Below are 72,089 nucleotides of genomic sequence, written 5' to 3' on the forward strand. Positions count from 1 at the left end.
GACCCAGATAACAGTACTGATTTATCAATTTTTCCAGCCCATCTCACTAATGATTTGGTTATACCACCTAATTCATACATGAAGGTTACCATAAAGAGCAAATTACGGAATAGTACTGTTCTTGTCTTAGAAGAATTATGTAAAGTAAAGGGATTGTCAGTAGAAAACGCATTATGTCATACGAACGACGAAGGGCTAACTCAGATATTCATTATTAATCACATGAATGGGGAAGTTCAGTTGAAAAAGGGAACTTGCATAGTTAATATTGAAAGATGTTTCGCCCCTGTCAAGGAAATAAATATTGGTGGAGTAACAAGTGAGATAAAATCTACGGATAGAGAAAGAATAAAAGAGAATTTAATTCACTCAGGTGAATTTGACGAAGAAAATGATTTGTTAACCCTGCTGGAAACACACAGGGACACCGTAGCATTGCCCGGAGAACAATTAGGGTGTACTAACTTGATTAATCACATGATTAATGTGCACCCAGAAACACCACCAATTTTCATACCAGCTTATCGCATACCACACTCCCAACGTACACTTGCAAATCAGTATGTCGATGAAATGTTAAAGCTTGGAATTATTGAGCCTTCAGTTTCTCCGTGGAACGCCCCCCTTTTCTTTGTGCCCAAACGAAATGGAGAAATGCGTGCGGTAGTAGATTACCGTAAACTAAATAATCACACAATACCAGACAGATTTCCCATGTCATTGCTAAGTGATGTTCTACAGAATATTGGTCCTGAGAATAATATATTCTCGACCATCGATCTCCTAAACGGATACCTTCAGATTCCGGTATCTCAGGAGTCACGTAAATACACTGCCTTTTCAACAAACAGAGGCCATTATCAATATACAAGAATGCCAATGGGACTGAGGACAGCCCCCGGTACGTTCCAGCGTCTTATGAATTACGTATTGTCCGGAATTTTAGGACAAGGAATATTTGTTTATCTTGACGATATGATTATCGCAACGAAGAATATTAAGGATCATCTCAGGAAATTAGACTTACTCTTACAAAAGCTTAGTGATGCTGGATTAAAAATTAAACTTTCTAAATGCAAATTTTGCTTTAAGGAAATAAATTTCTTAGGCCCCAAATTAAGTTCTGATGGTATTCACACCACTGATGACAAAATACAGGCAGTGAGAGATTTTCCTGAACCCACTACGACTGACGAAGTTAGACAATTTTTAGGTCTGGCTGGGTACTATAGATCATTCGTACCACAGTTCTCTCATATAGCCTTCCCTCTATTCCAACTACTCAAAAAAGATGCTGTATTCCAATGGGAAGAAGAACAAAAAAGGGCATTTAACAATCTAAAAATTAAACTAACAAATGCACCTTGTTTAGCATATCCGAATTACACGAAATCATTTCTTATTTGTACAGACGCATCAGTTAAAGGATTAGGGGCTGTACTGATGCAGGAAGATAAAAGAGGAAAGAATCAACCAATTGCATTTGCCAGCAGACAAACAAGAGGTGCGGAGAAAAATTATTGCACTACAGACTTAGAGGCACTTGCAGTGATTTTTGCATTACAAAAGTTTCGAGATTTGGTATATGGTTACGAAATCCACTTATTCACCGACCATAAACCACTGGTGGGTATGTTTAAAGAAAAACTCCTTTCTGGGAGGAGAGCAAGATGGAAATGTACAGTTGAAAACTACAATGTACAAATTCATTATATACAAGACAAAATGAACATAGTAGCTGACTCATTATCTAGGAACCCGAACACAATTCAGGTCGCGGCGTTAGATCTCAAAGGAAATATCCCAAACCACGAGGATATCGCAAAGGCACAAAGACTTGACCCAGTATGGTCAAAAGTAATATACAAGTTAGAAAGTGGAGATGACATACAATTACCCAAACTTCATGTCCCACTTGAACAATTCACAATGGTCAATAATACATTATACAAAATTAACTCTAAACAACCAAAACGCCAAAGAAATACTAACCAGTTGGTAGTACCTAATGACATGATACCCCAAGTATTACGAATGATACACGACAGCCCACATGCAGGACATCCTGGAAAGGATAAGACATTCAACCAAGCCCAGCTATTATATTACTGGCCTTCATTACGAAGAGATATAAACAATCATATAGACAGATGCGAATCATGTGCGAAACACAAAGGATACCCAATCACACCTGCACCGATGGGTAATTACCCAGTACCACATCAACCATGGGACGTTGTCGCTGTTGATTTACTCAAGATGCCATTATCATACAATAATAACTTATACTTATTCGTAGCAACGGATCATTTTTCCCGTTATGTCATTTTAGCTCCAATTAAAGATAAGACAGCAGAGACCGTAGCAAAGGCAATAACAGATAATGTAATATGTCGCTTTACTACCCCAAAGGTATTAATAAGTGATAATGGAGGAGAATTTAATTCTGAGATCTTACAAGAAATATGTAAACAATACAACATCAAAAAGGTTAACGTTTTGGCCTATCACCCAGCATCGAATGGGTTGGTAGAGGGACAAAATAAAAAGGTATTAGATGTGCTGCGACACATTTTCAGTGAAAATTATGCAAGCTGGGATGATTGGATTCCCAGAGTAGAGGCCTCCATTAATGGGTCTATAAATAAATCCATAGGTGACACACCACATTTCATTATATATGGCACAGATAAAAAATTACCATATGAGCTCCTAGAAGGTGACAGCATGCCTATATACAATTACGATGATTACTCTAAACTCCGTTTACGTGAATTCCAGGACATTCACAAAAGAGTCAAAAAACAATTAACGATGTCCAAGGAAGAAATGACGGAGGCATTTAACAAGAAGGCAAAAGATTCACCTATCAGCTTAGGAGACATTGTTTATGGTATCATTCATACGAGAGACAATAAATTATTCCCAAAATTTGAGGGCCCATACAGAGTAATTAACATAAAAGCAAACAAAGTTTTGATTAAGTCACTTTCAAGTGGCGAGGAAAAACAAGTTCATATTGACCATTTAAAACGAGTTTCAAGGGAATTATCACATAATTATTCAGCCTCGGATACAACCGAACAGGTGAACGTACCTCAAGAAACCAAGCAAGAACACAACAATGATTACAAAAAGAAATTAAGGTCATATACCAAACAATCGAACATAGGTGCAACTATTCCAATGAAATCTACAGTACATCATTTACGAGAATTAAATATCGATTTAAACTCCTTCTATAAATGAAATAACAATCAACCGTAACGCACATCATCACTATCATCAACCACAGCTTTATAGGAAATTAATAGATTTTTTTTTTCGGTAGGTTACGATGAAGGGACTTATGCTATGGATTCTCCTATACATAGTAAGAGTATATGCGCACCTAGACCCCAAGCATATAGTACGACAAGGATGCCTCATAGCTCCAACGGCCACAACTACAATCGTTAAGGACGTCATGAGTACTGAAATAAGTCTAGATTACTTGTATGACTTACCTACTTATCTAGAAAGACTTGCGACGCCGATGCGAACTCTGGACTTCAAGATAGGGAATTATGTTTCACAAGCACATAACACCAAGGAAGTGGATGAAATGGTGAAGTTAGCGAAATGGAAACTAGAACAGGCGAAGTCAACTATGCTCATCATGATCCAAGATCTCCCATCTTATGGAACGGAGGTACTGAGCGACAGGAACAACATCACACGTACTCGCCAAAAGCGCGGTTTGTTCGATCTGGGCGGCGCAGTTCTTGGGAACATCTTTGGATTGGCTACAGAGGATGACCTTAAAGAAATAAACAACAAATTTAATAAGATAGCTCAGGTACTAACATACCAAGATAAATTCATCACAGGACAGAACTCAGCAATGAAGACAATTGTGAAAAATCTGAAACAAGCAGAAAACGTAGCTCTCGAGAGTGTAGATAAAATAAATGAATTAGAGGGCAACGTTACTCTTTTCCAGCACTTCTCCATCATCACAGAACATATTGACACGATTCTACTACAATTAGAGAACACTAGAGATCGTTTCAGAGCACTTATGCAAGGAATTTCGAATGCTGGTGATGGCAAGATCACAAATGACTTACTCCCAGTTCATAAGCTACGTCACATAGTTAGTCAAGGCATACATAAACATAAATTGAAGCCAATGTTCCGCAGTAGGGAATTTATGCAATATTACCCGTACTTAGAAGCAACACTAACACCAACATCAGTGATAGTTCATGTACCATTCATCACTGAAGACCTGTTCACAGTATACCAAATACACCCTTTTCCCTATAAAAATAACAACACTTTGGTCATCATCAACATCAACACAGACACCGAACTCATCATGGTCTCCAAGAGACGAGACACTGTCACTTTCGCAAGTGAGTCAACGATTGAGCGAAAGTGCCGCACATCCTTACATGCTGTTCATCTTTGTCCTGCGTACATTTTCACGTTTCAGCCTACTGATACGGTCCCTTGTGAAATGGCTATCATCAGCAATAACAATATTCATCATCATTGCAACTTCACTTTTGCTCCAGATAAACTTGTACACCATCAACCCATTGGACACTCACAGTTTTTTTATTTCCCTCATAACACATCAGTTTACATAGTCTGTCCAGATATACCACCATCTCATACATCAGCCTCAGGATTATACATAGCACCAGACTACTGTGCGGTATTTACACCATCCATGTCTACTTGTTCCACCATCAATCACTACGCCATTATCAACCATACACACAAACATTTCCACCCACTGCCTAATATGAACTTAAACATGAGCACAAGTATTAAGCTGACGTCACCTAAGTTTGAAACTATGCAGCTGATCAATGAAACAATGAAGCCCTGGGAAGATTTGAGTTTGAGTATGTTCAACCCATATTATGTGTATAGCCCAGCACCTACTGTCTTTATAATCGTCTGCATTGTAGTTGCAGTACTGCTGTTCGCAATGCACAGAATGCATGCAAGAATTGCTAATTTGGAGTCATTATTTAGTGGGGGGAGAGTTAACATCACAGTTAACCACCCTGAATGAAGTGTATATATTTTGCATATAGTATTAATTATATATATAAAAAAATAATAATAATAATAATAATAATAATACAAAGAAGAATGACCCATATATGACAGACCAGTACCATTATCTTTGAATGAAATATTAATAACTCTTACAATAATCTTAATTTTAAACTATTTTTATTCTTGCATGTATGCATTTCACTATAATATCCCAAGTACATACTGTATTACAGTTAAATAATTTACTTTAATGCATTTATTCAAATATGTATACAACTTATTTAAAATGTAATATTACTGAATAATCACTGTTTACTATGAATAATATATGTATACAATATTCATACAATTATGTTACTTTACAATATTATGTATTTCACCTAATTAGCTTATAAGTTCATTATAATGTGTATGTAGTATGTATTAATATATTATAACTATTAAATGTCGATGGTACGCCATTTTCGCGCGACCGAGCAGATGTAGGACTACATAATAGATAGATAGATAAATTGATAGATAGAAGCAGGGAGTCAGATGATGAGAAGGTGTTGTGTCTGCGAGAATCGAGCAGTGCTAAACATGCTTACACACTCTTAACACTGAGGAAAGCTGACGACAGCGGCCAGTAAGGAGATGATGCAGTTAGCTGTCAGCAGTCCTCTCGTGAACAAAGATCTGGTAGCCATACACACACATATACACACATACTCACACACAGGCTCCTTAAGCTTTCCATCCACGAGGAACACACGTGACACACCCCTGCTACACCAGATTTTAGGAAAGAGAGTTTAGAAGGAGACAAGCGACCCTAGAGACAGGTCACGGGAGAAGGGCTTAGCGATTTGAGAGAGAGAGACAGATAGCGAGACAGGGAGGTAGCTACCCGGGACTTATACTCGTTCCGTGTGAGAGACTTGTTAATATTTCCAAGACAAATAAAAATAGTCCCATACTATTCTTTACCTCTCCTGTTACTACATGACATTTGGTGGGGAAGCTACTACAAGATATAAAAGCCGCTCGACCACAAGTCTAAAATATACTTCTCTACAAGTAACTACAAAGTCTTTATGACAGCACAACTTTCTTCTACACTTTCTCCTCGAACTGCTTTCATCATTGCAGCTGTTCCAGCTGAATCAAAAGCTTTCTTATAATCAACAAATGCACTTATATGCTGATGTTTTCTTGATCACCTGATCAGTAACCTGAATATGGTCTGTTCTCGGGTAACCACTTCGAAAATCTGCCTGTTCTCTTGGCTGGTTTGCATCTACGGTAGGAGTAATTCTATTTGTTAGGACTTTTGTGAAAAGTTTGCACACAGCAGATTGACGACTAAATGGACGGTATTTTTTTTTTTGTCACCTTTTGTATGAAACAGAATAATAGACGCATATTTCCAAGATTTGGGTACAGCCCTGACTTCTAAGCATTCCATATACAACGTCGCTAGTTCATTCAATGTAAAGTCATTTCAATCAGCAGTGATACCATCACCTGCTGCTTTACCACTCTCCATTACTCTCAAGACGTTCCTTACTTCTCTAATGTATTGCTGGGGATGACTGTGTCTAATGTTTCTCCTGCCTGAACTGACTCTTAGACCGCGATACTGCTAACATAAAGTTTTGGATAAAATTCTGCTTTTTGGGCCACTTCATTTGTTGTTCGTTACTTCTCCATTACACTCTGAGAAAAAAACAGTTGCTTTTATTTTTTTTTCCTGTACCAAACCTGCTCTTCGTTGCTTTCAGGCTTCCTCCATTCCTTTAAGATTCTTTAATTTTGTTCATGTTGAACTTTCAAATATCTTCCTTTTGTTTTTGTTGGTAGTTTTCCTTAGTTTGGCTGCGTCAGTGTGATGTCCTCTTGCCCTTACAGTTATGTTCCTTCTTTAGAAGTTCCTGAGAGCTTGCTGTTGTTGTTTCGTGGTTTCTCGCCTCCCGTTTCTCGAACTGCTTTGCTTACTGTTCTAGTGAAGTCTTCATTCATTTGCATTGAGTCTATATTTACTTAATCCATGAACTACGAGCATTTGTTCTGAATTAACAGTCTAAATGCTGCTGCCTTGTCTCTTGCTGCTAGACGGTTTGACTGTTTCTTTCAGATCAGCCTCTCCCTTTTCCTTCTGAGATCAAGGACTGCTTGTCTTCTTACCATTCTGTTATCGCTTCCTGTATATGCTCTGTTCAGTGTAGTTACGTTTTTTGCAGTACCTGCATGTGATCTGACAGTGAGAATAAACTCTGTCCTATTTTATGTTTCACAATTTGGTCTTTTCCGAATGTATTTCCTATTTTTTTTTTTTTTAAGAACTCGTTTATCATCCTAGGACTGTTCCTTTCAGCAAAATTCTAGCATTTCCCCTCTTGCATTCCAAACACCCATTCCAAAATGCCATACTGTTGTCCAGCCTATTCCCTTCCCCTGCCTATTTTAGCATTAAAGTTCCTCATCACAAATGTGTTTTGTGCTATTTCATTGCTTCCTCTACATATTCATAGAATATGTTCTGCTTCCTTATCACCACAAGGTGCTTTTGGTGCATAAACTTAGATCAACTTCATCTTGTATCTCTTGTCCGGTTTTATTGTTTCACCTGTTAGTCTCTCATTCATATTAAAGAATTCTTCGTCGTTGCCTCTCAAGTATTTGTTGAACAGAAACCCTACATCAGTGATTCTCAACCAGGGGTAAATTTACCCACCGGAGATAAACAATTACATGGCAGGGGGTAAATATTTCATATACGAAAATGAATCAGCAGTGTTCCTGCTGATATTGTTTCTGGTATTTTTGTTTGATGGTGTTTGTTTCTTCCTTTATCAACGTTTATTTCATGCAAAACCTTAATATTAAAGGTGTTTCTGTATCTTTCTTTCTTTTCTTTTCTTTCCTTTTTTTTTTTTAATTTTTTTTTATTTTGCCTTTATGCCGGTTATCCATTTTTGTATGGGGTAAAAGGGTAAATGGCTAAATATATACATCATGCCAAGAAGGTAAATGATAGAGGAAAGGTTGAGAATCGCTGCTCTACACCATGATACTTATATTCTTGTTTTCCTCTGTAGCACACTATGTAGCCATCGGACAATTCTGTGAATGCTTCACCAGATCTTTTGACCTCGCTAATACCTGTGATATCTCAATTTAAGTCTCAGTTCCTGAAAAACAACAGGCATCATTTCTGTAATAATTATAATTTATGAAACTAACTGGCACAGGTTTTATACAGTTAGAGTTAAAAGTGTCGTGAATTAACAATGAAATCAAATTAATGGAATAATTCATTATTTCATTTATTTATTTATTTATTGCACACAAAGATGCCAGACATTACAGTTGGTTCAGCCTTGCATAATTAACTTCGATTAATTTCAGGGCGCAGGTTTACAAGTGTAATTTTTAGGTACTAATTATTACTTATATTCTCCTCCATTAACAAAATTATTCACAATATTTTGTGCTTACAGCCGTCCTCGTCCAAACTGACGACTACTTGCATTTGGTTATTTGTTTATCCATTATTCCTTACTTGTCCCATCAGGAACGCAGGGGCTCAGGGCGAGGGTACTCAGGCCAGTCATTTTAGTGCCTGGGTAACAAGTCATTCATAGAGGTAGAATGTGAGCAGCTGACTCAAACCATTCCTTTGACTTAAACCACTATGAGCCACTAGGCCACAGGCATCTTTATGCTCCATAATTAAGTAGTTACCACTCAACGTAGTAAGTAGCTTCGTATGCTACAAGAAGCTATTTATAATGTCACGGAACATGGAGACACCTTTAGTTATCACTACATTGAGTGAGTGGATGCAGCATTGCAGGGCTCCCTCACCTACCACCATCATGTATCTTTATCAGTCATAATCAGGTGACGACATCAACACGTGTTAACACCTGGTGGTAATGTGAGGACGGGGTGACCTAGCACTAGAGAAATGTTAAAAATCTGTCAGATCTAAAGAAGAATTACCGGTAAGAGGCAAATGCTTAAAGGTACGTACAAATATGATCCAGAATAATTCCACTAAAGACTCAGGCAATTCTGTCTAGTATCTGACTTCTTTGTTTATGGATACACACACACACACACACACACACACACACACACACACACACACACACACACTATAGATAGTTTCCATATAGTTCATTAGGCTTCTCTCTCTCTCTCTCTCTCTCTCTCTCTCTCTCCCACACCACCACTACCCTATTACCGGATCAGCGTCATTATATTCGCCGTTCCTGAAACTAACCTGGGATATTTTACTCCATAGTGCACGGATTTTAATACAGTTTTATATGAACAAATAAAATGGTTGAAATCACTAAACAAAATGAAAACATATCCATTCAGTGGAGAGAGAGAGAGAGAGAGAGAGAGAGAGAGAGAGAGAGAGAGAGAGAGAGAGAGAGAGAGAGAGAGAGAGAGAGAGAGAGAGAGAGAGAGAGAGAGAGACAGAGAGAGAGAGACAGAGAGAGAGAGAGAGAGAGAGAGAGAGAGATGATGGACCTATTGCTTCCTACAAAGTGCTCAGGCCTTAATGCATAGCCCCTTCACTACGACAAGTCTTTTCTAAGTTAAATATAGTTAAGTCACTGTAGAAAAACAAGATACAAACGACGTCATCATGGTGAAGCAAAATTTCTTCAATCCCCATCACTGAGCGAGGTCCGTCCAAGCTGAACACAAAATGCGTCACTATTACACCCCTCCCCCCACCCATTCCTAAAACCTCTTCGTCCCTCTCTAACCAATTCCTCGGTTTTCTCCTTAATTCTGTGGACAAGCGATGTACCATATCTCTCTCCCACTACACTGAGAAAGCATATAGCCCCATGACTGCCTCACACTGAGTTTCTCCTTTCTCTTTGTACTGCACAAGGGAACTGTTATAGGCTACATGACACTCCAGTCCTCCGGCACTCGACCCTCCTCTCAGGCCAGTGTGCACATATTCCAGATCCGCTCTCTCTCTCTCTCTCTCTCTCTCTCTCTCTCTCTCTCTCTCTCTCTCCACGCACACACACTTGCCATTAGTTCCTGGTGCTTTCCTCATCTGGACTTTCTTCATTGCCTCACACGCATCATACTAATCTCTTCCTCCCTTCTCGTCATGTTTGTATTCCATTCCCCCCATTCCCCAGCCACTTACAGTAGCAATATTTTCAAGCAAAACTGAGAGCTGAAAGAGTGATGCTAACCATTCTATATTTTTCTTGCTGTCACCAGACGATTTTAATCAGACAGTGGGAGACTTTTGACTTCAAGAGGGATTAATTACATTTGTATCTAATTCCACTATCAGACGTCTCTCCTAGTCTGAGCAAGCCAAGTCATTACTCCTGCACTGCAATAACCTGCTTTATATTGCTGGTTGTCTCCAGAATATCATAATCTGCGTAAACGAGAATCCAGACTGAGGATTTACATGTAGCCCTCAATAGCTCGTTGATTATAAGAGATATCCCTTAATCCTTCTTCCGAGTATGTCACTTACTGTATATTTTATTCCTGCGGTTAGAAACCGATTTTATTCAGCCCAGGAGAGCGCTCTCGTAATGAAAGGGTAAATGAAAGCTGTATCTGACACCATCAGTCGGAAAAACATCTCTTAAACTGAATGACATGGTCAGAAGATACAAGAACAAAAGAAAAACTAGCGATCTCCAGCTGAGCGGATGATGCTTAAAATCGTCTGATGGTGGCCAGAAAAATTAAAAGAACGTCATCGGACTGAGGATGTTGATACTGACAATTCTGAGAAAAAAAAATGAACAGGTCGTTGGAGTGCCTGACACCTCTGCTGATCTAAGTATTATTGTTTGTTGGTAGCAAGAAGTAAAGGCGTCATGATGGTGAACGAAGAGAAGGCGTCTATTTCACGCTTGTGAACTGCAAGACAGCTATTAAGACTTGAAGTTTGCTACGTCTTAATGTTCTCCAATTGCGAGCTAGTTGTGCCAACCAGCACACCACCGGCTCCTCTCACCCGCCCTGTAGTGAAGGTATTAACAGAGAATGTGGTATTAGTGGAGGCTTCAGCAGAGCAGGGAAGCTGTTAGGAATTTATGGCAATTTGCATGAATAAACAGGCTATTATGTACCCACCCCAACCCTCCACGGAGCCGGATGTAGCGGTGGTGGCTTTGTGTCTTTGTATGTACTTATTGTCTCGTCTTTCAAGCTGTCTCTCTGTTTATCTGCTGTCAGTCTGTTCTGTGCCTGCCTTTTTTGTGCATGCTTTACCTGTTAAGTCGTCTGCAGCTAGCGAAAATAAATCACGTAGGTTCTGCCATCGTGGTGGGTAACTGCCAGGAATGCATGTAACAATGAATCCCACAGACTGCGACAAACAACCGACTATTTACAAATCCTGATCCAAGTTGTAAATTTAGGTGTGATCAAACTGGAGTAAAAACCCTCGACGTGTTACATATTTGACCCTACTACTTTATGGACCTTCTCTTGTGCTAATATGTTAGATCCTGAAGTAGCAAAAATCAACCACCATAGCCAGTTTCAGTCATGATAGAACATTTTGTTCGTTAATTAATTCACTTTGATAATGTGTTAGTTTGTTCTTGCTACCTCCAGACGATTATATTTGGCTTAGGAAAAACCTGTTAGTACTGAAGGGGTAAATAAGGGCTGTATATATTCCTTTCAAACCGAACTCTCTCCTAAGCTGAATAAAATCGTCTGAAGGATGCAAGAATGATGTAAGAAATGCGTCATTATATTAAAGTAGTTAACTTAGCCTATTATCTAAGCTTACACTCCATAAACAAAGTGAACCCATCCGTTTGAAACTACACTGCATATCGCCATTGTGATTAACATTTTTGATGCCATGGGTTTCTCTTGAGCACATAAAATAATCTTCAGTTATCCGAAGTAAAATGCACAGTAAGTGATCTGCAACCAAAGGGCTAACCTGTCCACTACCATGACGTATTATACATTGTTCTTGGTACCAATGGTCAGTTTTACTCAGCTCAGGACAGACTTTTTGAACTGGTGGGGTAAGTTTAAGCCTCCAGTACCCACGCACAAAGAGACATTCGTAATCTGAATAAAATCGTATGGTGGAGACTGAATTCAAAAGAAAAGGGTGCCATCGTACTGAAAGTTTTAAAGAGTGTAAGTGATATATATATATATATATATATATATATATATATATATATATATATATATATATATATATATATATATATATATATATTTAAGAGCCTGTGTGGTACAGTGGTAGACTGTGCGTTTTACATGGGAGAACGAGGGTTCGCGTCCCGCCAAGGTAATAAACTTTGGGAGCGTTCACCCGGCCACACACTGCTTCGGGGGATATAACGGGTGCTGTGGTTGAACCAGTGTCGCATACTGTAAAGTATGCTTGCACCCAGTCGGCTTGCGTAGGCCGATTATATTTGGTTCACAGACTACACACACATCCAAAGCCACTCCAACATTACAATCACTCTTACAAGCACTTCTCATCTTATATACAGTACAATCTCTACCAGACAGCCTAAGCCACTTGGTAGAGATTCATAGGCTGAATCGGCCCCACTTCTGTCGTGATAGGCCGGTCCTGCAGTGGACCCTCATTGACTGATGATGATGATGATGATATATAAGAGTTGCGTTGTTTGTTTGTCCTTAAATCACGGCCAAACCAAGAGCCAGAGACCCCCAGACCCATATAATCAGGGTGACCCAAGGATGGTTTTAGGGGGTCAAAATTTAGATCTGATTCATTTGAGGTCACCGGTAGAGTGTTTGCCTTTTTGGCCCGGGCAACGCCGGGTGTCCCTGCAGCCCATTTTTTGGCATGGAGATTCACATGACCTACAGTTCGGACATAGGCTATGTGAGGTTTTCCTCCGAGGTCATTTGAGGTCACCAGTAATAGTAAACAAGTGCGCGCAAATACTGTGTGTTAGTCTGCGAAAGCTGGAATAGAGAGTTCCTGGACCTCTTATAATCCTTCTTCAAAAGCATAAGAGGTACATGGTCTTTCTGGAGTAGAAAGTAATATTGAACTGGAACAAATAGGATTAGAGTGTTCGCCTTTTTGGTCCGGGCAACGCCGGGTACCCCTGTTAGTGTGATAATGATGCTTTTAATACCTGTCAGAACCTACTTTTTTTTTCTTTTTTTTTTTCTCTCTCTGTGGAAATACATGGAGGATCTCGTTCGATGGTTTGGTTGTGATAAGACAAATTTAAAACTTATCCTTTACTAAGATAACGTCTTCTGCATTTCATTTTTGCTGATACTAGACGAAGTTTCTCGAACTGGAGAAATGAGATGAAGCCTTCATTAACTCCTTCATTACTTGGATGCTCTTGTTGGATGAAGACAAATATCTGGTAAAGTACGAATATAAGAAATAATGTATTATCAAATTTAATCGTGACCCACACTATTCTAGATTAAATTTATCAGTAATAACTTTAGTGTTCCTTTCCAGCTGCTGCTGTACACACCACTACACCCTCTGTCATTCTTATGCTTCTAATCACGTGGTTTAGCGTCCCAAAACGTAGCGATACTGTGTCTTAAAATCATAGTGTCGTGAGATAGTTAAATGGAATATTTATCTTCAGATATGGAAATGTCTCTCGAAAAGATACAGCAGTTTTGGCAGAATCGAACCAACACTATTGCAATTTGCCAATAAACAATAATTCCATACATGCATATAATTCTCCTACACTCCACATGGTGAGCTTTATCGTCCTTTCCAAAAACAATGTCAATTCAGGTCGGTATCACTGTCCTTCTATTTGTTCAACCCTGTAAAGCAAGAGTTAACCAGTGTTTCGGTCCATCATTTGCACATCTGGTCAAGTCTGGGACAGTCTTTCACTTTCAGTCTCTCCCCTACACGTCCCGAGACAACACACTGCATAAGGAACGAATCTTGATTTTTGCTGTCTTGTCTGACTTTCTTTTAAAAGGATGACTTTTGAACGACTAAAATACTTTGGTTCTTTTTTTAAAATAAATTCTGGGTGTGTATTTTCACTTCCTAATCTGTTAGCAGACGCCTGACCCAAGTATCACCCAGTGTGACCACGACAAAAACTCACCCAACCCTCACTCTCCCAGTTCACCATATTTTCCTCGGCCATTCCAGTTCACCTTCCCTCATGAACTCCACCATCTCATTATTTTTCCATTCCTGAAAGTTGTTGGCTGGCAACAATACGTACGAGTATAACAAGAACCTTGCGGCCCTATTGGGCCTCTCAACACTTGTCCAAATTAGAGCCATCTCTGAATCACACTTTGATTTGAAACAAGTGCTTTGCAGCCCAGTAGGGCCGCAAAGCACGTACCCAAATGAGAGTCGTTTCTGAACAGCTACCACCACCATCACCACCACTGCCACTGCCACCATAACCACCACCATCATCCCGGCAAGCACCACCACCACCACCAGAGCTACCACCACCGTCATATCATCACAGCTATGACCACCACCACCATGATCATCATCATCATCACAGCTACCATCCCCACCACAGCAACAACAGCTACCACCACCACTATCGCAAACTACCACAGCAACCACCACCACCACCATCACTGTCCTGCCACCACAGTTACCACCATATCCATCGCCATAACAGCTACCACCACATCCATCGCCATCGCAGCTACCACCACATCCATCGCCATCACAGCTACCACCACATCCATCGCCATCACAGCTACCACCACATCCATCGCCATCACAGCTACCACCACATCCATCGCCATCACCACCACCATCATCATTATAGCTATCACCGCCATCACCACATATACCACCCTTTTCTGCTGAATGAATCATCTGTTTGTAGCACCAGTGAAGTAATAGACATCGGAATGTACTGTAGTTGTACAGTCCCTCCTCCTTCTTTCTTCAAAGATGCATGAAACTCCACGGAAATCCCCCATTGCCTCTTCCATGCATGCATAACACCAGTGGGGATAATTGTTGGGGGCCAAAACACCCCTCCAGAAAATATCAGTTAACGTGAAATTTAAACTGGTCCATCTGCAACCCTTTTCTAGCCATCCTACCAAGTTTCATTAAAATCCTTTTTCCAGTATGGCTGCACTACACACACACACACACACACACACACACACACACACACACACACACCGCTCACTGGCTCAGTGGTAACGTTCTCGCTTGCCATTTGTAGACGAGAGTTCGCGCCTCGCTCAGGTTGCGAAAAGTTTCACTGACGAAGTAGGTGGTTACTGTCCCTCTTGAGCAAGGGGACGGGTGTGTGCGTGTGTGAAGGTCACAGCCTTGCCCCTAGATCGGACTGTATGTGCTCTCAGCTCCCCTCCGGGAGGGTAAAAGCTGACTATCACGACCATCAAGTGATCCTGACCGACCTGGTGAATTACACTGGATTGTATTATATTAAATGTATTTATTTACCCAAGGTGTAGCTCTGGTGGCTCGGTAGTTAACGTACTCATCTCATGATGCACATGCACCTAGTTTAGGGTTGGAACCAAAGCCGTAGCAGATATTTAAAAAAGACTGGTGGTTTCATAATTATATTGCCATTATTGGCACCCTACCTGTTCTATAGACCCTATGACTCACAGACATGGCCAATATGACACTTTGACTTTCACATGCACCAAACCTCCAGAGACACATTTTCTTCATTAATTCATTGTCAGTAACTCTGGCTAGCACTTTCTTTCCGGTCTTGCAGTGGATCCAATATGGACAGATACAGATATCGAGGCCACCAGCAGTGTGTGTGTGTGTGTGTGTGTGTGTGTGTGTGTGTGTGTGTGTGTGTGTGTGTGTGTGTGTGTGTGTGTGTGTGTGTGTGTGTGTGTGTGTGTGTGTGTGTGTGTGTGAATTCAGACCTGAATCTACGACCAAGTATCTCGCATAACCTATTTACTACAAACTAAATTAAAATAGCCTGGTTGGTAATAAGAACAAATTCTGAAATTGTAGTTGCGAAGGGATAAGTGTGATAAAGACCCGTATTCTAATTGGCGTTGGAGGCTTCGTAACATATCTTCGTTTCGCTTCGTTCGTTTCGTTTATAAGGGCACCAACATGCTTGCATGCATCGGTGTTAATCACCTGATGACAGCTCTCCACGCCGTGCGATTTTTGGCAGTCTCCTTATTCAGTCCTTTATCCTAGAGGTTTCACTCTATGACCTCGTCCCAGGTATTTTTCGGTCTGCCTCTCGCAACCCTACCATCAGCGTTCACACTTCTCACGTTCCCCATCCAGTTGTCATCTTCCATTCTCTCCTTATGCCCAAACAATCTCAATCTACCCTTCCTCTTCACAACACAAATACACTCAAGTCCCATCCTTCCTCTGAACTCTTCAATCGCAATCCTTAACCCTCACCCCCCCCCTCGATCTCTCTTTCAAGGACGCAATACACATCCATCTAATTTTCTTCATTTCCGCATGTTCGACCAAACTAATATACTCTTCCTTTACTGCTCAGGTCTCACTGCCGTACAGCATTACACTCCTAACATACGCTGCAGACAAAAGGACCATTTAGCACGGAGGGAGAACCCTCTCAGTGTCAGGGGAAGCAACAGTTCCCTGAACTTCCTCCAACCACTCCTTACTCTGACCACAGAGCTAGCTCCAACCCCACCTCCAGCACATAACATGTCCTCCAAATGAAAACACTCTTCCACACACTAAAGAGACTCTCCAACAAGATCAATCCTTTCACACTTGTCAAATCTCCATATGCTTCCCGACACACCGCTCACACGAAGTCAGCATTATTTCGCAGCCTACCTCTAATACCACTACATCTCATATGCACCCACTTGTCACAAACACTGCACGAGATGGAGTTACTTTCCACACCCTTGTGGGAAACTGCACATGGCCACACTCCCTCTACTTTAACGGTACCACCACATTTTATCTGCGTTTACTTACTCCATCTCTCTACATCCTAAATCTTTCCTCCACTTCCCTTTCATTCCCCACAATCAACACTAAGCCATCAGCATACAACATCTCCCATGGAAGTCCATTTCTGAGATCACGTGAGAGAGTTTCATTCACCATGATAAATATGAAGGGGCTCAGGACTGACCCCTGATGAACTCCAACATTCGAGGAAAACTCATCACTCAAACATCCATTCACTCTCTCCTGGGTGCGAGCACCCACCTACAGGGCCATAACCACTATAAACAGCCACTTCTTGATCCCGAACTGTCCCTTCACCACTTCCCTAGGAACTCTATCAAATCCATCTCCAAATCTCAAGAACACAGTACAGGTCCCTTTTCTTTCCTATACATTTTTTCTGCAGCTGTCTCTTTGCTTGGTTTAAACCCAACCTGCGTTCCATCAATATTCATTTTCTCAAATCATGCCTTCCAGGATTCTTTCCATAATCTTAATTTTCTGGTCCTCTTCATTAGTGATTTTTTTGTATATTTCGTTTTAAGATTCTCTTGTTTGCTATTTACAATACCTTGTTTTAATGTCGACATTGTTTGCATCCATAACATACAAGTGGATACTGAGGTGCAATGTACAAAATAAATCACCAAGAATATTGTGCAACAAAATCTCTAAAAACATTTACAATACTACCCTAAATACTCAGTTTCCATCCACCGGTGGGTTGCGTTAGCGTGGCTTATCTCCTTGCGTTTTGGAGATCCACAGGCTTAAAGCTAAGTCTGCGGATTTCCGAAATGAGAAGAGATGAGCCGCCCTCCAGACCAGACCTAACCTAACCGTGAAGCAGTGTAACTGTGACCTAACTTTACTGAAGTCGATATTTACTGTCATATCTGTTACTTCGTCACAGTAAGGAAAGTTCACGAGAGATGAAGCGATATTTTTCCATGAATATTTACAGCCATCCAGTTGCTTCTTAACGTTACGGATAATCCACAGAAAAAGTGGCGGGGATAATCATTCATAGATATCAGAAGGCACAAAAGTCCATCAGCGGAGAAGACATGCAGTGACAGAGTTATGAGACCAAAAAATGTGGGCAGAATAATAAAGTTAAAGCGTCTGCCTCACCTGACTAAAATAATCATGACATAGCGAAAATAAACTACCTTGGTCAATTTCTACCATGCTGGAACTTCCAGTTGGCCATTAACCCTTCAGCTGCATTGGTTATATACAGTAATTGGTAAGTGAAATCGTCCGTCGGAAGCTTCGTACAGGTGATTTTAAATTCATATTGGGAAACATCTCTGGCACTTAAATGGAATAACGTATAACTCAGCTGTCTCATGAGAATTCCAGCTCAGGGGAGAGATTCGTTGCCATACTTATGATCATTGCCCTATTTTAGCTCTGATATACTTTTCAAGGAAAAATAATCCATGGAAAGAGTCAGTTGATCCCTTCTCCTCGTCCTGCCTACGAAAACAAATCATACCTACGACAGGGATTTGGTTGTGATTTTGTTGGTCAGTCAACGTCCTGTCTGCTATGGTGCAGCTCTGAAACTTCCCATAGTCTTCTTTAAAAAATGGTAACGATAGGGAGTGGCTTCTAGGGTTGTGTGTGAATCTGCATCCTTGTCTCGCAGTCAGAATCAGTTTCTTGTCATAACTAATTCCGTCCGGGCAGGAAGGCCAAAGCAAGGAGAGCACACATTCTTCCCGTCTCTTGCTCCTCCTATATGCCGGTATAAAATACATATCAATCTACCTACCTTCGTTTCTGTATATCTATAAACATACATACATACACACATAAATTTCAGTTCCGAGACGAAAACAATCATAAAGTATTTTATTGAGCAGTGAGGACACACACAGAATGCACATTGCAGTGTCTGCCAGTGTAGATGACTATCCTGCAAAACAAACCTTTTGTACAACAGGAAAATTATCGCAAATTATTTCGGTCAGCAGGATGGACAAGGAAAATAGCACAGGTTCATTCCATATTTATTGTTCTTCCTACAATAATAAATTTCAGTCAAGAAATGAAAATTATCGTGCAGTGTTAGTGTCTATCAAGCGATGTGTCGCATGAATATGATCAGTAATTTCTTTACACTGCCTTGAAGTTGTGTCATAACGTAATGGGGGATTGCTGAACCAACGATGACGTCTTTTTTACTTTGTCTTGCAAACCCTAGATGGATTTAGTCATCTAGGAAAGGCTTCTAATAGGCAGAAGGTTATATTTTAACCCCATCAGTTTGAAATAACCTTCCTAACTTGAATAAAAGCGTTACTACATAGCCTGAGTAGAATATAAAAGACGGCAGTGATGTGAATGAATGAGGTAATATCTAAATGGGGTAGAAGGATTTAACTCTCATTGTATAACTTAGAGGCCCAAGACGTGTAAAAAAGTATTACTGACGGCAATAGTACACTCAGGGACCAAAGTTCACTTACAGTTCCACTGCGTCTACAGTATTTCACACTTAGGGCATATCCGTCACTTGCATTCCTGAAATATCAAATCAAAGAGCAAAGAAACACTCAAAGAACAAAGAAACATACAAAGCCTCGTTCAGCTTGGACTATAATCTTGCATACGGACGTAAAAAGTAGAAGAGGTGCAATATTAGGCGAACTTTTGATTTTGCCTGTACAGGTGGCAGGGAGCGAGGTGCAGTTACCAGTTACCTCAGTGAGTGCGATCGTTGGAGATTTCTTGGATCTGTGTGTCTGGTGGGTGGAGTGGCAGGGCTCTGGCCCGTATTTCAAGTTAGTTTCGGGCATTTCGTAATGTCTCTTCTTCAGTGATTTATTTTTTTTTTACAACACATCTTAATAATCGTCTTATATACTACCGAAGTAAACTCTGCCACCATTAAAAAATTATGATTAATATGCAAAATAAATTAAGGCGTAAGAGCACTATACTCGGTTTCACGGAGTCTGACGCACTGATTTTACCAGCTGAGGACAGGCGGATTTGGTAACACTGCGCGATGCACTCAGGCAGTGATTGGTGGATTTCCGCTGTGTTTGAACGTGCGCCAAATTGACTTTGTATTCCAACCAAGGCCCTCATTGATTTGTAAAATACAGGAATATATATATACAAATTAAAGCAATGATATCTATCATGATAAATATGTGCCTCTTAAATTACTAGAGATAAACCTGAACGACAATAACAAAAACTAAGTAAAGTTGCGACTGGACGCATACGGACAAGAGTCAGCGACTGATTTATTTGTTTAAATTCATTTCATTATGTTTGATTTCGTCCACACTGCACGCGGTTTTATTATAGCAACAGTGTTAAACTGTTATTTTCTTATGGGGTTTGCTATTATCTTGCTTTCCTTTCTTTCACCATTAACAAAAATTCGATTCATTCTACAATGATGTAATCCATTACTTTCCCAGCTCTGTCGAGGGGACAGAGGTACATGCTTGAGGAAAGGGTGCACGGTGGCCAGGGATAGGATGTCCGTCTGTCTGTCTGTATGTCTCCTAATACAAAAATGTTTGGAAAAATCAAACACAAAACTTATTCATGTAAGAAATAATTTTACTGAATCTGACTGGAAATACAAACAAATGCAAATTTTTAAAGCTACTGTTACCTATGAAGGTAATGAAAATGTGTATGTACACTATATATATTGAGAATAGCATGTATTGACCCCAGTGTGTGTGTGTGTGTGTGTGTGTGTGTGTGTGCTCACACAAATCATAATTATTAGAAGCTAAGCGTGTCTAGGGTAAGGTTGTATATTTGCAGATGAGGAAATGAAGGGCATGGTGTAGACGGTAGACTGTGACACTGTGTAGTAGTGGTAGGAAAAACATTCGAGCCTTCAAAGGACCTTGGAACCACCTTGCTATGAACGTCTGAATTCCTGCCACAGTCACTAACTGAGTTCGTATGCATCCAGTCTCGACTTTACTTAGTTTTGTTATCTTTGTCGTTCAGGTTTATCTCTAGTATTTAGAAGGCACATATTTATCATTAAAGCTATCATTGCTTTAACTTGTATCTATATATTCCTGTATTTTACAAATCAATGAGGGCCTTGGGTGGAATATAAAGTCAATTTGGTGCACGTTCAGACATAACGAAAATCCACCAGTCACAGCCCGAGTGCATCGCACAGTGTTACCAAATCCACCTATCCTTGGCTGGCAAAATCAGTGCGTCAGACTACGTGAAACCGAGTATAGTTTAAATTTATGTTTTGGGAATATGACGGTTATCTTGCTGGATATCTAAGAAGTCTGTTTTGTGTTGTTCCAAAAGCCTGCATATTACCGAATTGTCCCACAGGTCTAAGATAATACAGTTAAAGGAAAAAAAAAAAGATAATGATGATCTATCTATTTATCTATTGCCAGACGCCTCAATCCCGTTTGGGGTGGCCACAAACAAATCGCCTCCAAGTCGCCCTGTCCCCTGCCATTTCACTCCCCTGCTCCCAACTCACATCCCCCTCTCTCATATACCTCTCCACCCCATCTCTCCATCTCATCCTCGGCCTCCCCCTCCCTCTTTCCCCCTCCACCTCACTCACACACACTCTCTTCGTCAGTCTTTCACCCTCCATCCTCTCCACATGGCCAAACCACCTCAGTGTGTTCCTCATAACACTTCCTATCACATCCACATCAACACCACAATGCTCCTTTATATCCTCATTCGTCAGCCTGTCTCTCCATGTGACTCCACAGGCTCCTCTTAAATAACTCATTTCCACGGCTCTCACTCTTGACTTGTGTCCTTCCAACAACGTCCAAGCTTCACTTCCGTACGTTAGAGTTGGTATCACAATACTGTCATGTAGTAACTTTTTCACTTCCATGCTCATTTCCCTGTTTCTTATCACTGCTTTCAAAGAACCAGCAACCTTTCTACCCTGCTGTACCCTTTCAAGCACTTCACCCTCCAAACCTCCATCCTTACTCATCACACTACCCAAGTACTTAAACGTACTCACATTTTCCAATTCCTCACCATCCAACCTCGCTGAACATTCACTGACTTCACCTCTCTCAAAGACCATCACTTTACTCTTCCCTACATTCACCTTTAGATTCCGTTTCTTACACACTCTCTCAAACTCATCCACCAAGCCTTGCAGCTCCCCTTTGTCTTCACTCAACAACACAGTATCATCTGCAAACAACAGTACAGGGAGTTTCCAAACACTATCCTCTCTCACCAGGGCCACTCCAACATCCACTAACCTACCTCGTACCTCTTTTATAACCCCATCCATGTACAGATTGAACAATCATGGAGACATGACACATCCCTGTTTCAACCCAACTTTCAAAGAGAAAAATTCACTTAGTTCACCATCCACACGCACTGCAGCCTTCGCACCATCGTACATATTCTTCACAGCATTCAACAACTTCCCATCTACTCCATATATTCTTAACACTTTCCACAATCCTAGTCTATCCACCCTGTCATATGCTTTCTCCAAATCCATGAAAGCCGCATACAACTTCTTTCCCTTCTCTAGAAACTTTTCCACTAAAGATGTAAGAATGAATATCTCATCTACACAACCTCTTCCCTTCCTAAAGCCTCCCTGTTCTTCTCCAACTAATTTCTCTGTTCTTTCTGTAACTCTGTCAATAAGTATCCTACCATACACTTTTCCTATTATACTAAGAAGACAAATACCCCTATGATTACCACACACTTCTTTTTCCCCTTTTCCTTTGTACAAGGGAATAATTATACCTGACTTCCAATCCTCCGGGACTCTACCTTCCTCCCAGGCCAATCTGCACATCTTCCACATCCATTCTACTACTATCTCTCCCCCATGCTTCAGCATTTCACCACACACTCCATCAATTCCTGGGGCTTTCCCTGATTTAACTTTCTTCATTGCTTCCACAACTTCTATCCTACTGATTTCTTCCTGCCTTCTCACCTCCCTCCTTCTCCCAGCCATTCCCCAGCCACTTATACTCGCATTACTTCCATCCTCCACGTTCAACAATTCCTTAAAGTGTTTTTCTCCCTTCTCCACTAGTAATCTACCATTTTTATCTTTCACTCCCCTGCTAACTTCACTTCCACCCTGTCTTACTCTTTTCACCTCTTTCCAGAACATTTTCTTACAGTCCCTCCACTTTACGCTCAAATTCCTTCCAAATTTCTCATCCACTCTCTTCTTACTCTCTCTTACTAATCTTTTCACCTCTCTCTTTCTTTCTACATATAACTCTCTCTTCCGCCTCTCAACTTCTTCCACGTCCCTATTTCTCATCCATTCATTGTATGCTTTCTTCTTTTGTGCCACAGCCCGTTTCACCTCTTCAGTCCACCACGCTGTTCCTTGCACCCCCCTCCGTCTTCTCTTCCTTCCACACACCACATCACATGCTGCACATATTTCTTCTGTAAATATTCTACACACATCTTCCACGTCCCCCATCTGCTCCAACTCATATTTGCCCAATCGTTCCTCCACTTCTCTCTTATACTCTGCCTTTTTCTCATCCTCTTGTAACCCTTCCACTCTCCTTGCAACTACTCCTTCCTCTCGTCTTTCCCTTCTTCTATTCCTCCATCTTACTTGAACTTTAATTCTGGCCACCACCAAGTAGTGGTCAGAAAGTCCACTCCCCCAACCTCTATAAACTCTTGCATCCAATATACATCTTCGCATCCTTTCATCCACACACACATAATCAATCATTGCCTTCCTTTCACTCAGTTCACCACCCACCCTTCTCATCACTCGCCATGTATACCTGTGGATCATTTTATGCCTGAAGAGGGTATTGGCTATCACCAACCCCCTCCCAGCACAAATGTCCACTGACGCACTCCCATTCTCATCTATCTCAGCAGGCACACCCCACTCACCAACTATTCCATCCACCTTCACATTCCCAACTTTACCATTCATATCACCAATCAAAAACATTCTCTCATTCCTTCCAAACTTTTCCATGCACACTTCTACATTTGTCCAGAACTCTTCTCTCACTCTTCTAGCACGATCTTGCGTTGGCGCATACACACACACAATCTCCCACATTTGTATTCCAACTTTCAACTTTACCCACACAATCCTTGATCCAACTGATCCATACTGTCTTATGCTCCTCTTCCATCTTTTACTCACAACTATACATACTCCTTCCTTTGCCCTCTCATTCTCACCTACTCCTGCACATATACTCCATCCATACTCCCATTCTCTCACACTTTCTCCTCTCCATTTTGTTTCAGTTATTCCACATACATCCACTTTCGCATCCTCAAGCACCTGGACAATCTCTCTCTCTTTCACCTCATCATTTGCTCCCCTTACATTCCAAGTTCCAATTGCAATGTCCTTTGTCCGGTCCTTGGTCGTCAACGTTTGGTCAGTCCTTGTCCGAGGCTTATTGTTCGTTTTTTTTAGTTAGTTGTTTTCCGGGGAGGGGCACTAACCCTCCGCCAACCCTTTTAGTCGCCTTTTACGACAAGCAGGGATACTGGGGGAGTATTCTTGAAAAACCCCCCTACCTCCAGGGGGTATATATATATATATATACAGTATATATATATAAACTAACGCCACATTTTGTGGCGTTAGTTTATATATATATTTTTTTTATTTGAAAGGCACAAACAAACTACTGTGAGTACCTTAATAAACACAAATCTTGCAAACAAACTGCTATTGTATTTCAAATCCTGAGCAAAGCTATAGCCAAACCTAATCAAACAATCACAATGGTCAGAGTAAGAAACCAAAGGCCTTGTAAACAAGCACAGCAACTCTGTGCAGTACCACTCCACAGCAGGAGACCTGCGGCTGCCCCTCCATGAGGGGAGTCCTTCAGGGGTTATGTCATGCATAAATTCTTGTCTGGGTGTGGGTGTCCCACTGTGCAGAACTGCGTGTTCTTAGGTAAAAAATTATGGTCGTGCAAACCAACACTGCCTGAAACCTCTGAGTGCCCTCTCCCCCATGGGCAGAAGTCTTCGAGGGTCACACTCTTCCTAAAGCCCGGTCTGAATGGAGGTCTACCACTGTGCAAAGTTTCGTGTTCTTAGGTAAAAAACTGAAGTTGCCACCCCTAGGGCTGCTCCCCGAAGAGGGAAGCAGAGTCTCATCCTGCCTAAAACCTGCTCCTGGGCGAGGTTTATCATTACACAAAATATTGGTTTTCCTTGGCAAAATAACTTTAAGTGCATGCTGACACACTCCGGACCCCATGGTCGCCCCTTCCATCCCATGGAAGGGCAGTCCCTGGGGGGTCAAAAGTGCCTAAAACTTACTCATGATGGAAGTTTATCACCTTTCAAAAATTCGTTTTGCTACATAAAACTTTAACCATGCATACCGGCATTGTCAGGTACTTCTGGGGGACACCCTCTGTAGGGAACGATCCTTGGGGGTTCCATCCTTGCCTAAAACTTGTTCTTGATGGATGTATACCACTGTGCAAAATTTCGTTTTCTTTGGTAACTTAATGGTCACGCATGCCAACACTGACTGGTGCCATTTGGGTCGCCCATCCCATAGGGAGTGGCCCTCGGAGGTCCTACCCCAACTAAAACCTACTCCTGGTTGAGGTTTAACACTAATCAAAATTCCGTTTTCTTGGACGCTCCAGGACGCATCCTGTTGCCAGAAAACACTTTCTGCCAAAACCATATCCTTCTCTGGATCCTCCTCCTTATTTGAGAAAAACAATGTATTATCTCCTCCTTGCAGACGCTCTGGAGTAGGAATAATGGGGTAAACTACCTTTATCAACTGAGCATCATTGACTGCAATTGCCCTGTGCTTCACTAGAATACACGCTGGTCATAGGCCTGTCCCGAGCATAGGCATGTTTGGCTTTGTAGCAAAATCTGTGTCCCTTGGGTTAGAAGATGCTATCTCCATGCTGAAAAGCCAATGCAAAGTCTTCTAGCCGCACACTGATCTTTATGTCGCTGCTAGGCACGTCACGGTTGAAAGATGTAGCAGAATCAGTTCGACCGCAGTCTTCGAGGACACGGGAGTTAAAGCGACGATTCCTGGGGAGGTGGGGTGATAACAGACCGTGTTCGTTATCTTTGTCCAATTCTTCCTCCTCGAGCGTCAATGAAAATAAACGCAACTTGGCCTAGCTTTTTTTTCGGGGGAGGGGGTTACCTGAAGGGATGCCTTCATTATACACCTTCACAGATATCAATAAAACATTTCTGCACCATATGTTCAACAGCAATGTGTTAATATATGGCCATTCTTCGCTGAACATTATATAAACGTCATAACTTGTAATCAGAAGAGAATCAAATAGTGCTGTAAGTGTTGAAGAGCGTTGTTATGCAGAATGCTCCATCACCCACACCAACACCCCGTGAATGATGACGCTGTTCCACACCACATTCCCCGTCATCTGTAAACAAACACACTCAGCTACGTAGCGTAGCTCCAAGATTAAAATGGCAAGAATTAAACTCCCTATTGGTAACGCGCCATTCTCTGTCGCTGAAACGAAATTTAAATGTTTAATAAAGTCGAGAATGGCGCACCGCCCCTCACTGCGATCTACATAATCAGACCCATTACAAAAACGCGCACACATCCAGTACGGGGATACTAATTGATGCAGGTTTTGTGGGGGCTGGGGCAGCGGGGATGAGCACTGGATAAATGGTGGCTCAATAATATGGATGCGCAGGAAAACAGATCGACAAATAAATTTACAAGAAAAAGTTGGCTAAAACGATGAATTATTAAAAGTATACATACATACATATATATATATATATATATATATATATATTCGTCTCTATCAATCTGTCCTTCTATGTAACTACTATTGATCTATCTCCGTCTATCAATCTAACTATTTATAGTCAGAGAGAGAGAGAGAGAGAGAGAGAGAGAGAGAGAGATTGCTGGTGTAACAGAAAATATTAAAGAAAAAGACGGGGTGACGTGAGAGAGAATCAGAATTTAAAGTAAATGCGGCAAGTAGACCAACAAAACTCGTACGTGATGAAAGAAGCGAGAAAATAAAGAATCAGTGAAAGTGAGGGAGCGAGAGAGAGGAAATGAAACTGGGGAAATGAGATAAACTAATCGCACAAGACAGACAGGGACTAGTGGGTGGGAATGAAAGAGAATAGGAGACAATGAAGGTGAGAGAGAGAAGGAAGGAAGTTGAGGAAAGAATGAGAAACTAAGTGGGGAAAAAAAGAAATAGCGAGAGAGTCAGAATGAGAAAGAATTAGAGAAAGTGAGGGAGTGAGAGAGGAGCAGGAGCCATCATGTGTGTACGACCCTTAAGAGACAGGGACAGGTCGTAATGGGTCTTTAGGGACGTATCATTACCTCTTAGTGAGCGTCTCTTTGCTGGACTCTATCTCACTGACTGCCTTTGTCTACCTGGCCCACACCTGGTTGGCTAAGTCTCTCTCTCTCTCTCTCTCTCTCTCTCTCTCCCTCCCTCACCTGGTTGCCTAAGTCTCTCTCTCTCTCTCTCTCTCTCTCTCTCTCTCTCTCTCTCTCTCATTCTTCGTCCCAGCTTTCCCTCATCCCTTGTTATTATTATTATTATTTTTTTTTATGTGTCCGACTCTGGGCAAAGGCGTCAGGGCCTATATCTCGGGGGCAGTAGCCTAACCCTAGGCCCAGTAGTCCTCCTACACCTCCACATGTCACCACTTCGGCGCTAACACCCACCGCCCGTATTGAATACATGCTAGGGCTGTCTCATACAGGACTGGTGTATTGGTATTAGCTGGAGTACTTTTACAACATGTCGGCGGGTCATCGGGCAGATCAGGAAAGTCTGCTTTTATGAAATTTAAATCCTTAAACTGTTCCCTGCCCCAGCCGGGATTCGAACCTGGGTCCATTAGACTGCAGGCCGCCTCTCTACCGATTCAGCAATCAGTATATTCTTAGTTCTCCCGTAATACACACACACACACACACACACACACACACACACACACGCACATACGCGCGCGCGCGCGCGTAGATCGCCCACGTATACATACACAAAGCACATCAAGCATTTTGTTTCTGTGTTAGCCCTTATCTTCTTCTACTCCTTCTTTCCCTCGTGACACTTTTTGGTACGCTTCGTTCCATTTCAAGTGGCTGTACACTGGGTAACTAGCCTAATACCTTCCGGTAATCCAGCAAACCATTTACAGCTCTGGGTGGCAACCATGTAAGCAGGTAACGGGGTAAGTGGAGCCTACTATGGTGCTCCTATTAAATGGATGGAGACGCAAATGTAGCGTCCATCCAGGAATCAAACCTCCACACTTTTCCCCACACCCCGGGCCTTGCTATGTAGGGACACTGTCAAATGCAACGAAACATCGTTAATCTGCACAGCACGGCTCTGCAGAGGTAGTTGCTTGCTTGCGGTTGTTGAGTCAACTCGGCCAGACGAAATGAAGCTGATCAGCAACAACAATAATAACATATACTCACTGTTTCTCACTTACATTAGCTCTCTCTCTCTCTCTCTCTCTCTCTCTCTGTATGTCAACATTTCTGTTTGTATTTATGTGGGTCTCTCTCTCCCTCTCTGTCAGTCAGTCTGTCTGTCTGTCTGCCTGTCTATCTCTGTATGTATTTATGTATGTGTTTGTCTTTCTGTTTGTTGGTCTGTCTTTCTGTTTATCTGCCACCCTCTGTCTCGGTCTGTCTGTCTGTCTGTTCTCTGTTTGTATGTATGTATGTATGTCTTGGTCTTTCTGTTTGCCTGTCTCTCTCTATCTTTGTCAGTCAGTCTAACTGTCTGTTTGTCTGTCTGTCTGTCTGTCTGTCGTGCTTGTTTCTGTATGTATGTATGTATGAATCTATCTTTCTGCATGTTGCTTGCCGGAATCTAAAGATTCGGGAAGCATGTTGGTCAGTTCTGTATTTTTGTCTGTCTGTCTGTCTGTCTGCAGGTCACAGTTCTGCACCAATCGTTCTGAGAAAAATTTCTGCCGGTAGATATCCATAACCCCCGGAAGTGTATTGTTTTTTTCATTGATCAGGCCCTGGGTTGGGAGGGGGGTTGAAACCCCTAAATGGCCGTGGGTCCGAAAATCGTTGGGACCCAGTGGTCGGCCCAGGCACCACTGTTTAATATTTCGAAAATCGATTTTTTCGTATCAAATTGTAGAGGAACGTCTGGCGCACCTGGCAATGCAATTTTCAGTTTCCTAAAGCCATCCTGTGCTTCGTAATGAAGCACGAAATATTTCGCCAAATGACTGCCTACTCGCTGGTGAAAACTAAGCTAGCAATCGGATCCATCGGGCAAGCGCCCTACTGCCCACATGCCCGGGAAAACTGAGCAGACAAGAGGGGAGGGATGAGGGGGGAAAGGGGGGGGGAAGAAGGAGGGGGAAGAGAGAGGATCCATCTGGCAAGCACTCTGCCTATACCAGTTTCATCTCTCTGTCTGTCTGTGTGTCTGCACTCTGTAGGTCTTAATTTTGCACCAATCATTCTGGGAAAAAAAAACAAAAAAAAAACAAACAAGGTAGATATCCATAAACCCTGGAAGCCTACTGTTTTGAATGAAAATTGGTCAGATGCCCTGGACTGGGTGGGGGTTGAATCCCTATACTTATCTCGGGGCAAATTTTAAAAAATTCATATCTCCATCAATTGTCATCGGATCTTTATGAAATTTTATATACACAGAGGGTGGCAGTGTCTAACGTCAGACACAATCGGATCCGTCCGGCAATCGCTCTGTCTATGGCAGTTCCATTTGTTCGTTTGTCTGCCCTCATTAGGTCACAATTTTGCACCAGTAGTTCTGAAAAAGGAATCAGAAGGCAGATATCCATAAATCCTGGAAGCATTTTGTTTTTCTTCAAAATTGGTCAAATGCTCTGAGCTGAATGGGGGGTTCAAACCCCTCATTGGCCGTGGGTACGGAAATCATCGGGACCCAGTGACCGGCTTAAGCACCAGTTTTTAAAATTTCGAAAATCGATTTTTTTTAACCAAATTGAAGAGAAACGTCTGGCACACCTGGCAATACAATTTTTAGCTTCCTAAACTTATCATGTGCTTCGTCATGAAGCGCGATATATTTCGCCAAATGACCTACACGCCGGTGAAAAATAAGCAGAGGATTGAAAAAACATCCCACTAATAAATATGCATATTTTCACCCGAAAAGAATTTCAGTGGAGCTGAAGTGGTTTGAAATTACTAGACATGTGTATTATGAACAAAATCAGTACATAATATGGGAGGCTATCATCCTCAGCTCCATCCCAGGTCTATATCCAAATTCCAATCTAATCCATCCTGCAAGCGCTCTGCCTATGGCAATTTCATTTTTCTTTAATTCCGTTTGTTTGCCACTCTCTGTCTCTGTCAGTCAGTCTGTCTATCTATCTGTTTTTCTGTATGTATATATGTATGTATATATCTATCTTTGCTTGCCGGAATCGCAAAATTCGGCAAGCATGTTGGTCAGTTCCTAATGTTTGTCTGCCTGTCAGTCTGTCTGTCTGTCTGTTTGTTTGTCTGCTCTCTACAGGTCACAATTTTGAGCCAACCGTTCTGAAAAAAATTCAGAAGGTAGATATCCATAAACTAGGGAAGCCTATCGTTTTTCATCAAAATCGGTAAAAGGCCCTGGGATGTATGGATGGTTGAAACCCCTCAATGGTGTAAATTCTGCCGTAAGACCTGTAGAGTGATTTCCACATGTCAATAAGCAATAATCCTGAGAGAGAGAGAGAGAGAGAGAGAGAGAGAGAGAGAGAGAGAGAGAGAGAGACCAGGAAGCAAAACATGGGGCAAGAGGGGAGGGGGAAAGTAGGGGGAAGTAAGAAGGGGTGAAAGAAGGAGGGAAAGAAGTGGGGGGAAAGAAAGGAAGAAGGAAAGAATGGGGGGAAGAAGGGAGAGGGAAAGAGGGGAGGGAGGAAAGAGAGAGGAAAGGGAGGGAGAGGGAGGGGGAAGTGGGAGGGGGAGGGAAGGAGGGGAGGAAAGGAGGAGGGAGGGGAGAGGGCAAGAGGGGGGAGGGGGGCATGTGGGAGTGGGGAGGGGGGAAGGAGGGGGAAGGGCAGGGGGGAAAGAGGGGGAGTGGGAAAGAGGGAAAAGGGGGAGGGGTGGGGAGGGAGAAGGGAAGGGGGCAGGGTAGGGGGGAGGTGGGGGAGGGGAGAGGGAGAGAGGTGGGGGAAGGGGATGGAGGAGGGGGAAGAGCGGGAGGGGGAAGAAGGGAAGGGGGAAGAGAGGAAGGGGGAAGGGAGGAGGGGGAGGGGGGCATAGAAGGCTTTGTGCCACAACCTCCCTACCGATTTAGCTTTCATAGCACATGTCAACCCTGTCACTGCCATCAAGGCTTGTGTACATTGCTTACCCACAGGGGAAAAAAAATTTACACAAGAGGTTAGAAACAATATATGCTAACCCTTTCGGTGCAATGAACGTCTTATTAGTTAGTTCCGCTGCCTCCTGTCAGTTTTATGGTGATTGCGAAATTTTTCTCGTGCAGAATTGTTCCCTGTGGTCTTGTATTCTGACACAGATATACACTGTTTAGCGTACATAATTTATAGGGGAACATGAACTCCTTTTATCCAATGAAATGACTTACAGATGATTATATACAATTTAGGAGAAAAATTTCCATCTGGACGCTTTAAGTCAAGCTTCCATTACCTCTTTCATCGCAGGGCCTGCCCCCAAACTTAATATAATCGTCTAATGGTATCAAGAACAAAATGTTATTAATGTGTGTAACGTGCATTATGCAAGAAAAATAAGCCGTATTTCTACCTGGCCCATGAGCCTTTGTAACACTTCTTCCTTAGCAATTTTATTTTTTCTACGTTACCTTAGTATTCTCTTGCGTGGTATTGATACAAAGTAGGTCAGTATTGAAAAGATATGAATAACAAACAAGGGAATATTAAGAGTCAGTATGCTCTCATTCAGCCAGTCCCAAAGAAGGGTGACCACTCCCAACCCTCCAACTATCGTCCAATTGCTTTAACGTCCTGTATTTCAAAAGTTTTCGAGTCAATTCTTAATAGAAAAATTTTAAGGCATCTTTCCTATCACAACCTTCTTTCCGATCGTCAGTATGGGTTCCGTCAGGGACGCTCCACTGGCGATCTTCTCACCTACCTTTCAGACTCCTGGTCATCCTCCTTTCGGGACTTTGGCGAAAGCTTTGCCATTGCACTTGACATCTCAAAGGCTTTCGATCGAGTCTGGCATAAATCTTTAATTTCCAAACTGCCCTCCTACGGTTTCTATCCTTCTATCTGTGCCTTCATCGCTAGCTTCCTTTCTGGTCGTTCCATAGCCGCTGTTATAGACGGCCATCGTTCTTCTCCTAGATCTATCAACAGTGGTGTTCCTCAGGGCTCTGTCCTATCACCAACTCTCTTCCTTTTATTCATCAATGATCTTCTAAGCTGTACATCTAACCCTATCCACTCATATGCTGATGACTCCACTCTTCACCTTTCATTCGGTTCCCGCAACGCCCATCTCAACAGTTACTTCAACAAACAAGGGATGAAGCTATGGCACACCTAATGTCTGACTTGGCTCGTATCTCTGACTAGGGTAAAAATAATTTGGTTGTCTTTAATGCATCTAAGACTCAGTTCTTACACCTTTCAACCCGACAAAATCTTCCACAGGTATACCCACTAATGTTTAATAATATTCAGCTTAATCCTACATCATCCTTGAACATGCTTGGGGTTTCATTTACTCGGGACTTATCTTGGAAAGATCATATTACATCTCTTGTAAAATCTGCTTCCAAGAGATTGGGTGTGCTAAGCCGACTCCGCTCTTTCTTTACCCCTGCGCAATTGTTGACTCTATACAGGGGTTTTATCCGCCCCTGTGTGGAGTACAACTCTCATGTGTGGGGAGGCTCCCCTCATACAGCTCTTCTCAATAGGGTGGAGGCAAAGGCTTTTCGTCTCATTAACTCTCCTCCTCTTACTGACTCCCTTCAATCTCTGTCTCTTCGCCGCACTGTTGCATCTTTATCTCTTTTCTATCGCTACTTTAATGGTCACTGCTCCTCTGAACTGTCTGCTTGCATTCCTCCACCTCTACGACGGGCGCGTAGCACCCGTCTGGCAGCAGACTCTCATCCTTTTTCTGTCCAACTCTCTAATGCAAGAATTAACCGTTACTCCCAGTCTTTCATTTATGCAACAGGTCAACTCTGGAACTGTCTCCCTCTGTCTGTATTTCCTGCTGCCTATGATCTCCAGTCTTTCAAATGTAGTGTGTCCAGGCATCTCAAAATGATCGGATCTTGAATTTGGCTCTATATTGTATTTTGTTTTTCTCTTGGAGGGAACTGTTACTGCGGGCTCATGGCCTTTGGTTCCTTCTTCCTCGCATAAAAAAAAAAAAAAAAAAAAGTCACTAAGGCAAAAACGCTACAGAAGCTTCTCTGCCACTTACAAAACAAGAGAAAGTAACAAGGAAGAGGTGGTAGTGAGTATTCTCAGGTGGTGACAGTAGGGATCATGATACGTGTGCCACCCTTTTATTTAACACCTTCAGTCCCGTCACATATTTATTAGGATAAACTTTTCAAAGTGGACTGGGTAAATTTAGCCTCCATTAATCCCTTCACTACTAGAAATTTTTCCCACCGTGAAAAACATAAATTGGTAATAACAAGAACACATTAGAACTCTGTAACTGTCCTGTGGACGGTCACCGGTCTCCACCTATTCTTTCTTACAGTGACATTGACCCCACTGGGGAGATTTGGATTTTTTAAATAAAACAAAATAAACTCTTAGGAATCAGTGCGCCAGGTTTCATTTTCAAATTGCTGGCTCCGGTCCTGTGAAAATCTCCAGTAGACATGACCACCTTATCTCGTTCACTCATAATACTTATATGACTTTCTGCCACTGCACATGAAGGATTTGGATTTATTTTTCTATCAGCAATGGCCCATGCCAGGACTCATGACCTGGGCCCTTCAGATTCCTTCTACTGCCTCTGGCTCTCCTGGAATCGTCGCGAGACTGAGGCTGGAATAATAATAATACCAGCAAAAACAGTAGTTTTCACCTATGTAACAGGTGGAGACTAACAGGAAGGAGTGCTCAGAGAGTGCAGCAACCGCGTCCATCATTTGTTCAAAAGACCGAACATTTGACTTTGCCTTGTAATGTTGAACTTTGAACAATTGCGTTCAAAATCGAATTAGCTCCACTTTTGCTTGACCCTTCACTCCTTCACCAGCCATCACTTAAATCTGGATCAAAATTGTATAAATTAACCATCGCCTGTGGCCATGGTCTTTCAACTATTATTCGCAGAATGAAATATTTCATGTCAGTCGGACTATCAGTCTTTCCACCAAGTTGGGTCAAATCGAATAAAAGCAGTTTTAGTTATAGGACCAAATAATTGACCCTGCCCCAAGGCCTTGGTTTTTACAGATTGTTATTAAAATTAAATCCCCTCATCATTGCCTGACTCTGAACCCACCCATAAAGTTTGATATAAATCTGATCGAAATTCTGTGTGTGTGTGTGTGTGTGTGTGTGTGTGTGTGTGTGTGTGTGTGTGTGTGTGTGTGTGTGAACAGAATATCTCAAATAATGTATATCTGATTTTATGCAAATTTGGTAGGAGGGTTAAACATCTTTTTGTGAGGGCATGTATTGTTTTTAGAGCAATAGGTCAAAGGTCATGGTCACACTGTTACGTCAAATGATAATTTAGAGAGATCACCTTAAAAAGTTTAATTCCCGTGTTGTCTGGAATCTGGGGAAATGTTAAGGGCAACGCAACAATGATGTGATTGTTTCGAGAACAATCGGAAGAAGGTCAAGATTCAGAGGGGAAGTCAAAGTTCGACCCGTGTGCATGTGGATGTTAACAAAATAACTCAGTTTCGATCCGATTTCAAGTAACTTGGTGGGAATGTTAAGGGTCAAAAAAGGATGAAACTTTTTATTTATTTATTTTTTTTAGAACAATAGTTCAGTGGTCAAGGCCACAGAAGAAGGACGAAATCTGACCCGTCTGTGTGGATGTTGAAATACCTCAAACAGTTTTTATTCGATTTAGATCAAACCTGCTGCAGGGTTAAAGTTCAGGCAAGGAAAAAAAAAAAAAGATTTGATATGAGAATACTCGGTCAAAGTCTGAGCACACATACGTCAAAGTCTGACCTCTGTATTTGAACAAAATGACTAAATCAGTTTTGATCTAACTCTTATTAAAATTGGTGGATGAGTTGAGGTCGTCCAAGAGGCTGACTACTGTTTTTGTGCATAAATTGTTTGACATCTTATATCAAACGTCATGGGAAGGTCAACTTAAACAGTGTTTATCCTATGTAGACCAGACTTTGTGGAAGGGTCCAGATAACAACAAGGAAAATTTGTTTAAAATTTGAGAACAATCTGAAGTCAAGGTCACAGGGAGAGATCAAGGGACAAGGTCGGTGGGCAAAGTGAAACCTTACACTACTGATCTCATCTGAACCAAAGCTGATAGCAAGAATAAGGGTTAGGTAAATATGAAGTAATAGGAATTTGAGAGTATTTTGTCGAAGGCCAAGGTCACAGAACAAGGTCAGTTGGTGGACGCGAGTGTTGCATTCGTGAATGCTCTTTTCTACTGTAAAGTAATTTAAATTACAGGATTTACCAGGTTCCTGAATTTTTTTTTCTTTTTAAAAAATTAGCTTCTTTATCAAATCTAACTTTACCAAGTGAAATATACAACATTAACTCGTATCAGGAGACAAGTAACTGATCAGTGTAATCACTGATAATATCCACAGGAAGTTTTATTGCGGTATCCCGAATAAAAATAAAATTTGAACAATACGAACACTTGCATAAACAATAACAAATATGTAGTTTATGCCAGATCATGGTGATTGGTTACGAAAAGATTTTTCATTATCAAACGTGAAAGGCTCATTACGAATAATATCAGATGGAAACCCTGCTCACAGTCCACTGGCATTTGATGCGCACCAGACTCGGACTTGTCCGATTCGTGTGTAGCAGGAACAAAACGAAAAGTAGCGAGCACCGAGTAGCGTTTGGAAAACTTCAGAAATATAACGTCGCTACTGTTTCGCTACTCTAGATAAACAGCAGTTACTCGTTACTAGAAAAGTTACTCCATTAGCCAGCGTCACCACTTGTAGCATCGCTACTCCCAATACTAGTATGTACCTGTATCTGTATATGACTGTCTGTCTATACCCTTGTTGGCATATATATATATATATATATATATATATATATATATATATATATATATATATATATATATATATATATATATATATATATATATATATATAATCAGCCATAACTTGTCGATTGCTGAACAAAGGCCTCCCCCAGCCTTTTCAACGAATTCCTTGACTGAGCCAATATTTGCCACGTTTTCCCTGCAAATTTCTCGATCTCATCTCTCCATCTCCTGTCTGGCCTTTTTCTGCTACGCTTACAATCTCTTGGTGTCCAGTCTTTCAGCCTCTTGCTCCATCGGTTATCTTTTATTCTTGCTATATGGCCTGCCCACATCCATTTCTGTTCTTTTAGAAAAGAAAAGAAAAGAACATATATATATATATATATATATATATATATATATATATATATATATATATATATATATATATATATATATATATATGTCTATATCTATATCTATCTATCTATCTATCTATATATATATTCGTCTAGTTTCGTTCATAGAAGCTCCAACATGCTCGCATGCTTCGGCCTTGCTCCCTAATGGCATCTTTTTACGCGCTCGTTCCCTGGCAGCTTCCCTGTTCAGTCCTTTTATCACTGAGATATTCTATGACCTCGTCTCACGTCCATTTCGGTCTGCCTGTCGCAACCCTACACTTATACTCTTTTCACACTTCCAGCTATCATCTTCCAGCCTCTCCCCCTGATCAAAACATTTCAGACTACCGCTCTTCATCATAGCAATAATGCATTCAAGTCTCATCCTTCCTCTCAGCTCCTCATTTGCAGTCCTAGCCATGCCAAAGCTTGTCATTGAAGAACGCATTGTACATCCTTCTAATCATTATCATCTCTGTACGTTTGAGCTTACGAATATCTTCTTCCTTTACTGCCCAGGTCTCACTATCGCACAACATTACTCTTCAAACACATGTTACATACATGAACCCGTTTGGACGGAGGGAGAGCCCTTTCACTGCTCAGGAGTGGCAACAGCTCCCTGAACTTCTTTTAATTGCTCCTTACTCTAGCCACAGAGCTAGCGCCAGCCCTACCTCCAGCACATAACATGTCCTCCTAATAAGAAACCTCCTTCACACACTCTAGAGACCCTTCTGCAGGATAAATCCTTTCCCACCTCTCAAACTCTGCATTTTCTCCCTTACATATCGCCCGCACGAAATCAGCGGTATTTCGTTGCCAACCTTTAATATCACTGTTTCTCTTATTCGTAAAAGTCGGCTTCAAAACAGGGAATCACGTGCTGAAGGCCTCGTTTACCACACCAACCCCACCTCTGCACTGGGATGAAAAATCCTTGATGAATTTGACCGGCAGGGAAAATATTGACCCCTTGCCAAGTCATGTTTTTGGGGATAAAGACTGCATACTTCCTGCTGTCCCATAGCTGACAAATTCTAAACCTGTTAGAACATCAGAAGTTACCATCAAAACGTTGGATGACTGGGGAGTACAAACATTGCAATGGCACCCTCTGAACCGTCAGTTGATGTTACTGAGAAGCGGTGTATGCTTGAGAAAATGTTGAATGATTAAAACAACATGATCGTCGTAACTTGGTTCCCGAACCATCAAGAAATACACTAGCTGATTTTTTTTTCTACCAAAATATTTGATTTTTTGTTCAACATTTTTGAGCTCCCTTCACCATTCCTGGATGTGGACCCTACTGAATAGGAGCAGGATGAATCATTCATTGAGGCACGACAGCAGGTTTCATCTTTCAGTGTCGTCAGCAGCAGTGCAGAAAGTGAGATGTCACTCATTCAGTCCTTCACCACAAGAGCCAGGACAAAACATGAGCAGCAGATTCAGTGCCTCCTTCAAGCAGTTGAAGCACAGAGAAGAGCATTCCCAAGCGCTTGAAAAAGTTTTCTGCAGAAGTGATCCGTTTCTCTGCAGGCCACTGTACATTTGTTTATTTAATGTAAGCTTCCATTTATTAATTATTTTTTTCATACACTTTTTTGATAACCTTTATTTTTTAATAAGGGAAAAAAAATATAAGCTGGGCAAGTAAAGGGGAGATTTAACAGACTTCAGTAAATAATAAGATATTTTTATGTGCATTTTTGTTTTTGTACTGGGTTAGATGTTTATACCGGGTCGGATAGTGCGAGGGACCAGGAGGACTTTCACATTTTCCACTTTCCACATGTCGAAGAACGGCTCCGCACACATCAGGAAATGATGAAAAGAATTTGGGACAGGCAGTGTTGTATTTTTCAGTTATTGCATGCAGTGTGTAAAACTCTGGTGGCTTTGAACAGCCCTGAAATACATTTAATTTCGTTTATACTTTGCGTGTGTTACTTTAAAATGAACCTCATGAAACAAGGAGTTCTACGTCTTGATACAGTTTAGTCAAAATTTATCCCTTATAATATAAAAGTACCCTAATACACATACATATATGCACACATGCAAAACTATGCATATATACTGTACATATATACTTATATACACATTCATACGTATCATTATACGCTCGTACATACAAATGACAAATGCATTAAGCCAGACGGTGGCTCAGTCGGTAGAGAGGTTGCCTTCAGTCCCAATGGACCCAGGTTCAAATCCCGGCTGGGGCAGGGAACAGTTTAAGGATCTGAATTTCATTAAATCAGGCTTTACTGATCTACCAGAAGACCCGCCGACATGTCGTAAAAATACCCCCGCTAATACCAATAACACAGTCCTGTATGAGACAGCCCTAGCATGTATTCAATATGGACGGTGGGTGTTAGCGCCGAAGTGGTGACATGTAGAGGTGTATGGTATGGATGAGGACTACTGGGCCTTGATAGCAGGCTGTGAAGCCTATGTCCAGACTCGGTCACATAAAAAAAAAAAAAAAAAAACACGACATATGCTAGGTATCTCCAATAATGAAACTAAGCAACCGGAACGAAACACATATATACTTGCAGTATACAGATACAACAAAATTCAATCAAACGCGGACAAGTGTCATGTAATCAAGTTTGGTAAAAGTGGAAAAAGACCTGATTGGGATTATAAGTTAGGAAATGAAACCCTATACACATCAGAAAGAGAGAAAGACCTAGGTGTGATCATCAATAACAGACTATCTCCGGCTGACCACATCAGCGAGAAGGTACGGAACATGTATACACTGCTTGCAAATATGAGAATAGCATTCACATACATAAATGAAGACATGCTAAGAAGGATAATAACATCATTCATTAGACCAACCCTGGAATATGCATCAGTAGTCTGGAGTCCTCATCTCAAAAAGCACATAGACAAGATTGAAAAAGTTCAAAGGGCCGCAACAAGATGGATACCAAGCTTAAGGGACCTAAGCTACGAAGAAAGACTAAATAAACTGAATCTACCAACACTACAGGAGCGAAGGAAAAGAGGTGACATGATAATGCTATATAAGTGCATATCAGGGAAGGAGAAAATAGACATAAATGATTACTTAACACATGGAGAAGCATCAGCAAGAGGACACTGCAAAAAACTGCATAAGAAGAGAGGTGATAAAGACGTAAGGAAATTCAGTTTCCCAAACAGAGCAATTGACCAATGGAATGCACTACCGAATGAAATAGTGTGTGCCAAAACAATTCACAAATTTAAGGATATGTACGATAAATATGGTTTAAGACACGGGGCAGTACGAGCTTGACTCATTCCTGTAAAGATACAATTAGGTAAGAATTAGGTAAGGTAAGAACACACACACACATACACACACACACACACACACACACACACACACACACACATATATATATGTATATATATATATATATATATATATATATATATATATATATATATATATATATATATATATATATATATATTTATATGGAGCCTCTGTGGTACAGTGGTAAAGTGTGCGTTTTCATACACTGAAGAGTGAGGGTTCGGGCCCCGCCAGGGTAATAAACTTTGGAAGTGTTCTCCTGTCCATGTACTGCTTTGGCGGACACAAGGGGTGCTGTGGTTGAACCAGTGTCGCATACTGTAAAGTATGCTTGAACCCAGTCTGCTTGCGTGGGCCGATTACACTTGGTTCACAGACTACACACACATCCAAAGCCACTATAATCACACTTACAAGCACTTCTCACCCTACATACAACCTCTACCAGGCAGCCTAAGCCGCTTGGTAAAGATACATAGGCTGTATCATCCCTACTTCGGTCGGGATAGGCTTGTCCTGCAGTGGATACTCAAACGGCTCATGATATAAATATATATATATATATATATATATATATATAGAGAGAGAGAGAGAGAGAGAGAGAGAGAGAGATTGTAGATAGATAAAGGCAAACATACAGACAGCTAATACATTATAATCCTGTGTGTGTGTGTGTGTGTGTGTGTGTGGTGCGGGCAAAACTGGAAAAAGAATTTTGATGAAACTTGGCAGGATGGATGGACCTGGGTCCCAGATGGGCCAGTTTCTATTTCATGTCGATTGATATTTTCTGATGGTATGGTTTGGCCTCTAATGATTGTCTCCACTGGTGTTACGATACGCGCACATGGAAGAGGTGCTGGGGCATTTCCGTGGAGTTTCATGCGTCTTTGCACACACCCACACCCACACACACACCGACACACACACCGACACACACACACACACACACACACACACACCGACACACACACACACACACACACACACACACACACACACACACACACACACACAGAAAGAGAGAGAGAGAGAGAGAGAGAGAGAGAGAGAGAGAGAGAGAGAGAGAGAGAGAGAGAGAGAGAGAGAGAGAGAGAGAGCATTGCCTCTACACTCCTATGTCTATTTTTCACTGATGTTACGAACAGACGATTTTATTCAGTAGAAAATGGTGGTGGCTGTGGTGGTGGTGATGGTGGTGGTAACAGCTGTGGTGGTGACTGTGGTGTGGTGGTGGTAGCTGTGATGATGGTGATGGTGTTGGTTGTTGTGGTGGTGGTGGTGGTGGCAGCTGTGGTGTGGTGTGGTGGTGGTAGCTGTGATGGTGATCATGATGGTGTTGGTAGCTGTGGTGATGGTGGTGGTGTCGTCGCTGTTCAATAAACGGCTCATATTCGGGCAAGTGCATTGCGGCCCAGTAGGGGGGTGTGAGGCTCTTATATGGAACGAATTATCCGCGTAGCATTTTAATGTTTTCTTAATCTCATTATCTTCTAGTAATATTTTCAGAAGATAAGATTAGAAGCTATGTTGTTGAGAAACACAGGCGAAAGTTTGGTGGTCCCCCTTCTTTGATTTTCCTGCGAGTTATACAGTATACTTATTTGTTATCATTGCTCATGTGATACATATCAGTCTATCTATCTGTCAATCTATACACACACACACACACACACACAAACACACACATATATATATATATATATATATATATATATATATATATATATATATATATATATATAATATATATATATAAGATAGAAGATAGAAGATAGATAGATAGATAGATGGATGTATATTGTATATGTAACCTTGAAGTCATCACAACCTTGTCTCACTCCGAGGCTGATATTAAACCACTCTCATGGTCACCCATCTACTCCAACACATGCTTTCTTACTTTCATTAAAAAAAAGAATCATTCATCAGTTTGTCACTCTCTGCTTACATGCTTGACATCATACATAATCCTTACTATTAACCTTGTCTTGCAGTTTTTCCAGATTCATAAACTCCATAAATATAAATATCTTGCAATACTTCTCGCATGCTTTCTTAATTATACTCCAAAAATCGTATCCACACATCCCCTACCACTTTTGAAACTACCCTGTTCATCAGTCAGTAGACATTATCTTCTATTTTTTTTTTTTAACTATTCCTCCATTCACTGTTCCATTCCTACGTCTCTCACGTAATTTATTTCGCATTGATTTTTCAACTCTCATTTGGTAGTAGTCACGGTAAATACTTCTCAGAAATAAGGTCCACTCGGCTTAACGTTATACTTATTGACAGGACTGAGAGTCACTGAGGCAGACATGCCCGTTTTGCCACGCCCGTGTCTTCTCGAACAATTGTACAACAGTCGTTTTACACCCAAGAATTTCTGGATGGACATGGCCAAAGAGGGAACAATTTTGTCCAAGAGTCTGACCGGCCCGAGAACAGAACTGGGATTCTTCCAGCAGCTGGATGTTCAAATAAATGCACGTGTGAGATAAGGTTTGGATCTTAACAGACTTTGGAACCACAGCACAGCACAGCACAGCACAGCACAGCACAGCACACCACACCACACCACATCACAACACAGCAAAGCACAGCACACTGCACCACACCACACCACACCACACACCACACCATATCACATCACAGCATAGCACACCACACCACATCACACCACACCACACCACACCACACCACACCACACCACACCACATCACATCACACCACATCACACCACACCACATCACATCACATCACATCACATCACATCATAGTACAGCACAGAACAGCACAGCGCACCGCACCGCACCACACCACACCACACCACACCACACCACACCACACCACACCACAATACAGCATAGCACACCACACAACGGCATACCACATCACAGCACAGCACACCACAGCACACCACACTACATCACAGCACGGGACAGCACAGCACACCACAGCACACCACACTACATCACAGCACGGGACAGCACAGCACACCACAGCATAGCATTGCACATCACAGCACAGCACAGCACAGTACATCACAACACACCACAGCACACTACATCACATCACAGCACAACACAGCAAAGCACAGCACACTGCACCACCTCACCCCACACCACACCACACCACACCACACTACACCACAGCACAGCACAGCACAGCACAGCACAGCACAGCACATCACAACACAGCAAAGCACAGCACACTGCACCACCCCACCCCACCCCACCCCACCCCACCCCGCACCGCACCACACCACACCACACCACATCACACCACACCACATCACACCACACCACACCACACCACACCACACCAAATCACATCACAGCACAGCACAGCACAGCACAGTACAGCACAACACACCACACTGCACCACAGCACACCACACTGCACCACAGCACACCACACCACACCACAGCACACCACACCACACCACACCACACCACATTACATCACAGCACAGCACAGCACAGTACAGTACAGCACAATACACCACACTGCAGCACACCACACCACACCACACCACACCACACCACACACACAGCACACCTCACCACACCACACCACACCTCACCACACCACACCACACCACACCACACCACACCACACCACACCACATTACATCACAGCACACCACAAAACACTACATCACACCGCACCACACCACACCTCACGACACTACACCACACTACATCTCATCGGACCACACCATACCACACTGCACCACATCACATCGCACCACATCACACCACACCACATCACACCACACCAGACCACACCGCAGCGCCTTGCACCACGTTACACCAAACCTCACCACAGCACAACACAGCACACCACACCACACCGCAGCACACCTCACCACACCACACCACATGGCATCAAACCACACAATGCCACATTGTACCACATCCTACCACACCACACTACACCACACCACACCGCATCACACCACACCACAGTGCACCGAACCACATCACACCACAGCACACCACACCACAGCACACCACACCACAGCACACCACATCACAGCACACCACACCACAGCACACCACACCACACCAAACTGTACCACATCACACACCACTACACCACACCACACACCACTACACCACACCACACACCACTACACCACACCACAAACCACACCACACCACATACAACAGCACAGTACACCACACCGCACCACATACTGCACCACACCATAGACAGCCAGATGGACAGAAAACAAACAGATGGCCAGGGAGATATTTTACTGACCACAGCAGAACACGAGTACAGATTCGGACAACTTTTTTTTTTTTTTTTTTTGTACAACCACATAATAAATAACAAAAATTTCCGAACTTCATACCATGGCCACCAGTAAATACCTCACCACACCAGATCCACACCACATCACATTACATTACCTCACACCATATCACATCATAACCGATGCCACACACTAAACAACACTACAGCACACCACATAGCACCACGCCACATCACACACCACCACACCACACCAAACCGCACGCCACCACATATCACACAGCACCACAAAACATCATATCACACCACATCACACCACACCAGACAGCACACCACACCACACTAAATCACACTATACCACACTAAATCACACTACACCAAATCATACCACAACAAGCCACACCACATTTCTCCTCCACTTATTGCACCCTCATTTCCTCTCCACCCACCTAGGCTTGTCTCACTCCCGCTTACTTATACCGTACACCTTCATGGTGCCACATTACCGAAACTTTAAATCTCTCAAATGAAATTGCGAACAGGTGGGTCAAATTTTAAAAATTTCTTTACATGTAAAATAAAATGAATGGATTTGATGCAACTAAAGAGAGTTTATAACCATATCAGTTACAAAGACTACTTCGAAGTCCAGTGTCGATAAAAATGCAAGACAGGTAAAGTGCTGGAGAGAAGGAGACAGGATTTTCATCCAGTTACTGAGTGAGGAGAGTAAAAGTAATGTTGTGTCATTGATCTGTGCAGTGGCAGGCGGGCAGAGAGTGGTGAGATCAGCTGATAAGAAATATGCTTGGCAGTGGAGAAAAAGAAAGAATGAAAAAAACTCAAGATGTGAGAGGCACTAGGGCGGATGGTGTGAATGGTGAAAAGTTGTGTAAATATCAGTGGTATAACTGGAGAAAACCTAGAAAGTGGAAGGTAAGTGTAAGAGTACCCTTTAATGAAAAAAAAAAAAAATGGAGAAAATATACAGGGTGTCTGAAACGTTACTGTGCAATGAGAAAAATGTAATGACATTAAAGTTATACTTACGGTATTGCATACGAGACCTGTAAGTTGGGCAGCGTCGTGTGCAGACGTCTTCAGGCCTCTGGGGGACATTTCCAGCATTTGCTGTAGGAGAAACTGCAATATCGTACGTAAAACTTTACTTCTGAACTTTATATAAACCTTTTCCACTCCACAGTAACTTTTCGGACACCCTGTACTTGCGACTGTGGTAGGAATGGTGTACGGTAGAATATTGACTGGGAGGGTGATGGCAGTGCCAGAAAATTTGGTGTACAATGTACACTGAGAACCTCGAGAGACTTTGGGCGATTTACCATTCATAATTGGATGTCTGATAGAGAAAGTTTTGGAAGCAGGGAGATGGTTGGTTATATTACTGACAGATGTGGTGTTGGTATCAGATAGAGCAGACTGACAGGCACTGTGGAATATTCTTGAAGTACATGAAGTGGGCTGTGCGCTACTCATAGCCATCCAGAGTAATGTATGAATGACTAAGCAAAAGTAACTTTGGGAGTTGATGGTGCATTGAGTATGAAGTTCACCTTTACTGATGAACTGAAACAGGGCTATTAAGTGTATGCTGGATGGAGCATTAAAGAGTGGTAACTGTCTGAGTTTCTGTTTGGGAATGATATATTGCTGGCAGAAGACAGGGAGTAGAAGTTACGGAGTCTGACAATGGAATTTATCGGTATGCATGAAAAACGAAAAGAAAGCTTGAATTGGAACAAAGTGGTATTTCTGAAAACACACACACACACACACACACACACACACACACACACACACACACACACACACACACACAGGAACGATTTGGTGGCTGAGAGTATGCGATGCAGAACTGAAAAATGTTCGGGAATTCAGGTATTAAAGGCTTTAAGAGCTATTGTGAATAAAAAGTATATGAGAGATGAAGAGAGTGAAAGGATGCAACAATTGAAGGAAAGTGGTAAGAGCGTCTGAGGGCAGGGACAAGAAAATTATGTCAAAGTTATTGTAGGAGTAAAGAAAGCATTGCATGGTAGCAGGTTGGTGTCAACACTAGCGTACAGCAGTGGAACGTGGAGGATGCTCGAGGAACATCAAGCGAGAGGAAGCGCTGCTGAAACAAACTTCCTCAGAAGCAATTTTGGATTGGGATGAGTGGATAGGTGGACAAATTCAAAGAGTCGTGAAGAAAGTGATATGGAGATTGATATTGAGAATATAAACAGAAATACTTTGAGGTTGTGGTGTATACGGAGAGAGAGAGAGAGAGAGAGAGAGAGAGAGAGAGAGAGGAAGGTGGTGAAATAACCTAATACAGTAAATGAGGTAAGGAGGTTGCCATGAGGGTTGATTATTGAATCGAGTGAGACCCTTAGCTAAGGCCATCCCTCACAGGGCGCTGTTTCTGGCTTTAGATAAAAATTTTGTTCCTGAAAAAGCAACTGTCTGTGAGGGAAACACTTAACTTTTTCACTGTGATGGCGTCATTTGTATTTAATATTTGCTCCTCCTGGTCGATTATAATATGTTTTGGAGAGAATTTTCGAAATGGAGGGATTAGATTTTGCCTTCAGTAACTGCTTCACCTCGCGAGTCGTTTCATAAGCTGAATGAAGTTTTTAACATTAGCTAGAGCTAAATGAATGAAAGCTTTAGGGTATTCACTCTGAGATGGAAGCTGTAAGGCTTGCATTTGTAAATAAATCTTCCTCCCAGTTCACCTTTCCCGGCGTCACGTCAGTACTATTCATTCCCCGTCCCTGTCTAGTTTCACTTCCATTCCTACCTACAGTGCACCGTCATCATTCCTTCTTTCACTGTTTCCCCAGCTACATTCCCACCCCTCATTTCTTCACTACAGTTCCCCCTATGGCACCTCCTCACCTAAACCTCACAAGTCTCCCTTATCCCATCACTACGTTCGCTCAGTCTCTCCTTATCCTCTTCCAGTTCATTTCTCCTATTCCTCCACTGCACCACATCATGTCCCAGATCGTCCTCCCACCCGTCCCCTCCAACGATGAAACCCACATTACCTTGCAGCGCTCACAGCAACTACTCAAGCAAGACAACCTGTCTTGACCTTAGCCTATTGTAACCAAACCTAACAGATTATAACCACACAGCCTAACCAAGCAACCGCTCCAGGTGAGTTAATCTTATCTAATCTATCCGAGCTTTTTTCCCCCAAATTAAACTATCCAATAGTGATATAATGCAACGAAATCTACCCTGCCCAACCCTACCCTACCTTAACCCAACATAGCCTCATCTAACTTAGCTGAACCTGACCTAACCTAACCAACCTTAAACTAACGTATTGTTTGTTGTTTTATTGCTGTTGCTGTTGTTGACATTATTGCCGTTCTCGTTGTTGGTGTTACAGTGACCTTGGGCTCATCTAGACGTGAACTCAGTGGACTGCAGCTGAAACTTCCCTTCTCCTATAGTTTACCATCCTCCTTTTACTGTCCATCTCCAGTGTAATGAGAAACAAAAGCATTTGGGGACCGAATGCTAATCACCTGCCAAGATATGTTGTTGGCTAAGGTACAAGCTACCTACAAACGAAGTGTGAAGAAAATTCGCAAAACTCTACGAAATTTAGTCACCACGTTTCACAAAGAAGCCAATCTACATTAAAAATCTCTCTCTCTCTCGCTCTCTCTATACCCCCTGGGGGTAGGGAGGTTTTCAAGAATACTCCCCCAGTATCCCTGCTCGTAGTATAAAGCAACTAAAAGGGTTGGCGGAGGGTTAGTGCCCCTCCCCGGAAAACAGCTAACTTAAAAGATGAACAAGAAGCCTCGGACAAGGACTGACCAAAAGATGACGACCAAGGACCGGACAAAGGACATGGTATGGATCGCAGCGTGGAATGTAAGGGGTGCGAATGATGAAGTGAAAGAGAGAGAGATTCTCCAGGTACTTGAGGGTGAGAAAGTGGATGTATGTGGAGTAACTGACACTTAATGGGGAGGTGAGAGTGTCAGAGAAAATGGGAGTATGGATGGGGTATATGTGCAGGAGTAGGTGAGAATGAGAGGGCAAAAGAAGGAGTGTGTATTGTTGTGAGTAAAAGATGGAAGAACATACGAGAGTATGGATCAGTTGGCTCAAGGATTGTGTGGGTAAGATTAAAAGTTAGAATAAAAATGTGGGCGATTGTGTGCGTGCATGCGCCAATGCAAGATCGTGCAAGCGGAGTGAGAGAAGAGTTTTGGACAAATGTGGAAGTGTGCATGGAAAAGTTTGGAAGGAATGAGAGACTGTTTTTGATTGGTGATATGAGTGGTTAGGTAGAGAATGTGAAGGTGGATGGAATAGTTGGTGAGTGGGGTGTACCTGCTGAGATAGATGAGAATGGCAGTGCGTTAGTGGACATTTGTGCCGGGAGGGGGTTGGTGATAGCCAGTACCCTCTTCACGCACAAAATGATCCACAGGTATACATGGCAAGTGATGAGAAGGGTGGGTGGTGAACTGAGTGAAAGGAAGGCAATGATTATGTGTGTGTGGATGAAAAGATGCGAAGATGTGTAATGGATGCAATAGCTTATAGAGGTTGGGGGAATGGACTTTCTGACCACTACTTGGTGGTGGCCAGAATCAAGATCCAAGTAAGATGGAGAAATAGAAGAAGGGAAGGACGGGATGAAGGAGTAGTTGCAAGGAGAGTGGAAAGGTTACAAGAGTATGAGAAAAAGGCAGAATATAAGAGAGAAGTGGAGGAACGATTGGGTAAATATGAATTGGAGCAGATGGGGACGTGGAAGGTGTGTGCAAGATATTCACAGAAGAAATATGTGCAGCATGTGATGTGGTGTGTGGGGTGAAGAGAAGATGGAAGGGGGTGCAAGGAACAACATGGTGGAATGAAGAGGTGAGACTGGCTGTGGCACAAAAGAAGAAAGCATACAATGAATGGATGAAAAATAGGGGTGTGGAAGAAGTTGAGAGGCGGGAGAGAGATTTGTATGTAGAAAGGAAGAGAGAGGTGAAAAGATTAGTAAGAGTGAATAAAAAGAGAGCGGATGAGGAATTTGGAAGGAATTTGAGTGGAAAGTGGAGGGACTGTAAGAAAATGTTCTGGATAGAGGTGAAGAAGGTAAGGCAGGGTGGCAGTGAAGTTAGCAGAGGAGTGAAAGATAAAAATGGTACATTACTAGTGGAGAATGGAGAAAAAATGAGCAAATGTAGAGAACACTTTAAGGAATTGTTGAATATACTGTAGAGAATGGAAGTAATGTGAGTGTAAGTGGCTGGGAATGGCTGGGAGAAGGAGGGAGATGAGAAGACAGGAAGAAATCAGCAGGATAGAAGTTGTGGAAGCAATGAAGAAAGTCAAATTGGGGAAAGCCCCAGGAACTGATGGAGTGTGTGGTGAAATGCTGAAGCATGAGGGAGAGATAGTAGTAGAACGGATGTGGAAGATGTGCAGATTGGCCTGGGAGGAAGGTAGAGTCCCGGAGGATTGGAAGTCAGATATAATTATTCCCTTGTACAAAGGAAAAGGGGAAAAAGAAGTGTGTGGTAATCATAGGGGCATTTGTCTTCCTAGTGGAATAGGAAAAGTGTATGGTAGGATACTTATTGACAGAGTTAGGGATATAAGAGAGGAATTAGTTGGAGAAGAACATGGAGGCTTTAGGAAGGGTTGTGTAGATCAGATATTCATTCTTAGATGTCTAGTGGAAAAGATTCTAGCGAAGGGAAAGAAGCTGTATGCGGCCTTAATGGATTTGGAGAAAGCATATGATAGGGTTGATAGAAAAGGACTCTGGAAAGTATTAAGAATATATGGAGTAGATGTGAAGTTGTTGAATGCTGTGAAGACTATGTATGATGGTGCTATGGCTGTAATGCGTGTGGATGGTGAATTGAGTGAATTTTTCTCTTTCAAGGTTGGGTTGAAACAGGGATGTGTCATGTCTCCATGGTTGTTCATCTGTATATGGATGGGGTAATAAAAGAGGTACAAGGTAGGGCAGTGGATGTTGGAGTGGCCCTGGTGAGAGAGGATAGTGTTTGGAAACTCCCTGTACTGTTGTTTGCAGATGATACAGTGTTGTTGAGTGAAGACGAAGGGGAGCTGCAAGGCTTGGTGGATGAGTCTTGGAGAGTGTGTAAGAAACGGAATCAAATGGTGAATGTAGGGAAGAGTAAGGTTATGGTCTTTGAGAGGGGTGAAATCAGTGAATGTACAGTGAGGTTGGATGGTGAGGAAATGGAAAATGTAAGTTTCTGTTCTTGGGGAGCGTGATGAGTAAGGATGGAAGCTTAGAGGGTGAAATGCTTGAAAGGGTACAACAAGGAAGAAAGATTGCTGGTTCCTTGAAAGCAGTGATAAGAAACGCGAAAGTGAGCATGGAAGTGAAAAAGTTACTACATGACAGTATTGTGATACCAACTTTAACGTATGGACCTGAAGATTGGATATTGTTGGAAGGACACAAACCAAGAGTAAAAGCAGTGGAAATGAGTTATTTAAGAGGAGCCTGTGGAGTCACATGGAGAGACAGGCTGACAAATGAGGATATAAAGGAGCGTTGTGGTGTGGATGTGGATGTGATAGGAAACGTTAGGAGGAACACACTGCGGTGGTTTGGCCATGTGGAAAGGATGGATGATGAGAGACTGACGAGGAGAGTGTATGTGAGTGAGGTGGAGGGAGGGAGAGGGAGGGGGAGGCCGAGGATGAGATGGAGGGATAGAATGGAGAGGAATGTGGGAGAGGGGGGTGTGAGTTGGGAGCAGGGCAGTGAAATGGCAAGGGATAGGGCGACGTGGAGGCGATTTGTTTACGGCCAGCCAGTACGGGATTAAGGCGTCTGGCAATATATATATATATATATATATATATATATATATATATATATATATATATATATATATATTGTTACGGAACAGAGAAAGATAATGTACACATTAAGTGAGAATACTAAGAGTCACTACTGTCCCGTAAAATTCCAGGTTAAAAACAAAAGAGTTAGGTAAAATTACAAGTTAAAGTTTAATGCTCAAACTAACAACAAAACATTCAGGACTCATAAGGATAATGTAATGGCAAAAAAACAGGTTAAATATATGGTTAACTGCAATAGCCTCTATTAACACGAAATTAGCAAGAGTAAATTTACCTAAGTCAGCCCTGATAAAATGAAAATACACTGGGTAATGCTCAGTTAATGCAAGATAAATTATTACAGATACAAACTATTGTGAACAATGGCTAACAATAAGAACCTTACATGAATTACAAAAACCTCACTAGGCCTACAAATCAACAACCTATGCTACACAGTACAAGAACAAAATGCAATAACAGTTATACTCAAATTACACAGCTGCTAGATGGTTGGAGACTTCCTGAGCACTCACAATAATAACCGTACAGGGGAGGACAGAGATGTGAACAAAATGAGGAGTAGATCTAAGTGGCAATAATGCAGAGACTGAGCTCATTATATTGGGGCCGGAAGAGCTTGATACAACTTGTAAGAAGGACGCGCAAATGAAGCCATGGGGACAAAGAGTTGACAATCCTGCTCTGAACAACAGAAAGAACGACTTACTCTACTATAACGGTAGAAGCATACTGTGCGTTAAAATTACACAAAGGATGATGAAATCATAGGCTATGTAACACCTCCCCACAAAGAAAAAAGAAATTTACAAAGGAAATTTCTTATTACTCTAAAATAATCTGTCTAAAGTCTAGATAAGCAATCTGCAATAACATTTTCTTTCCCCTTGACATGTTGTATGTCTAATGAATACTCCTGAAGAAGTAGACTCCATCTTGTCAATCTCTGATTTTTATCTTTAAACTTACTAAGGAATTTCAGTGGGTTATGATCGGTATAAATGACTATGGGGTCAAAACCAGAACACAAATAAAATGAAAAATGCTGTAAACCCAAAATCAAGGCCAAAAGCTCTTTCTCAATAGTTGAGTAGTTCTTTTGAGGTGGAGTGAACTTCTTACTGTAATAAGATACAGGGTGTTCAATACCCTGATCATCCTCTTGCAGCAAAACAGCCCCAGCTCCTGTATCACTTGCGTCAACAGCCATCTTAAAAGGCTTAGCAAAATTTGGAGTAGCGAGCACTGGCTGACTTAATAGGATAGCTTTAAGTTTGCTGAAAGACGATTCACAGTTATCGGTCCAGACAAATTTAACTCCCTTTTTCAGTAGGTCTGTAAGTGGTGATACAAGAATTGAAAAGTTAAGAACAAATCTCCTGTAATAACCTACCATTCCCAAAAATCTTTGTAGCTCTTTCCTACTTTTAGGTCTGGGAAGATCACTTATAACCTGAACCTTAGCTCCTGGTGGTGCAACATGTCCATCACCAATTACATACCCAAGGTACTGAACTTTAGCTTGACCAAACTCACACTTTGATAAATTAGCTACAAGATTAGCCTGAACTAAACGCTCAAGAAATTTACTGACATGGCATAGGTGATCTTTCCAGTTGTCACTGAAGATTAATACATCATCAATATAAACAACACACCCTGCCAAACCCTCTGTTACAACATTCATGAGCTTCTGAAATGTGACTGGTGCATTCTTCATACCATATGGCGTTACAGAACATGCAAAAGTCTTTCCTAATGTTACAAAACATGAGATCTCCCTAGCACGTTCAGTCATAGGTACTTGCCAGTATCCCTTTAACAAATCAAACTTACTTATGTACCTAGCCTTTCTGATCTTGTCTATGCAATCTTCCACACGAGGGAGAGGGTAAGTGTCTGTTTTGGTTATCTGATTAACACGTCTGTAGTCGATGCAAAGCCGCTGTGACCCACCTGGCTTTGGGACTAGAGTGACAGGAGAACTCCACTCGCTCTGACAGGGCTCAATCATCTTGTGGTCCAACAGGTAGCCAAGCTCTTTCTGGATGAGAAGAACTTTCACTGGGTTCACACGGTAAGGAGGCAGTTTAATTGGCTTTGCGTCTCCAACAACGACATCATGCATCAACACAGTGGTTCTTCCTGGAGTGGCACGGAACACTTGCGGGTACTCCTGCAGTAATGCCGAAAACTCCTGCCTTTCTTCGGGAGGTAGATGAGAAAGCTTAGTCTGGAGATCATTCATGATATCAGGATTCTTCCCCAAACTATCACTCAGGCTCATGCTGCATGGGAGAGCTTCACTTGCAGACCCTTGTGGAATAGCTACAGTGCAGACTGGATTATTTTCGTCCCGCCTGTGATATAATTTTAGCATGTTGATGTGACAAAGTTGCTTGTTCTTTCTACAATCTTGTGTGGCGATGACATAGTTGACATCACTTAGTTTCTTCTCCACGAAATAAGGACCACTAAACTTGGCTTGAAGAGGTTGCCCATGAACCGGTAGCAGAATCAAAACCTGATCTCCTGGCTGAAAGTGGCGTAACCTGGACTTCTTATCATACCAAGTCTTCATCTTCTCCTGAGCAGCTCCTAGATTCTCTCTTGCCAGCTGTAAAGCAGTGGACAGCCGTTCTTTGAACTTCATCACATACTCCAGCAGGTTGACGTCATCTTCCTCCGGCAGCCAGCATTCCTTGAGTAGCTTAAGGGGTCCTCTTACTTCATGGCCAAACAGTAGTTCAAAAGGTGAGAAGCCCAGTGATTCATTTGGAGATTCTCTTGCGGCAAATACAACAAATGGAAGACCTTTATCCCAGTCTTTCTGATGTTCCAAACAGTATTTCTTGAGCATCAACTTGAGTGTTTGATGATATCTCTCCAACGCTCCTTGGGTCTGGGGATGGTAAGCTGAAGACGTGATCTGGGTGATGCCCAACTCTTTCAGAGACTGCTTGAAAACATTTGACATGAAATTACTTCCTCGGTCTGACTGTACCTCCTTGGGCAGACCAAAGTTTGTGAAGAACCCTAGCATTTCCTTAACCACGTTCTTTGCTGAGATATTTCTAAGTGGAATGGCTTCAGGATAACGAGTAGCCATATCAATCAGGGTCAACACATAAGAAAATCCTGAAGAAGTCTTAGGAAGAGGGCCCACAATATCCAACAACACACGGGTGAATGGCGCCTCAAAAGGAGGAATGGGAACTAGAGGTGCAACCTTTTCGGTCTGATTACACTTCCCCACAACTTGACAGGTGTGACAAGACTTCCAATACCAGGAAACATCCCTGAAGATACCTGGCCAGTAGAAGTGTTTCAAAATGCGTGCCACAGGCTTCCTCACTCCAAGGTGTCCTGCCAAACTGGAATCATGAGCCACTCTAATGATATCCTGCCTACAAACACGAGGGATGACAACTTGATGTACAACCTCCCATTCACAGTCGGCTGATGCTGTTGGGGGTCTCCACTTCCTCATAAGTACTCCTGACTTTACATAATAACAAGTAGAAACACCGGCTGACTCTTCTTCACTGTAAGCAGAGTTAGCTAGACCTTTCAGCTCAGGGTCAGCAACCTGCAACTCAACCAACTCTTGACGAGACAAATTATCAACACTACGGGGTACTGCCTCATCTGGTGAGTGGTCCAAATTAGCAAGAAAAGTGTCAGCTGGGATAACATCATCATCATCATTATCCTCTAAATCACCAGTAACTTTAGACTTAGCCCTAGTGACAGCACATGCAGGGAACACATCAGGGACATCACAATCCTGGGATGCAGCCACTGGCTCACTAGACAACTGAGGAGCTGGACACACTTGACTTCCACCAATATCATTTCCAAGTAAGAAAGTTACACCTGGCATTGGGAGTGTCTCAACCAACCCAACCATAACGGAACCATTAGCAAAACCAGACTCTAAATTCACTCTGTACAGAGGGACAGAGAAGTAATTATTCCCTACACCTTGTAAAATTACAGTTTCATCAGAGGAATTAACATTAGAGCCTAGAACACTGGTCAGCATAAGGGATTGGCAGGCACCTGTATCACGATATATTTTAACTGATTTCCTGTCATTACTGTCCAGAGATCTGACAAAACCATCAGGCAGGAAATTAGCACATGAACTCTTGAGAGTGTCACCCACGTTACTGCTCAAAAGAGGAGCTCCATCATGAGAATTTAAGTTACCCCTCAAAGCAGGTTCAGTTAACTCACTTAAGGAATTCTGGGAATTCTCAAGAGTGGACACTAGAACAATTGACTGAATATTTAAAGACTCCTTTTTGTTCACATCACGCTGTCTCCTGAAACATTTCTCCGTAGTATGACCAAGCTTACTACAATAAGTACATTTACTTTTCTGAAATCTAGAGGTAAAGCTGGTATTTACTTCCTGAGAAACATCATCTTTATTCTCTTCCCTGTTACCTGTACTCTGAGTAGATGCAACGTACTTACTCTCAGCTTTCCTTTTTCCTTTAGAATATCTCTTGTGAGTGAGAACATATTCATCAGCAAAAACTGCAGCATCAGACAAATTATCTATTCTTCTCTCATCAAGATATAGGCTTACATCTTTATAAATACACCTCTTGAAGTCCTCCAGCAAAATCATCTGCTTAAATTTTCCAAAATCAGATTCCACATTCTTAGAATTTAATCACTGCTCTAACAGATCTTCTTTGATTTTTGCATACTCAACATGGGATTGCTTATCTTGCTTATAAGTTGTCCTTAATTTTACTCTATAGGCTTCAGGAACAAGCTCATAGGCCTTAAGAATCAAGCTCTTAACTACATCATAATTATCAGATTGATCCTGAGGCAAAGATGCATAAGTTACTTGAGCTTTACCGGTGAGAACAGTTTGATGGAGTACTGGCCAATACTCCTTGGGCCAATTAAAACCTGTAGCTACCCTCTCAAACAACTGAAAATACTTTGTTAAATCAGATTCATTAAAAGGAGGGACAAGTTTAACATTTTTAGCCACATCAAAATCATCAGAGCTAGATGATCTAGTTCCACCTTGTTTCATGCGATACTCATGGTCTGCCTGAATCCTAGCAATTTCAACTTGTGCCTCAGCCTCCTTAGCACGAGCCTGAAATTCAGCCTCCTTAGCACGTGCTTGAAATTCAGCGTCCTTCACACGAACCTCCTGCAGGGCTAGCTGTAACTTAGCTATTTCAATCTGCGTTTGCTCATTTGGAGGAGTTACATTAAACAAGCTTTTATTAATCATGCCAACAATTTGATCTTTAGAATGATGAGAGCGAACAGCAATTCCCAATTGTTGAGCAACAAGCTTAAGTTCATTCTTTGTTCTGTTTCCTACATCACACACTGTTTGCACATTTGACAAAAAATCTTTGGCTTCATCAAGCGTAGTAATAGTAGACATCATGAATAAATCACAGTCACAAAATATCAAACAATATCCTTATGATAATATCCTGAATATCCTGATAAGAGGTCGGCAAATTTATGTTATGGAACAGAGAAAGATAATGTACACTTTAAGTGAGAAGACTAAAAATTACTACTGTCCCGTAAAGTTCCAGGTTCAAAACAAAAGAGTTAGGTAAAATTAGAAGTTAAAGTTTAATGCTCAAACTAACAACAAAACATTCAGGACTCATAAGGATAATGTAATGGCAAAAAAACAGGTTAAATATATGGTTAACTGCAATAGCCTCTATTAACACGAAATTAGCAAGAGTAAATTTATCTAAGTCAGCCCTGATAAAATGAAAATACACTGGGTAATGCTCAGTTAATGCAAGATAAATTATTACAGATACAAACTATTATGAACAATGGCTGACAATAAGAACCCTACATGAATTACAAAAACCTCGCTTGGCCCACAAATCAACAACCTATGCTACACAGTACAAGAACAAAATGCAATAACAGTTATACTCAAATTACACAGCTGCTAGATGGTTGGAGACTTCCTGAGCACTCACAATAATAACCGTACAGGGGAGGACAGAGATGTGAACAAAATGAGGAGTAGATCTAAGTGGCAATAATGCAGAGACTGAGCTCATTATACTGGGGCCGGAAGAGCTTGATACAACTTGTAAGAAGGACGCGCAAATGAAGCCATGGGGACAAAGAGTTGACAATCCCGCTCTGAACAACAGAAAGAACGACTTACTCTACTATAACGGTAGAAGGGGGGAGTGAGGTAGAACACGCTCGTGATCAAACATGCAGCATACTGTGCGTTAAAATTACACAAAGGATGATGAAATCATAGGCTATGTAACACCTCCCCACAAAGAAAAAAGAAATTTACAAAGGAAATTTCTTATTACTCTAAAATAATCTGTCTAAAGTCTAGATAAGCAATCTGCAATAACATTTTCTTTCCCCTTGACATGTTGTATGTCTAATGAATACTCCTGAAGAAGTAGACTCCATCTTGTCAATCTCTGATTTTTATCTTTAAACTTACTAAGGAATTTCAGTGGGTTATGATCGGTATAAATGACTATGGGGTCAAAACCAGAACACAAATAAAATGAAAAATGCTGTAAACCCAAAATCAAGGCCAAAAGCTCTTTCTCAATAGTTGAGTAGTTCTTTTGAGGTGGAGTGAACTTCTTACTGTAATAAGATACAGGGTGTTCAATACCCTGATCATCCTCTTGCAGCAAAACAGCCCCAGCTCCTGTATCACTTGCGTCAACAGCCATCTTAAAAGGCTTAGCAAAATTTGGAGTAGCGAGCACTGGCTGACTTAATAGGATAGCTTTAAGTTAACTGAAAGAGGATTCACAGTTATCGGTCCAGACAAATTTAACTCCCTTTTTCAGTAGGTCTGTAAGTGGTGATACAAGAATTGAAAAGTTAAGAACAAATCTCCTGTAATAACCTACCATTCCCAAAAATCTTTGTAGCTCTTTCCTACTTTTAGGTCTGGGAAGATCACTTATAACCTGAACCTTAGCTCCTGGTGGTGCAACATGTCCATCACCAATTACATACCCAAGGTACTGAACTTTAGCTTGACCAAACTCACACTTTGATAAATTAGCTACAAGATTAGCCTGAACTAAACGCTCAAGAAATTTACTGACATGGCATAGGTGATCTTTCCAGTTGTCACTGAAGATTAATACATCATCAATATAAACAACACACCCTGCCAAACCCTCTGTTACAACATTCATGAGCTTCTGAAATGTGACTGGTGCATTCTTCATACCATATGGCGTTACAGAACATGCAAAAGTCTTTCCTAATGTTACAAAACATGAGATCTCCCTAGCACGTTCAGTCATAGGTACTTGCCAGTATCCCTTTAACAAATCAAACTTACTTATGTACCTAGCCTTTCTGATCTTGTCTATGCAATCTTCCACACGAGGGAGAGGGTAAGTGTCTGTTTTGGTTATCTGATTAACACGTCTGTAGTCGATGCAAAGCCGCTGTGACCCACCTGGCTTTGGGACTAGAGTGACAGGAGAACTCCACTCGCTCTGACAGGGCTCAATCATCTTGTGGTCCAACAGGTAGCCAAGCTCTTTCTGGATGAGAAGAACTTTCACTGGGTTCACACGGTAAGGAGGCAGTTTAATTGGCTTTGCGTCTCCAACAACGACATCATGCATCAACACAGTGGTTCTTCCTGGAGTGGCACGGAACACTTGCCGGTACTCCTGCAGTAATGCCGAAAACTCCTGCCTTTCTTCGGGAGGTAGATGAGAAAGCTTAGTCTGGAGATCATTCATGATATCAGGATTCTTCCCCAAACTATCACTCAGGCTCATGCTGCATGGGAGAGCTTCACTTGCAGACCCTTGTGGAACTGCTACAGTGCAGACTGGATTATTTTCGTCCCGCCTGTGATATAACTTTAGCATGTTGATGTGACAAAGTTGCTTGTTCTTTCTACGATCTTGTGTGGCGATGACATAGTTGACATCACTTAGTTTCTTCTCCACGAAATAAGGACCACTAAACTTGGCTTGAAGAGGTTGCCCATGAACCGGTAGCAGAATCAAAACCTGATCTCCTGGCTGAAAGTGGCGTAACCTGGACTTCTTATCATACCAAGTCTTCATCTTCTCCTGAGCAGCTCCTAGATTCTCTCTTGCCAGCTGTAAAGCAGTGGACAGCCGTTCTTTGAACTTCATCACATACTCCAGCAGGTTGACGTCATCTTCCTCCGGCAGCCAGCATTCCTTGAGTAGCTTAAGGGGTCCTCTTACTTCATGGCCAAACAGTAGTTCAAAAGGTGAGAAGCCCAGTGATTCATTTGGAGATTCTCTTGCGGCAAATACAACAAATGGAAGACCTTTATCCCAGTCTTTCTGATGTTCCAAACAGTATTTCTTGAGCATCAACTTGAGTGTTTGATGATATCTCTCCAACGCTCCTTGGGTCTGGGGATGGTAAGCTGAAGACGTGATCTGGGTGATGCCCAACTCTTTCAGAGACTGCTTGAAAACATTTGACATGAAATTACTTCCTCGGTCTGACTGTACCTCCTTGGGCAGACCAAAGTTTGTGAAGAACCCTAGCATTTCCTTAACCACGTTCTTTGCTGAGATATTTCTAAGTGGAATGGCTTCAGGATAACGAGTAGCCATATCAATCAGGGTCAACACATAAGAAAATCCTGAAGAAGTCTTAGGAAGAGGGCCCACAATATCCAACAACACACGGGTGAATGGCGCCTCAAAAGGAGGAATGGGAACTAGAGGTGCAACCTTTTCGGTCTGATTACACTTCCCCACAACTTGACAGGTGTGACAAGACTTCCAATACCAGGAAACATCCCTGAAGATACCTGGCCAGTAGAAGTGTTTCAAAATGCGTGCCACAGGCTTCCTCACTCCAAGGTGTCCTGCCAAACTGGAATCATGAGCCACTCTAATGATATCCTGCCTACAAACACGAGGATGACAACTTGATGTACAACCTCCCATTCACAGTCGGCTGATGCTGTTGGGGGTCTCCACTTCCTCATAAGTACTCCTGACTTTACATAATAACAAGTAGAAACACCGGCAGACTCTTCTTCACTGTAAGCAGAGTTAGCTAGACCTTTCAGCTCAGGGTCAGCAACCTGCAACTCAACCAACTCTTGACGAGACAAATTATCAACACTACGGGGTACTGCCTCATCTGGTGAGTGGTCCAAATTAGCAAGAAAAGTGTCAGCTGGGATAACATCATCATCATCATTATCCTCTAAATCACCAGTAACTTTAGACTTAGCCCTAGTGACAGCACATGCAGGGAACACATCAGGGACATCACAATCCTGGGATGCAGCCACTGGCTCACTAGACAACTGAGGAGCTGGACACACTTGACTTCCACCAATATCATTTCCAAGTAAGAAAGTTACACCTGGCATTGGGAGTGTCTCAACCAACCCAACCATAACGGAACCATTAGCAAAACCAGACTCTAAATTCACTCTGTACAGAGGGACAGAGAAGTAATTATTCCCTACACCTTGTAAAATTACAGTTTCATCAGAGGAATTAACATTAGAGCCTAGAACACTGGTCAGCATAAGGGATTGGCAAGCACCTGTATCACGATATATTTTAACTGATTTCCTGTCATTACTGTCCAGAGGACTGACAAAACCATCAGGCAGGAAATTAGCACATGAACTCTTGAGAGTGTCACCCACGTTACTGCTCAAAAGAGGAGCTCCATCATGAGAATTTAAGTTACCCCTCAAAGCAGGTTCAGTTAACTCAGTTAAAGAATTCTGGGAATTCTCAAGAGTGGACACTAGAACAATTGACTGAATATTTAAAGACTCCTTTTTGTTCACATCACGCTGTCTCCTGAAACATTTCTCCGTAGTATGACCAAGCTTACTACAATAAGTACATTTACTTTTCTGAAATCTAGAGGTAAAGCTGGTATTTACTTCCTGAGAAACATCATCTTTATTCTCTTCCCTGTTACCTGTACTCTGAGTAGATGCAACGTACTTACTCTCAGCTTTCCTTTTTCCTTTAGAATATCTCTTGTGAGTGAGAACATATTCATCAGCAAAAACTGCAGCATCAGACAAATTATCTATTCTTCTCTCATCAAGATATAGGCTTACATCTTTATAAATACACCTCTTGAAGTCCTCCAGCAAAATCATCTGCTTAAATTTTCCAAAATCAGATTCCACATTCTTAGAATTTAATCACTGCTCTAACAGATCTTCTTTGATTTTTGCATACTCAACATGGGATTGCTTATCTTGCTTATAAGTTGTCCTTAATTTTACTCTATAGGCTTCAGGAACAAGCTCATAGGCCTTAAGAATCAAGCTCTTAACTACATCATAATTATCAGATTGATCCTGAGGCAAAGATGCATAAGTTACTTGAGCTTTACCGGTGAGAACAGTTTGATGGAGTACTGGCCAATACTCCTTGGGCCAATTAAAACCTGTAGCTACCCTCTCAAACAACTGAAAATACTTTGTTAAATCAGATTCATTAAAAGGAGGGACAAGTTTAACATTTTTAGCCACATCAAAATCATCAGAGCTAGATGATCTAGTTCCACCTTGTTTCATGCGATACTCATGGTCTGCCTGAATCCTAGCAATTTCAACTTGTGCCTCAGCCTCCTTAGCACGAGCCTGAAATTCAGCCTCCTTAGCACGTGCTTGAAATTCAGCGTCCTTCACACGAACCTCCTGCAGGGCTAGCTGTAACTTAGCTATTTCAATCTGCGTTTGCTCATTTGGAGGAGTTACATTAAACAAGCTTTTATTAATGATGCCAACAATTTGATCTTTAGAATGATGAGAGCGAACAGCAATTCCCAATTGTTGAGCAACAAGCTTAAGTTCATTCTTTGTTCTGTTTCCTACATCACACACTGTTTGAACATTTGACAAAAAATCTTTGGCTTCATCAAGCGTAGTAATAGTAGACATCATGAATAAATCACAGTCACAAAATATCAAGCAATATCCTTATGATAATATCCTGAATATCCTGATAAGAGGTCGGCAAATTTATGTTATGGAACAGAGAAAGATAATGTACACTTTAAGTGAGAAGACTAAAAATCACTACTGTCCCGTAAAGTTCCAGGTTCAAAACAAAAGAGTTAGGTAAAATTAGAAGTTAAAGTTTAATGCTCAAACTAACAACAAAACATTCAGGACTCATAAGGATAATGTAATGGCAAAAAAACAGGTTAAATATATGGTTAACTGCAATAGCCTCTATTAACACGAAATTAGCATAAGTAAATTTACCTAAGTCAGCCCTGATAAAATGAAAATACACTGGGTAATGCTCAGTTAATGCAAGATAAATTATTACAGATACAAACTATTATGAACAATGGCTGACAATAAGAACCCTACATGAATTACAAAAACCTCGCTTGGCCCACAAATCAACAACCTATGCTACACAGTACAAGAACAAAATGCAATAACAGTTATACTCAAATTACACAGCTGCTAGATGGTTGGAGGCTTCCTGAGCACTCACAATAATAACCGTACAGGGGAGGACAGAGATGTGAACAAAATGAGGAGGAGATCTAAGTGGCAATAATGCAGAGACTGAGCTCATTATATAGGGGCCGGCAGAGCTTGATACAACTTGTAAGAAGGACGCGCAAATGAAGCCATGGGGACAAAGAGTTGACAATCCCGCTCTGAACAACAGAAAGAACGACTTACCCTACTATAATGGTAGAAGGGGGGAGTGAGGTAGAACACGCTCGTGATCAAACATGTAGCATACTGTGCGTTAAAATTACACAAAGGATGAGGAAATCATAGGGTATGTAACAATATATATATATATATATATATATATATATATATATATATATATATATATATATATATATATATATATTGTTACGGAACAGAGAAAGATAATGTACACTTTAAGTGAGAATACTAAAAATCACTACTGTCCCGTAAAGTTCCAGGTTCAAAACAAAAGAGTTAGGTAAAATTACAAGTTAAAATTTAATGCTCAAACTAACAACAAAACATTCAGGACTCATAAGGATAATGTAATGGCAAAAAAACAGGTTAAATATATGGTTAACTGCAATAGCCTCTATTATCACGAAATTAGCAAGAGTAAATTTACCTAAGTCAGCCCAGATAAAATGAAAATACACTTGGTAATGCTCAGTTAATGCAAGATAAATTATTACAGATACAAACTATTATGAACAATGGCTAACAATAAGAACCTTACATGAATTACAAAAACCTTACTAGGCCTACAAATTAACAACTTATGCTATACAGTACGAGAACAAAATGCAATAACACTTATACTCAAATTACACAGCTGCTAGATGGTTGGAGACTTCCTGAGCACTCACAATAATAACTGTACAGGGGAGGACAGAGATGTGAACAAAATGAGGAGTAGATCTAAGTGGCAATTAATGTAGAGACTGAGCTCATTATATAGGGGCCGGCAGAGCTTGATACAACTTGTAAGAAGGACGCGCAAATGAAGCCATGGGGACAAAGAGTTGACAATCCCGCTCTGAACAACCTCTGAACAACAGAAAGAGCGACTTACTCCACTATAACGGTAGAAGGGGGGAGTGAGGTAGAACACGCTCGTGATCAAACAGGCAGCACACTGTACGTTAGAATTACACAAAGGATGATGAAATCATAGGCTATGTAACACCTCCCCACAAAGAAAAAGAAATTTACAAAGGAAATTTCTTATTACTCTAAAACAATCTGTCTAAAGTCTAGATAAGCAATCTGCAATAACATTTTCTTTCCCCTTGACATGTTGTATGTCTAATGAATACTCCTGAAGAAGTAGACTCCATCTTGTCAATCTCTGATTTTTATCTTTAAACTTACTAAGGAATTTCAGTGGGTTATGATCGGTATAAATGACTATGGGGTCAAAACCAGAACACAAATAAAATGAAAAATGCTGTAAACCCAAAATCAAGGCCAAAAGCTCTTTCTCAATAGTTGAGTAGTTCTTTTGAGGTGGAGTGAACTTCTTACTGTAATAAGATACAGGGTGTTCAATACCCTGATCATCCTCTTGCAGCAAAACAGCCCCAGCTCCTGTATCACTTGCGTCAACAGCCATCTTAAAAGGCTTAGCAAAATTTGGAGTAGCGAGCACTGGCTGACTTAATAGGATAGCTTTAAGTTTGCTGAAAGAGGATTCACAGTTATCGGTCCAGACAAATTTAACTCCCTTTTTCAGTAGGTCTGTAAGTGGTGATACAAGAATTGAAAAGTTAAGAACAAATCTCCTGTAATAACCTACCATTCCCAAAAATCTTTGTAGCTCTTTCCTACTTTTAGGTCTGGGAAGATCACTTATAACCTGAACCTTAGCTGCTGGTGGTGCAACATGTCCATCACCAATTACGTACCCAAGGTACTGAACTTTAGCTTGACCAAACTCACACTTTGATAAATTAGCTACAAGATTAGCCTGAACTAAACGCTCAAGAAATTTACTGACATGGCATAGGTGATCTTTCCAGTTGTCACTGAAGATTAATACATCATCAATATAAACAACACACCCTGCCAAACCCTCTGTTACAACATTCATGAGCTTCTGAAATGTGGCTGGCGCATTCTTCATACCATATGGCATTACAGAACATGCAAAAGTCTTTCCTAATGTTACAAAACATGAGATCTCCCTAGCACGTTCAGTCATAGGTACTTGCCAGTATCCCTTTAACAAATCAAACTTACTTATGTACCTAGCCTTTCCGATCTTGTCTATGCAATCTTCCACACGAGGGAGAGGGTAAGTGTCTGTTTTGGTTATCTGATTAACACGTCTGTAGTCGATGCAAAGCCGCTGTGACCCACCTGGCTTAGGGACTAGAGTGACAGGAGAACTCCACTCGCTCTGACAGGGCTCAATCATCTTGTGGTCCAACAGGTAGCCAAGCTCCTTCTGGATGAGAGGAACTTTCACTGGGTTCACACGGTAAGGAGGCAATTTAATTGGCTTTGCGTCTCCAACATCGACATCATGCATCAACACAGTGGTTCTTCCTGGAGTGGCACGGAACACTTGCGGGTACTCCTGCAGTAATGCCGAAAACTCCTGCCTTTCCTCGGGAGGTAGATGAGAAAGCTTAGTCTGGAGATCATTCATGATATCAGGATTCTTCCCCAAACTATCACTCAGGCTCATGCTGCATGGGAGAGCTTCACTTGCAGACCCGGGTGGAACAGCTACAGTGCAGACTGGATTATTTTCGTCCCGCCTGTGATATAACTTTAGCATGTTGATGTGACAAAGTTGCTTGTTCTTTCTATGATCTGGTGTGGCGATGACATAGTTGACATCACTGAGTTTCTTCTCCACGAAATAAGGACCACTAAACTTGGCTTGAAGAGGTTGCCCATGAACCGGTAGCAGAATCAAAACCTGATCTCCTGGCTGAAAGTGGCGTAACCTGGACTTCTTATCATACCAAGTCTTCATCTTCTCCTGAGCAGCTCCTAGATTCTCTCTTGCCAGCTGTAAAGCAATGGACAGCCGTTCTTTGAACTTCATCACATACTCCAGCAGGTTGACGTCATCTTCCTCTGGCAGCCAGCATTCCTTGAGTAGCTTAAGGGGTCCTCTTACTTCATGGCCAAACAGTAGTTCAAAAGGTGAGAAGCCCAGTGATTCATTTGGAGATTCTCTTGCGGCAAACACAACGAATGGAAGACCTTTATCCCAGTCTTTCTGATGTTCCAAACAGTATTTCTTGAGCATCGATTTGAGTGTTTGATGATATCTCTCCAACGCTCCTTGGGTCTGGGGATGGTAAGCTGAAGACGTGATCTGGGTGATGCCCAACTCTTTCAGAGACTGCTTGAAAACATTTGACATGAAATTACTTCCTCGGTCTGACTGTACCTCCTTGGGCAGACCAAACTTTGTGAAGAACCCTAGCATTTCCTTAACCACGTTCTTTGCTGAGATATTTCTAAGTGGAATGGCTTCAGGATAACGAGTAGCCATATCAATCAGGGTCAACACATAAGAAAATCCTGAAGAAGTCTTAGGAAGAGGGCCCACAATATCCACCAACACACGGGTGAATGGCGCCTCAAAAGGAGGAATGGGAACTAGAGGTGCAACCTTTTCGGTCTGATTACACTTCCCCACAACTTGACAGGTGTGACAAGACTTCCAATACCAGGAAACATCCCTGAAGATACCTGGCCAGTAGAAGTGTTTCAAAATGCGTGCCACAGTCTTCCTCACTCCAAGGTGTCCTGCCAAACTGGAATCATGAGCCACTCTAATGATATCCTGCCTACAAACACGAGGGATGACAACTTGATGTACAACCTCCCATTCACAGTCGGCTGATGCTGTTGGGGGTCTCCACTTCCTCATAAGTACTCCTGACTTTATATAATAACAAGTAGAAGCACCGGCTGACTCTTCTTCACTGTAAGCAGAGTTAGCTAGACCTTTCAACTCAGGGTCAGCAACCTGCAACTCAACCAACTCTTGACGAGACAAATTATCAACACTACGGGGTACTGCCTCATCTGGTGAGTGGTCCAAATTAGCAAGAAAAGTGTCAGCTAGGATAACATCATCATCATCATTATCCTCTAAATCACCAGTAACTTTAGACTTAGCCCTAGTGACAGCACATGCAGGGAACACATCAGGGACATCACAATCCTGGGATGCAGCCACTGGCTCACTAGACAACTGAGGAGCTGGACACACTTGACTTCCACCAATATCATTTCCAAGTAAGAAAGTTACACCTGACATTGGGAGTGTCTCAACCAACCCAACCATAACGGAACCATTAACAAAACCAGACTCTAAATTCACTCTGCACAGAGGGACAGAGAAGTAATTATTCCCTACACCTTGTAAAATTACAGTTTCATCAGAGGAATTAACATTAGAGCCTAGAACACTGGTCAGCATAAGGGATTGGCAAGCACCTGTATCACGATATATTTTAACTGATTTCCTGTCATTACTGTCCAGAGGACTGACAAAACCATCAGACAGGAAATTAGCACATGAACTCTTGAGAGTGTCACCCACGTTACTGCTCAAAAGAGGAGCTCCATCATGAGAATTTAAGTTACCCCTCAAAGCAGGTTCAGTTAACTCAGTTAAAGAATTCTGGGAACTCTCAAGAGTGGACACTAGACCAATTGACTGAATATTTAAAGACTCCTTTTTGTTCACATCACGCTGTCTCCTGAAACATTTCTCCGTAGTATGACCAAGCTTACTACAATAAGTACATTTACTTTTCTGAAATCTAGAGGTAAAGCTGGTATTTACTTCCTGAGAAACATCATCTTTATTCTCTTTCCTGTTACCTGTACTCTGAGTAGATGCAACGTACTTACTCTCAGCTTTCCTTTTTTCTTTAGAATATCTCTTGTGAGTGAGAACATATTCATCAGCTAAAACTGCAGCATCAGACAAATTATCTATTCTTCTCTCATCAAGATATAGGCTTACATCTTTATAAATACACCTCTTGAAGTCCTCCAGCAAAATCATCTGCTTAAATTTTCCAAAATCAGAATCCACATTCTTAGAATTTAACCACTGCTCTAACAGATCTTCTTTGATTTTTGCATACTCAACATGGGATTGCTTATCTTGCTTATAAGTTGTCCTAAATTTTACTCTATAGGCTTCAGGAACAAGCTCATAGGCCTTAAGAATCAAGCTCTTAACTACATCATAATTATCAGATTGATCCTGAGGCAAAGATGCATAAGTTACTTGAGCTTTACCGGTGAGAACAGTTTGATGGAGTACTGGCCAATACTCCTTGGGCCAATTAAAACCTGTAGCTACCCTCTCAAACAACTGAAAATACTTTGTTAAATCAGATTCATTAAAAGGAGGGACAAGTTTAACATTTTTAGCCACATCAAAATCATCAGAGCTAGATGATCCAGTTCCACCTTGTTTCATGCGATACTCATGGTCTGCCTGAATCCTAGCAATTTCAACTTGTGCCTCAGCCTCCTTAGAACGGGCCTGAAATTCAGCCTCCTTAGCACGTGCTTGAAATTCAGCTTCCTTCATACGAACCTCCTGCAGGGCTAGCTGTAACTTAGCTAATTCAATCTGCGTTTGCTCATTTGGAGGAGTTACATTAAACAAGCTTTCATTAATCATGTCAACAATTTGATCTTTAGAATGATGAGAGCGAACAGCAATTCCCAATTGTTGAGCAACAAGCTTAAGTTCATTCTTTGTTCTGTTTTCTACATCACACACTGTTTGCACATTTGACAAAAAATCTTTGGCTTCATCAAGCATAGTAATAGTAGACATCATGAATAAATCACAGTCACAAAATATCAAGCAATATCCTTATGATAATATCCTGAATATCCTGATAAGAGGTCACCAAATTTATGTTACGGAACAGAGAAAGATAATGTACACTTTAAGTGAGAATACTAAGAGTCACTACTGTCCCGTAAAGTTCCAGGTTCAAAACAAAAGAGTTAGGTAAAATTACAAGTTAAAGTTTAATGCTCAAACTAACAACAAAACATTCAGGACTCATAAGGATAATGTAATGGCAAAAAAACAGGTTAAATATATGGTTAACTGCAATAGCCTCTATTAAGACGAAATTAGCATAAGTAAATTTACCTAAGTCAGCCCTGATAAAATGAAAATACACTGGGTAATGCTCAGTTAATGCAAGATAAATTATTACAGATACAAACTATTATGAACAATGGCTGACAATAAGAACCCTACATGAATTACAAAAACTTTACTAGGCCTACAAATCAACACCTTATGCTACACAGTACAAGAAAAAATGCAATAACAGTTATACTCAAATTACACAGCTGCTAGATGGTTGGAGACTTCCTGAGCACTCACAATAATAACTGTACAGGGGAGGACAGAGATGTGAACAAAATGAGGAGTAGATCTAAGTGGCAATTAATGCAGAGACTGAGCTCATTATATAGGGGCCGGCAGAGCTTGATACAACTTGTAAGAAGGACGCGCAAATGAAGCCATGGGGACAAAGAGTTGACAATCCCGCTCTGAACAACAGAAAGAACGACTTACTCTACTATAATGGTAGAAGGGGGGAGTGAGGTAGAACACGCTCGTGATCAAACATGCAGCATACTGTGCGTTAAAATTACACAAAGGATGAGGAAATCATAGGGTATGTAACAATATATATATATATATATATATATATATATATATATATATATATATATATATATATATATAGTTACGGAACAGAGAAAGATAACGTACACTTTAAGTGAGAATACTAAAAATCACTACTGTCCCGTAAAGTTCCAGGTTCAAAACAAGAGTTAGGTAAAATTACAAGTTAAAGTTTAATGCTCAAACTAACAACAAAACATTCAGGACTCATAAGGATAATGTAATGGCAAAAAAACAGGTTAAATATATGGTTAACTGCAATAGCCTCTATTAACACGAAATTAGCAAGAGTAAATTTACCTAAGTCAGCCCTGATAAAATGAAAATACACTTGGTAATGCTCAGTTAATGCAAGATAAATTATTACAGATACAAACTATTATGAACAATGGCTAACAATAAGAACCTTACATGAATTACAAAATCTTACTAGGCCTACAAATTAACAACTTATGCTATACAGTACAAGAACAAAATGCAATAACACTTCTACTCAAATTACACAGCTGCTAGATGGTTGGAGACTTCCTGAGCACTCACAATAATAACTGTACAGGGGAGGACAGAGATGTGAAGAAAATGAGGAGTAGATCTAAGTGGCAATTAATGTAGAGACTGAACTTATTATATAGGGGCCGGCAGAGCTTGATACAACTTGTAAGAAGGACGCGCAAAAGAAGCCATGGGGACAAAGAGTTGACAATCCCGCTCTGAACAACCTCTGAACAACAGAAAGAGCGACTTACTCCACTATAACGGTAGAAGGGGGGGAGTGAGGTAGAACACGCCCGTGATGAAACAGGCAGCACACTGTACGTTAGAATTACACAAAGGATGATGAAATCATAGGCTATGTAACACCTCCCCACAAAGAAAAAAGAAATTTACAAAGGAAATTTCTTATTACTCTAAAACAATCTGTCTAAGGTCTAGATAAGCAATCTGCAATAACATTTTCTTTCCCCTTGACATGTTGTATGTCTAATGAATACTCCTGAAGTAGACTCCATCTTGTCAATCTCTGATTTTTATCTTTAAACTTACTAAGGAATTTCAGTGGGTTATGATCGGTATAAATGACTATGGGGTCAAAACCAGAACACAAATAAAATGAAAAATGCTGTAAACCCAAAATCAAGGCCAAAAGCTCTTTCTCAATAGTTGAGTAGTTCTTTTGAGGTGGAGTGAACTTCTTACTGTAATAAGATACAGGGTGTTCAATACCCTGATCATCCTCTTGCAGCAAAACAGCCCCAGCTCCTGTATCACTTGCGTCAACAGCCATCTTAAAAGGCTTAGCAAAATTTGGAGTAGCGAGCACTGGCTGACTTAATAGGATAGCTTTAAGTTTGCTGAAAGACGATTCACAGTTATCGGTCCAGACAAATTTAACTCCCTTTTTCAGTAGGTCTGTAAGTGGTGATACAAGAATTGAAAAGTTAAGAACAAATCTCCTGTAATAACCTACCATTCCCAAAAATCTTTGTAGCTCTTTCCTACTTTTAGGTCTGGGAAGATCACTTATAACCTGAACCTTAGCTGCTGGTGGTGCAACATGTTCATCACCAATTACGTACCCAAGGTACTGAACTTTGGCTTGACCAAACTCACGCTTTGATAAATTAGCTACAAGATTAGCCTGAACCAAAAGCTCAAGAAATTTACTGACATGGCATAGGTGATCTTTCCAGTTGTCATTGAAGATTAATACATCATCAATATAAACAAGACACCCTGCCAAACCCTCTGTTACAACATTCATGAGCTTCTGAAATGTGGCTGGTGCATTCTTCATACCATATGGCATTACAGAACATGCAAAAGTCTTTCCTAATGTTACAAAACATGAGATCTCCCTAGCACGTTCAGTCATAGGTACTTGCCAGTATCCCTTTAACAAATCAAACTTACTTATGTACCTAGCCTTTCTGATCTTGTCTATGCAATCTTCCACGCGAGGGAGAGGGTAAGTGTCTGTTTTGGTTATCTGATTAACACGTCTGTAGTCGATGCAAAGCTGCTGTGACCCACTGGCTTAGGGACTAGAGTGACTGGAGAACTCCAGTCGCTCTGACAGGGCTCAATCATCTTGTGGTCCAACAGGTAGCCAAGCTCCTTCTGGATGAGAGGAACTTTAATTGGGTTCACACGGTAAGGAGGCAATTTAATTGGCTTTGCGTCTCCAACATCGACATCATGCATCAACACAGTGGTTCTTCCTGGAGTGGCACGGAACACTTGCGGGTACTCCTGCAGTAATGCCGAAAACTCCTGCCTTTCCTCGGGAGGTAGATGAGAAAGCTTAGTCTGGAGATCATTCATGATATCAGGATTCTTCCCCAGACTATCACTCAGGCTCATGCTGCATGGGAGAACTTCACTTGCAGACCCTTGTGGAACAGCTACAGTGCAGACTGGATTATTTTCGTCCCGCCTGTGATATAACTTTAGCATGTTGATGTGACAAAGTTGCTTGTTCTTTCTATGATCTGGTGTGGCGATGACATAGTTGACATCACTGAGTTTCTTCTCCACGAAATAAGGACCACTAAACTTGGCTTGAAGAGGTTGCCCATGAACCGGTAGCAGAATCAAAACCTGATCTCCTGGCTGAAAGTGGCGTAACCTGGACTTCTTATCATACCAAGTCTTCATCTTCTCCTGAGCAGCTCCTAAATTCTCTCTCGCCAGCTGTAAAGCAATGGACAGCCGTTCTTTGAACTTCATCACATACTCCAGCAGGTTGACGTCATCTTCCTCCGACAGCCAG

Source organism: Coenobita brevimanus, chromosome 91 (genome assembly GCF_032717465.1).
Source record: "Coenobita brevimanus isolate Jiangsu-jjx chromosome 91, ASM3271746v2, whole genome shotgun sequence".
NCBI lineage: Eukaryota > Metazoa > Arthropoda > Malacostraca > Decapoda > Coenobitidae > Coenobita > Coenobita brevimanus.